At 40.3% G+C, this 72089-nt stretch overlaps 1 protein-coding gene across 3 annotated transcripts; it reads left to right on the top strand.

Annotated features, from left to right (window-relative positions):
• The first annotated feature begins 17875 nt into the window (after positions 1-17875).
• Positions 17876-67308, top strand: MORC4 (MORC family CW-type zinc finger 4). Of its 3 annotated transcripts, none has more exons than XM_036924983.2 (17): positions 17876-18238; positions 18357-18429; positions 24241-24373; positions 34133-34350; positions 35112-35259; positions 37516-37648; positions 37962-38090; positions 41426-41545; positions 42701-42801; positions 52080-52178; positions 54782-54910; positions 56677-56742; positions 57153-57201; positions 58583-58758; positions 64913-65588; positions 65884-66129; positions 66480-67308. In XM_036924983.2, exons 1-17 carry the CDS (start codon positions 18137-18139, stop codon positions 66558-66560), a joined length of 2679 nt encoding a protein of 892 aa, XP_036780878.2. In that variant the 5' UTR covers positions 17876-18136; the 3' UTR covers positions 66561-67308. The 3 variants fall into 3 exon arrangements, with proteins under 3 accessions (XP_036780878.2, XP_057351268.1, XP_036780877.1); XM_057495285.1 differs by having other exon boundaries at positions 65884-66167; XM_036924982.2 differs by lacking the exons at positions 34133-34350; positions 35112-35259 and having other exon boundaries at positions 65884-67308.
• The last annotated feature ends 4781 nt before the right edge of the window (positions 67309-72089 follow it).

Below are 72089 nucleotides of genomic sequence, written 5' to 3'. Positions count from 1 at the left end.
ACTTTTGGCTTATCTAATCTGATAATCATGATTTCATTCATATAATGGATCAGCATGCTGTTCTGTGGGGTATCCAGCTCTCCTCAGACTATGTTATGACAGAGGCCAAGGGAATTAACATAGCCCTGCAACAAAATTTAAAAAGTATATTATTGTCTGCCCCATACGAATCTAAATCTTTTGTGGTCTTCTTCTCTGAGTAGTATAGGAAACAAGACATTCACCAAATTAATGGCAGCATACCATGGATGTGAGGCTGTTAATATGCTCTCTCCAATATACATCCAGCACAGCGACGGAAGTTAAGACCACCATTTGGCTGATTTTACAATAGTCTGTCATTTTCTAAGATGTGTCTGTTTTTTTTCTAGGGGTTAGATTGGTGAATTAAATTAAACATAGATATGGCAGGGTCTAACACCTATGCATACTTAGATCTTTAAGAATGATATTAATTTCCACACTTCTCTGCCAAATACAATATTATTGTTCCCAATATCACAGAAATATTTCAAACTTAGAACATGTTGAGTGTATTATACAGTAAACATCCATATAAACACCAAGTAGATTCTAAATTTTACATTTTATTATATTTGCTTTATTACATATTTATCCATTCTTCTATCCATCTATCAAACCATCTAATTTTTGGATGCTTTTCAAAGTAAGTTGCAGACATCAGAACATTTCCCTTGAAACAATTTAGCATGCCTATCAATGTTTGGTTACACTTCTTATTTTATATAAGGTAAAATTTTCATACAACAAAATGCACAAACCTTAAGTGGCCCATTTGATGACTTTTGAGAAATGCACATACCCCATTTATCAAACCATTTAAGTACCTCCAACCCCCAAGACACACACAGACACCTGGGACTAGGCCCACATGGGTGAGCTAACAAACTACTCATCTTGTCATTTGTGCACAGGTTAGACAAGTGCCTTGTTTCCTCTGAACCCCACAGACCCAGGGAAACATCTCCTTGACTCACAGCTGCAGGTTGGCATGGTGGCTACCTGGCACCAGAGCACTCCCAGGAAATGTCAGCCTTTGGCGAGCTAACAGCATGCTCCTGCCTGGTCTGGAGCATCTGACCCCACCCCCGCCTTCTACCACAGGTCCCCCCATCCCATGCTCCAAGTATCAGAAGCTTCCCTCTCCTTCCCCCTGACATGCTCTGGGCTGTCACACAGGAGCCAGGAGGTGGGCTGCCCACATTTGTCACGATGGGAAAAAGGAAATCCCAGAGCACACACGCTCCGTGCTGACCAAGGCGCCAGCCCCGGGGCAGGTCCATCAGGCCCCTGAGAAAACCCTAGGAGGAGAGACAAGGAGAAAGGGTGCAGCTGAAAGCCAAGGAGGTCCAGAAGGGAGAGTGGCTTTCTGCCTGGCATTGAGCTGGAGACAAGCACCAGGTTCCCAATAACTGGGAAAAGGGATTGAGCTACACCAAGGTCTGGATGGGATGTGGGGAGGCCTGGGGGTGCTGGGAGGGAGACCAGGGCTCACTTAACAGTTGGTTCCCAGCACCTCCCTCAGACTGGCAGGTCCACAGGGTGAGTGCCGGCTCCTCTCCCAGCAAGCCTTTCCTGGCGCCATCACTCTGGCTGGAGGGAAGTCCTTTAGCAGTCCAAGCCACTGACCCTTAGGCCTGAACCCCTGGTCCTCATTGGCTCTGACCTTCTTGCACAGACTCCCTCCCGTCCCTGGTCTCTCCTGTCCAGGCCGTCAGCCAGCCTGCTGTCCCCAGCCAACTCCTTCCCCAGTGAGGTCTCCACAGCTTAATTATGCTCCAGTGCTGTGTTCCCCTGTTCTCCTTGCTATAAAACTGTCTGACTAATGTAGCTCTCTGGCCTTAATCTGCCAGTTGGAGTGTATATCTCTTCCCCTCCCCTTGCCTTTTATTTTCTTTCTTTATTTTCTGATATCTGTTTGCCTTCCCTGAGTCTTCACAACTGCAACTGAAGTCAGAGCTGTAAAACACCACATGCCAGTGGCTGTAATGAAACAAAATCTCTGTTCAAAATGCTTATTTATATTGTATTCCAAATATTCTGTTTTGTGTGCCTAACTTTTTACCAGTACAACAAGCCATTGGAGACATCAATACTAAATGTAAATCAAGTTAGACCAACCATGATCCTATTCAAAATGACTGGTCAGAACAGATCAATCCTAAGAGTACAGCAGAAAGGAAGTTCCACTGAATTAGTAAACAGGGCTTTATATACAGGTATCCTCTCCATCAGTATGCTTTCGTCTTCCTTTTTATCTTCTGTGTAGTAAGGAAGCAGTAGCCAGAGGATGGGGAGGTTGGAAAAAAGAAATTGAGTTAAACTTGTTGGCTAAGTCTACGCCAATGATACTTAAACTTGAACCAGCATCAAAATCACCTGTAGTAGTTCTGGGGTGGGGCTGAGAATTTGCATTTCTTTTTTTTTTTTTTTTTTTTTTATAATAATTATTTTTTATTGAAGGGTAGTTGACACACAGTATTACATTACATGAGTTTCAAGTGTACAACACAGTGGTAGAACATTTATATACATAATTCTAGGTTCCAGCTATCACCCTACCAGGCTGTTACAATATCTTGACTATATTCCTTATGCTATACATTACATCCCAGTTACTAATTTATTTTACCATTGGAAGTCTGTCCTTTTTTTTTTTTTTTTTTTTTTTTTTTTGTGAGGGCATCTCTCATATTTATTGATCAAATGGTTGTTAACGACAATAAAATTCTGTATAGGGGAGTCAATGCTCAATGCACAATCATTATTCCACCCCAAGCCTAATTTTTGTCAGTCTCCAATCTTCTGAGGCATAACAAACAAGTTTTTACATGTAGAACAAATTCTTACATAATGAATAAGTTACATAGTGAACAGTACAAGGGCAGTCATCACAGAAACTTTCGGTTTTGCTCATGCATTATGAACTATAAACAGTCAGTTCAAATATGAATACTCATTTGGTTTTTATACTTGATTTATATGTGGATACCACATTTCTCTCTTTATTATTATTATTTTTAATAAAATGCTGAAGTGGTAGGTAGATACAAGATAAAGGTAGAAAACATAGTTTAGTGTTGTAAGAGAGCACATGTAGATGATCAGGTGTGTGCCTGTAGACTATGTGTTAATCCAAGCTAGACAAGGGCAATAAAACATCCACGTATGCAGAAGATTTCTCTCAGAACAGGGGGGGTGAGGTTCTAAGCCTCACCTCTGTTGATCCCCAATTTCTCACCTGATGGCCCCCCTGCGACTGTGCCTGTCTTAGGTTGTTCCTCCCTTGAGGAATCTTACCCGTCTCTGGCTAACCAGTCATCTTCCGGGGCCATACAGGGAAATGTGAAGTTGGTAAGTGAGAGAGAAGCCTTATTGTTTGAAAAAGTTAGCTTTTTACTTCTTTGCATATTTATGCCCTGTGGCTTCTGTGCCCAGCATTTGTCTTGAGGTATCTTTACCACTTGGAAGAATTATGATACTCGGTAAATTTGATATGAGGCACGAATTCTATTTAAGGGTTGTAATTAGGAAGGAAGAAGAAAAGCTATAGAAGTAGCAGGCGGAAGAAAACATGGGAAGATTGATTATTTCTTTGATATATCTTCTTGTAGAGTAACTTCAGCATGTATAGGTTTTAAGCTACTACTTAAATTGCACACACACATTAACATAATAGGAGTATAGTTACATAACCAAAGCATATCTGTAATTACCAGCCATCTCCAGTGAAACCAAGAAAACCAGTTAGGCACCTTAGGCATTTGTGAAAACTTATCTATGATATGGTGGATATTGTCCAAATGAACTTGAACAGTCTGAGAGAAATCAGACAAATTAAAACAACCCATTCCTGGGGACTGTTCACATGCCATATGTTCTTTTAACAATAAATAGTTTGTAGTTGTAAGACTTTGGAGCACTACAATTTGCACTTCTCCAAATTCTTGGTTGAGTTCCAACAGTATAGATCCAGTCCAATTTTGTTGTTTTACTGTATGCACAGGCCAGCTTAGATATCTCCTTCCTCATTCCCATGGCAGGTCCAGGAACTGGTGGGATGAGTGCATCTACAGCTGTAGCAGTGCGTGGATCTTTGTTGGGGTTTTTTGATGATCATCTTCTGGCATGAGTCTTCCAGAGGGTGCAGATGTTGGAAGTTCTTTTTCATATCGTATCTTAGTTCATTTTCGGGGTAGCCCAATTAGGCTTTGATCCTCTGTATAAACACAAACAGACCCTTTGCCTACACTTTTATATGCCCTTTATACCCTTGTGTAGAACTCGTTGGAGGTTACCACACAGGAACTGCCTTTTTTTTTTTGCTATCACTAATCTACACTTACATGACGAATATTATGTTTACTAGGCTCTCCCCTATACCAGGTCTCCCCTATAAACCCCTTTACAGTCACTGTCCATCAGCATAGCAAAATGTTGTAGAATCACTACTTGCCTTCTCTGTGTTGTACAGCCCTCCCTTTTCTCCTACCCCCCCATGCATGTTAATCTTAATATCCCCCTACTTCTCCCCCCCTTATCCCTCCCTACCCACCCATCCTCCCCAGTCCCTTTCCCTTTGGTACCTGTTAGTCCATTCTTGAGTTCTGTGATTCTGCTGCTGTTTTGTTCCTTCAGTTTTTCCTTTGTTCTTATATTCCACAGATAAGTGAAATCATTTGGTATTTCTCTTTCTCCGCTTGGCTTGTTTCACTGAGCATAATACCCTCCAGCTCCATCCATGTTGCTGCAAATGATTGGATTTGCCCTTTTCTTATAGCTGAGTAGTATTCCATTGTGTATATGTACCACATCTTCTTTATCCATTCATCTATCGATGGACATTTAGGTTGCTTCCAATTCTTGGCTATTGTAAATAGTGCTGCAATAAACATAGGGGTGCATCTGTCTTTCTCAAACTTGATTGCTGCATTCTTAGGGTAAATTCCTAGGAGTGGAATTCCTGGGTCAAATGGTAAGTCTGTTTTGAGCATTTTGATGTACCTCCATACTGCTTTCCACAATGGTTGAACTAACTTACATTCCCACCAGCAGTGTAGGAGGGTTCCCCTTTCTCCACAGCCTCGCCAACATTTGTTGTTGTTTGTCTTTTGGATGGCAGCCATCCTTACTGGTGTGAGGTGATACCTCATTGTAGTTTTAATTTGCATTTCTCTGATAATTAGCGATGTGGAGCATCTTTTCATGTGTCTGTTGGCCATCTGTATTTCTTTTTTGGAGAACTGTGTGTTCAGTTCCTCTGCCCATTTTTTAATTGGGTTATTTGTTTTTTGTTTGTTGAGGCGTGAGAGCTCCTTATATATTCTGGACGTCAAGCCTTTATCGGATGTGTCATTTTCAAATATATTCTCCCATACTGTAGGGATCCTTCTTGTTCTATTGATGGTGTCTTTTGCTGTACAGAAGCTTTTCAGCTTAATATAGTCCCACTTACTCATTTTTGCTGTTGTTTTCCTTGCCCGGGGAGATATGTTCAAGAAGAGGTCACTCATGTTTATGTCTAAGAGGTTTTTGCCTATGTTTTCTTCCAGGAGTTTAATGGTTTCATGGCTTACATTCAGGTCTTTGATCCATTTTGAGTTTACTTTTGTATATGGGGTTAGACAATGGTCCAGTTTCATTCTCCTACATGTAGCTGTCCAGTTTTGCCAGCACCACCTGTTGAAGAGACTGTCATTTCGCCATTGTATGTCCATGGCTCCTTTATCAAATATTAATTGACCATATATGTCTGGGTTAATGTCTGGATTCTCTAGTCTGTTCCATTGGTCTGTGGCTCTGCTCTTGTGCCAGTACCAAATTGTCTTGATTACTATGGCTTTATAGTAGAGCTTGAAGTTGGGGAGTGAGATCCCCCCTACTTTATTCTTCTTTCTCAGGATTGCTTTGGCTATTCGGGGTCTTTGGTGTTTCCATATGAATTTTTGAATTATTTGTTCCAGTTCATTGAAGAATGTTGCTGGTAGTTTCATAGGGATTGCATCAAATCTGTATATTGCTTTGGGCAGGATGGCCATTTTAATGATATTAATTCTTCCTAGCCACGAGCATGGGATGAGTTTCCATCTGTTAGTGTCCCCTTTAATTTCTCTTAAGAGTGACTTGTAGTTTTCAGAGTATAAGTCTTTCACTTCTTTGGTTAGGTTTATTCCTAGGTATTTTATTTTTTTGGATGCAATTGTGAATGGAGTTGTTTTCCTGATTTCTCTCTCTGTTGGTTCATTGTTAGTATATAGGAAAGCCACAGATTTCTGTGTGTTGATTTTGTATCCTGCAACTTTGCTGTATTCCGATATCAGTTCTAGTAGTTTTGGGGTGGAGTCTTTAGGGTTTTTTATGTACAGTATCATGTCATCTGCAAATAGTGACAGTTTAACTTCTTCTTTACCAATCTGGATTCCTTGTATTTCTTTATTTTGTCTGATTGCCGTGGCTAGGACCTCCAGTACTATGTTAAATAACAGTGGAGAGAGTGGGCATCCCTGTCTAGTTCCCGATCTCAGAGGAAATGCTTTCAGCTTCTCGCTGTTCAATATAATGTTGGCTGTGGGTTTATCATAGATGGCCTTTATTATGTTGAGGTACTTGCCCTCTATTCCCATTTTGCTGAGAGTTTTTAACATGAATGGATGTTGAACTTTGTCAAATGCTTTTTCAGCATCTATGGAGATGATCATGTGGTTTTTGTCTTTCTTTTTGTTGATGTGGTGGATGATGTTGATGGACTTTCGAATGTTGTACCATCCTTGCATCCCTGGAATGAATCCCACTTGGTCATGGTGTATGATCCTTTTGATGTATTTTTGAATTCGGTTTGCTAATATTTTGTTGAGTATTTTTGCATCTACGTTCATCAGGGATATTGGTCTGTAGTTTTCTTTTTTGGTGGGGTCTTTGCCTGGTTTTGGTATTAGGGTGATGTTAGCTTCATAGAATGAGTTTGGGAGTATCCCCTCCTCCTCTATTTTTTGGAAAACTCTAAGGAGAATGGGTATTATGTCTTCCCTGTATGTCTGATAAAATTCCGAGGTAAATCCATCTGGCCCGGGGGTTTTGTTCTTTGGTAGTTTTTTGATTACCTCTTCAATTTCGTTGCTGGTAATTGGTCTGTTTAGATTTTCTGTTTCTTCCTGGGTCAATCTTGGAAGGTTATATTTTTCTAGGAAGTTGTCCATTTCTCCTAGGTTTCCCAGCTTGTTAGCATATAGGTTTTCATAGTATTCTCCAATAATTCTTTGCATTTCTGTGGGGTCCGTCGTGATTTTTCCTTTCTCGTTTCTGATACTGTTGATTTGTGTTGACTCTCTTTTCTTCTTAATAAGTCTGGCTAGAGGCTTATCTATTTTGTTTATTTTCTCGAAGAACCAGCTCTTGGTTTCATTGATTTTTGCTATTGTTTTATTCTTCTCAATTTTATTTATTTCTTCTCTGATCTTTATTATGTCCCTCCTTCTGCTGACCTTAGGCCTCATCTGTTCTTCTTTTTCCAATTTCGATAATTGTGACATTAGACCATTCATTTGGGATTGCTCTTCCTTTTTTAAATATGCTTGGATTGCTATATACTTTCCTCTTAAGACTGCTTTTGCTGTGTCCCACAGAAGTTGGGGCTTAGTGTTGTTGTTGTCATTTGTTTCCATATATTGCTGGATCTCCATTTTGATTTGGTCATTGATCCATTGATTATTTAGGAGCGTGTTGTTAAGCCTCCATGTGTTCGTGAGCCTCTTTGCTTTCTTTGTACAGTTTATTTCTAGTTTTATGCCTTTGTGGTCTGAAAAGTTGGTTGGTAGGATTTCAATCTTTTGGAATTTTCTGAGGCTCTTTTTGTGGCCTAGTATGTGGTCTATTCTGGAGAATGTTCCATGTGCACTTGAGAAGAATGTATATCCCGCTGCTTTTGGATGTAGAGTTCTATAGATGTCTATTAGGTCCATCTGCTCTACTGTGTTGTTCAGTGCTTCCGTGTCCTTACTTATTTTCTGCCCAGTGGATCTATCCTTTGGGGTGAGTGGTGTGTTGAAGTCTCCTAGAATGAATGCATTGCAGTCTATATCCCCCTTTAGTTCTGTTAGTATTTGTTTCACATATGCTGGTGCTCCTGTGTTGGGTGCATATATATTTAGAATGGTTATATCCTCTTGTTTGACTGAGCCCTTTATCATTATGTAGTGTCCTTCTTTATCTCTTGTTACTTTCTTTGTTTTGAAGTCTATTTTGTCTGATATTAGTACTGCAACCCCTGCTTTCTTCTCACTGTTGTTTGCTTGAAATATGTTTTTCCATCCCTTGACTTTTAGTCTGTACATGTCTTTGGGTTTGAGGTGAGTTTCTTGTAAGCAGCATATAGATGGGTCTTGCTTTTTTATCCATTCTGTTACTCTGTGTCTTTTGATTGGTGCATTCAACCCATTAACATTTAGGGTGACTATTGAAAGATATGTACTTATTGCCATTGCAGGCTTTAAATTCGTGGTTACCAAACGTTCAAGGTTAGCCTCTTTAGTATCTTACTGCCTAACTTAGCTCGCTTATTGAGCTGTTATATACACTGTCTGGAGATTCTTTTCTTCTCTCCCTTCTTGTTCCTCCTCCTCGATTCTTCATATGTTGGGTGTTTTGTGCTGTGCTCTTTCTAGGAGTGCTCCCATCTAGAGCAGTCCCTGTAAGATGTTCTGTAGAGGTGGTTTGTGGAAAGCAAATTCCCTCAGCTTTTGTTTGTCTGGGAATTGTTTAATCCCACCGTCATATTTGAATGATAGTCGTGCTGGATACAGTATCCTTGGTTCAAGGCCCTTCTGTTTCATTGTATTAAATATATCATGCCATTCTCTTCTGGCCTGTAGGGTTTCTGTTGAGAAATCTGACGTTAGCCTGATGGGTTTCCCTTTATAGGTGACCTTTTTCTCTCTAGCTGCCTTTAACACTCTTTCCTTGTCCTTGATCTTTGCCATTTTAATTATTATGTGTCTTGGTGTTGCCCTTCTTGGATCCTTTCTGTTGGGGGTTCTGTGTATTTCCGTGGTCTGTTCGATTACTTCCTCCCCCAGTGTGGGGAAGTTTTCAGCAATTATTTCTTCTAAGATACTTTCCATCTCTTTGCCTCTCTCTTCTTCTTCTGGGACCCCTATAATACGGATATTGCTCCTTTTAGATTGGTCACACAGTTCTCTTAATATTGTTTCATTCCTGGAGATCCTTTTGTCTCTCTCTATGTCAGCTTCCATGCGTTCCTGTTCTCTGATTTCAATTCCATCAATGGCCTCTTGCATTCTATCCATTCTGCTTATAAACCCTTCCAGAGTTTGTTTCATTTCTGCGATCTCCTTTCTGGCATCTGTGATCTCCTTCCGGACTTCATCCCATTTCTCTTGCGTATTTCTCTGCATCTCTGTCAGCATGTTTATGATTCTTATTTTGAATTCTTTGTCAGGAAGACTGGTTAGGTCTGTCTCCTTCTCTGGTGTTGTCTCTGTGATCTTTGTCTGCCTGTAGCTTTGCCTTTTCATGGTGATAGGAATAGTCTGCAGAACTGGGACGAGTGACGGCTGGAAGGACTTCCTTTCTTGTTGGTTTGTGGCCCTCCTCTCCTGGGAGAACAGCGGCCTCTAGTGGCTTGTGCTGCGCAGCTGCGCGCAGACAGGGCTTCTGCTTCCTGCCCGGCTGCTATGGAGTTAATCTCCGCTGTTGCTGTGGGCGTGGCCTGGCTCGGGCAGCTACTCCAAAATGGTGGAGTCGCGTTGGAGCAGGAGCTGCTGGGAGGCTATTTATCTCCGTAAGGGGCCTCCCTGCTCCCTGCAGCCCAGGGGTTAGGGTGCCCAGAGATCCCGGATTCCCTACCTCTGGATTAAGTGGCCCGCCCTGCCCCTTTAAGACTTCCAAAAAGCACCCGCCAAAACAAAACAACGACCACAAAAAAAAACAAGAAAAAAAATTTTTTTTAATTAAAAAAAAAAAATTGTTAATTAAAAAAAAAAAGGTGGTCGTTCGTTTTTCTTTATTCTCCGGTGCCAGCCTCAGGCCTCTGCTCACCGGTCTTTCTGCCCTGTTTCCCTAATATTGGGGTCCCTGTCCCTTTAAGACTTCCAAAAAGCGCTCGCCAAAACAAAGCAGCAAAAAAGCAAAAAAAAAAATGGTCGCGCGCTGTTCTTATGTCCTCTGTCGCCCAGCCTCCAGTGCCTGCTCACCGTTCTTGCTGCCCTGTTTTCCCAGTATCGAGGGCCCTGCACTCTGGCCCGGATGGCTGGGGCTGGGTGTTCGGCAGCCCTGGGCTCCGTCTCCCTCCCGCTCTGCCTGCTCTTCTCCCGCCGGGAGCTGGGGGGAGGGGCGCTCGGCTCCCGCGGGGCCGGGGCTTGTATCTTACCCCCTTCGCGAGGCGCTGGGTTCTCTCAGGTGTGGATGTGGTCTGGATATTGTCCTGTGTCCTCTGGTCTTTATTCTAGGAAGGGTTGTCTTTGTTATATTTTCATAGATATATGTTGTTTTGGGAGGAGATTTCCGCTGCTCTTCTCACGCCGCCATCTTCCGCCCCCCTCGAGAATTTGCATTTCTAGCATGTTCCCTGGTGGCCCTGACACTGTTGTTCTAAGGACCACACTTTGAGAACCACTGCTTTAGGTGCCAAGCTGAGTAGGCTTGAAAGTCGAGAGTCTGTGGTTCTGGGAGGACTTGCCCAGAGGCAGGGACTGCACTATGTGACCTGGAGGAGCTTCTAGCTCTGAAGGGCTGGGCTTTGGGCAGAGCCAAGCAACACCTGTGGCTCCTACTATGATGGAAGAGTGCAGGTTACACCCAGGACCTCCTGTCAAAGGCCCAGTCTCTTCTGAAATTATCTAACCCCACTCTCATGCCTCTTCTTCCTGGACAGTAGAGGAAACTGAGGTACCAATAAACCCCAGGGCGTGTGGCCCAAGATGAGTCCTGACCTATAGAACAGGAGTGGTTCTCAAACCAAGCATGCGTCGGAATCACCTAGTATCAAGAGTCTTTGGTCAAACCCAGGTTGCTGGGCCTCACCCCCAGAGTTTCTGGTCAGTAGATCTGGGATGGTGGTAACTGAGAATGTATATTTCCAACAAGTTCCCAGGTGATGCTGATGCCTGGGTTCTTGTTCGCAGAGTCGAAGAATGAACTTCACAAACCTCAAGGTAGAAGAGTAAGGCAGAGGCTTTTATTTAGAGATAAAGGGAGAGGAGTCCCACGGTGGTGCATTGTCTAGGGGTTTTAGAGGAGGTTGAGAGACAAAAGGCTGGGCATGTACAGCTGCTATGTGGTCCCAAAATGTTTATCTTTGAAGAGACATTTTTAGTCTTCCTGGTTATTACAAGAAATTTACTGCTCTGATTTCCTCCCAAGATAGCAGCTTCCTGGTCTGGGAGCATATCACCCAAGACTGCCTGCTTTGCTCCCAAGGTGGGCTGAGTTTGTTATAGAGTATTGTAAGGCTGAGAGCACTGATGGGAGGAGCAAGCACGTCGGTCCCTGATGACGTGTCAAAGTCCCCGGCTGTTGCCTCCTCCCAACCTGAAACGTTAGCCAATCCTCCCACCACTGTAAATCTAAGCTCTGCCTCCCCCTACCTTATTTAAAAACTCGCTGCCTGCCTGCTTACGCACGCGAATTCCCCAGCCTCTATTTCTGTAGACTGAGGAAATCTCGCCCGGGTGTTTGCATTCAAATAAATTACCTGGCCCTTTGTTGCCTCTCTTCGCCTGCTTATTTCGGCTAGAATTTATCTTACAAGTTTGTTAAGAGTTTTCAATAAATTATCCTGTGGGAAAAAAAAAAAGAGTATGTTAAGAAGGTTACTTTTTAACAATTGGGTTTTAAAATGCGATCTTATTTTCAAGATGGAATCCTCCTTGTTTGTTTCCGCCTTGCTTGTTACATTGCCCAGGTGGCTCTAATCACTTGACTAGGGCGGACTAAGAAAAGCAGTAGGTGGATAAAGTCAGAGAAACAAGCTGGGCCCCCAACAGACCAAAGCAAATCTCGCAATGGATTATTTTGCTTTGTTTTTCCCGGAGGCCCTCCCCCTACTCTGTCTAAGCCCACAGTCCCTGTGTCAGTGCTGACTGATGCCTCCTGGTCAAGGGAATAAAAAGGCTTCTGTGTTCTTGTGAGTGAGGTGGAGAGACCTTGGCTTCTGAGAAGGATGTAGACTAAGCGGCAGCCTGAACAGAGACTGGGGATTTCCTCGGCACCAGACAAAATTCTGAGTGGCTTGATTTTTCTTGAGTTAAGGATGACTGAGAAAAGTACCAAATCATGTACAGCATTTATTCATTCTAAATATTTTTAAACTAATTACTGGAAATGTTCTTAGGTTTAGCTGTTTTCAACAAAGGGAAGAGGGAACATTGATGAGTTCCGTTAAGCTTTGGACTAGGCAGTTCACATATGGTACTTCATTTGCTTCTCAAGACAATCATACGAAAAAGATACCAATAAGAAAAATCTCCATATTATCGGATGTGAGAGAGAGGCTAAGTGACCTGCCTAAGGCCATGTAGCTAATAGCTGAGAAGACTTGGGCCTGGGATTTCAACCCAGGACAGGCTCCAGAGCCCTTTCCACTATACCCTGCATATGAATGCATGAAGGACACACCCTTACTGAAAGTGCAGAGGAAAGGAGGGGCGAGTGTTTTCAGGGGAAACAGGATAGAAACAAAAATGTTTGCCGTGGAGAGTAAGTAATGAGGAAGGAGGCTGAAGGGATAAGTCGGGCCTAGATGGTGGACGGCCTTAAAAGTCCCCTAAGGAATTTGTACTATATCAGTCAATGAGTCAGCTGCAGAAATTTAAGAAGGGGTGAGACATTAAATTGTGTGTAACTTAAGAGAAAGGGAGGTGGTGGTAAGTGCAGAGGGGTGGGCTGGTGGAATCAGAGCCCCGGAGCTGGAAGGGTTCCTACAGCTCATCCTCAGCACTCGTCTTACAGATGAGAAAAATGGGGCCCAGAGAGGAGCAGTAACTTGCTGAAAACATGCTGTTGGCCCTGCCAGCTTCACCCCTACCCTTTACCACGGCAGCCCCCACATTCCCAGCTGTAGGGAGTGTTGGCAATGGACAGCGCACAGCTCAGCTCCTCACCAGGCTGAAGAGAGCCACCAGGCCCAGGGTGGTGCACCCATCCCAGCTGACAGCTCACTGCAGAAGCACAAAGCCCTAGTCCCTTTCCCATGATCTTGGACAACTCTGAAGGGACAAACCATGCTGGCTCTAGAGCTCCCTGTGTGATCGGCTAAGGTCTTTGTTGTGGCTGCATCGAAGCTCAACTTCTTCCTCTACCCAGTCCTCCTTTCTTCACACCCCACAGGGGTCAGGCCTGAGAGAGCTCTGCAAGAATCCTCCTGCCCACAAAGCTGGGTCTCACACCTGGTTTCCCTGGGAACATGGCCTATGACAACTCCCCAAGGTCACAAGTCAACTTAGTGGAGTCAGGACAACCCATGTCTTCTGACTCTCAACCTTTCTACCACACCTGGCTAACCTCCCACACTGATTCCTCTTAGGCTCTGTGTCAGTCCATCCAGGAACCTGAGACAAATGACCTTAGACACTAGGGCAACAGGTGCCAGGAGGAATCCCCTTCCTTCCCCAGGAGGACCCTGCACTGTCATGAGTACACCCATGTGTCATACAGTTCTAGCTACCTAACCGCCAGGAGGAAATGTGAGGGCCTCTCTGGCTCCTCGGGGGCTCATCCACTTGCCTGGAGCAGTGGTTGGGGGAACTCAGCCTGAACCAGGCTGAAATAAAAAAAGGTCATGTAGAAGGCTCAGGGCTTGAGACCCCAGGCCCTGCACCAGGGTAAGACTGGCCTTGAGGTATAGAGCTCTGACCCAGACAGAGGCATGCTAGGAGTTTTCAGAGGGCCCCACCACTCCCTGCTGAAGCACTTCCCTGCTCCTCATTCTGCAGCAAGACCCAGGGTTTCACGACTGGCACCATGCTGTGCCCGCTGATGGGACCTGTTCCCTGGAGTCCTCCCGCACACTGCGCCGGCTGCCGCCACAGCCCCGTTCAGTGGTGAAGTATGTGGAACCTCAGTTTTGGCCTTTTGATGGCCCTTGAAGCCGCAGTGATGGGATTTGTATGGATTCGTTTGCTGCTTTTGTTTCTTGTTGTGTAGCAGCATCGAGGCCCGGAGGAGGTCAAACCCTAGACTTCCAGCAGCCTTCTTGGCTCCTCAGGGTCACCCTTCTGCCTTGTGGAGCTGGAGAGAGATGAGAGGCAGTCTCTGACCCCATCTGCCAATCAGGACGCAAAATCTTGGGAAGGCACAAAGCTTTTGTTTAAACACCAAATCCCCCAATTAGTAAACATACCAATACTTAGTGCAGTGTTTGCAGTGCCCAAAAGCAAGCGAGACAGATGGGCCACACCACTTAGAAGAAGGCTGTCAAAGGGCATTTTTAGAAGTTTTAAGCCTTGAGTCAAATCAGAGTGAGGGTCGAACAAGGCTTTCAGAATACTGTGCTGTGCTGAGAGGAAGAAATGGCAGTGGGTTACTCTGCAAGGAGAATGACGCATGTGCCATCCAGACATAAGGGTCTGGGTAACACATCAGCAGAATGGACACTTGTTGTCTCTACTCATCTGTTCTTCCCCTAGGGATGCTATGTTCTATTTACCACTTCTGTAACTGCACCTCAGGCTCCTCTGGCTTCTGCCACAACACTGCCACTCACTATGATAATTGACTTGGTGGCTGTATGCAGCCATAGGATCTCTATCATTTCAGAGCTCTAGAGTCCGTATTGCCATAGTGAGCCCAGTTCTGACAGGGCCTCTCCACTGTCAGGCCTAACTACAGATGAGAGCCACCCTGAATTTCTCACGGGTGCTCGGGCCTCTTTCACCAGTTCATTCCTCTTCCTTGGCAAATGGTGTATCCCATGGCTTTCCATTCAGTTTTCCAGTCTTACTCAGTTTATCCACTCTGGTTTGCCCACTTTGGAATTTTTTTCATCCCCTCTCCCACTATTGCCATAGCAATGCTTGCATTCACCCTCACTTAGTGTGGAATATCACTTTTTCTGACCTTGCAAGGAGCCATCCTTATTCATTGGGAGTTTGTACCATTTCTTGTGGGCCTTGCCAGTGTGTTAAATCCTGTGTTCCTGGAGACTCTTCCCACACTGATGAACTCTCCTTTATCTGACTTTATAGTCTGACTCCCTTCATCAAGCACTCTCAGAATCCAGCTTCTCATGAACTCTCCAGCTCCTGCCAATCCATGTTGTCTTGTTCTTCCAGCAACTTGGGGTATAGTCATGTTCCTCCCTGTAAGTCCAGGGAGAGGAAATCCTGGGACAAAATACCTCTAAAAACCGAAATCAGTCAAAGGGAGAAATAAAGTTTAAAACACATTTATTGCTTTGTGACCTTGAGTGAGACAACCCTCTGTACCTCAGGCAATCCTTGAAGCGCCTAACAGCTGAAGGCAGCTTGCCAATAGTTCTCTCAGCAGCTCAGCCAAAAAGTCCTCTATTGAAATAGGAGATGGGCTGGTACATAACAGTATCCATCACAGGTACCAACTCTTTACCCTAAAAATTATCAATTAAAAGTGATGAATCAAGCATTTATCCTGCCCTGTCTACAGAATTGTATTTCAGAGTAACCAAACAGCCATGGTTGATAAGATTAAGTTTGATACCAAAGGCTCCAGTTAATAAATGAACAAGAAATGATGGCATTAGACCATCATTGTTTTGCACACCATCCCCAGTTTTTTTTTTTTCAGACAATGAACATCAATTAATGAAATCCTAAAGTAAAAGGTTGATGGGCAACTGTATAGTGAAACATTCAGGCTGCTTCTGCCTGAACCCACTGCTCCTGCATCTGTACAGTACTACTTCCTGATGTGATGTAGTACGATGAATACAGCACTATCTATGAACATTCCTGTTTCAAAAACTTTGTACTGGAATCTAATGAAGGCTTTAGCACCAACTTATGGCTTACAGTTAAGTTACACTCATTCCTCTCACAAGAGGAGCAAGCTAAGTGACTATGCAAAGAAGCAAACAGACAAATGAGAATGTAGGGCATTCAACAGTCTAAGTGACTTGGTTACTTACACAACTTGATAGCATGAAGAAAAAAAAGAGGGTAGACTGTTTTAGATTAGGGTAGATTTAAGACACATAACTAAGTGCCATGTGTGCATCTTGTTTAGATCTAGATTTAAACAAACCAAATGTAAAAAGACATTTTTTGAGATAATTGAGGAAATGAGAATATGGACTGGGTATTAGAGGACATCAAAGAATTGTTATGAATTCTTTTTAGTGCGAAAGTGGCATTGTGGTTATGTTTTATAGAAAGTGTCCACACTTTCAGAGGACACTGAAGTATATAGGGTAAAATGGCATGATGTTTAAGATTTGTTCTGAAATACTTACAGAAATGGGAAAAAAAGAAAAAACATAAAGCAAGTATGGCAAAGCCTTGATAATTTCTGAATCTGAATAATAAATATATGGGGATTTGTTATATCATTCTCTCATATACTCTTATGTATTAAAAATATTTTTAAAACGATGCCAAAGAAAAAAAGGACAAATGCAAAGGACCCAGTGAGGGAAGATGATGTTCAAAGGATATAAACAGGCACTTACAGAAGGGGAGGTACAAATGTACAATAAACATGTGGGAAGATATTCTGCTTCACTGGTAGTTGGGAACATGCAAATTAAGACAATAAGAAGATCATTACTTTTTATTCAAAAGATTGGCAAGAAGTTAAGAGATCTGGACCATCTACTGCTATAAGCCTGACAAAATAGCTATCGTTGGGAGAGCAAATCACCCCCATCTTACAGTATTTATGAAGAGTAAACCACATATGCTATTAGGACACAGCAATATTCTGTAGAAATTATAGTACCAGAAATTAATGATCTGTAAATAAGGATGTCTGAGGCAGCATTCTTTATATTGTCAAAAAAAATTGAAAACAATCTGAGTTATCAGAGAGGAGAGGTTAAATAAATTGTGGTTCATCCATACCAGGACTACATGTTTTTTTAAATTAAAAGTATTTTTTTCTATAATCAAACAGTGTTATGTTTAATAGTACAAAAACTAGAAAATACCAACAGGAAAATAAAAATTCAGAATTTCAGACCTGGAGATACCATCTTGAGATACATCAAATGTTTTGTGTACACGTGCATATGAATGTATGTATGTATGTATATGCATATATATACTTATTTTTCCAATAAGAGGTATCAAGTTACACTATATGTCATAACCTCTTGTTCACTTAATTCACTCATGAATATTTTCTACATCAATAAATATCCGTCTACACACATGGCCTTAAAGAACTGCTTAGTATTCCATTAATAGATACTCCATAATTTAACCAATCCCCCATTTTGTGGTATTTAAGTGGATTCCAATTTCTCCTTTTATAAACTGTCTCCCTGCGCACCCTTACAAAGCTTTGAAGATTATTTGCCAATTGCCTTCTAAAAGTTTTGGGTGCTTCTGGAGGCACTTGAGCCAGAGTAGTCCGAATGCTTTCCCATCACGCGAGCCTGCTATCTTCCCAGATAGCAAAACTGCAGTCTTTCGAATTTGTAGGACTTGTCTTAACCTGCCTGTTAGTCATGCGTCCGAAGTGGGACTCGGTTCCAGATATCCCTACACCCCCTCTCTGCTCTCTCCTTATTCCCGCCCCTCCCCTCTCCCCCGCCCCCGCCCCCTGCGCTTTCCCGCTCGACCGCCTGGCCTATGGCAAACGCCAATAATTAATTAGGGGCGGGGATCAAGGAACGTCTATAAATGGCCGCCATTTTCCCTTACGGCTTTGAGACCGCCCTTGCAGTCGGTGGGTCTGGAGAGGTGGTGACAGGGCTGGGCCGCCACTCGGCTCTCCCAGCCTCACCCCTCACCCCCGCCCGGGACAGGTGGCTGGAGCGCTCCCCGGCCCCGCCAGCCACGGGTGGAGCGTGCGAGGGCGGATCCCAGACGGTCGCCGCCTGCTGCGAGCGGGAGCGAGCGAAGGCTGGTTCTGGACGGCCGGGCGAGACGTCCGGCGGTAGCGGTTGAGTATCGTGGCGGCCAAAAAAATGCTTCTGAACCGAGGGTCCCCTGCAGGCCCTGGCGTGCCGGGCAGCGGGTTGCCCTGGCCGGGCGGGGTCCCTCAAGGCTTTGGGATCCGCCTGAGCACGGTAGGTCGGGGGCCGGAGGGGGCGGGCGCGCGCGCGGGTCCCGTGGCTGCGGGGGGCGCGTGGGGAGGGCCCGGCGAGCCGAGGCCTCACGTGGAACGGGACTTTCTCTCGCCCCCAGATGAGCCCCCGCTATCTACAGAGCAACTCCAACAGCCACACGCGACCCTTTGGTGCCATCGCGGAGCTGCTAGGTGAGTGGCGTGTAAGGGCCTGGCCGCTATCGCCCGAGTCAGTGGTTCCAACGTGGTGCCGCGGACGCGAGAGGAATGTGCGGAGCCGCGCGGGGCGGGCGGGCTCTGGGGTGGGGGCGTCGGGACCGGCCCCGGCTCCGCAGGCGGAGCAGGGGATCGGCGCTCTAGCCGGGGAGGAGGTTCCGCGAATAAAGTTGAGGAAACAAGGTGTGTCCAAAGAGTTAGAATTCCCGTGTGGTTTTTCTCTCTGGCTCGTGATGTTCCGGGCACTTTAGGATAGCTTAGTTAATAATCAAAGGGAGCTGCATAAAAATATCGGGCCCCAAGGCTGTTAGGCTCCCCAGGGACTGGCGAACCTACTACGGCGTCAAGCTAGCAAAGCGGCATTGTAGAGGACCAGGCAGGGTCAGGAGGAAAGGTCTGTAAAACGGAGTTCTTTAACTTTTGGGACCGGAGTCTGGGAATGATGGGACAGTCTCTTAAGAGATGACACGAGTGCATTTGGCTCCCTGTGACTCTGGAGGGTTGGGTCTGTCGTCCACGAGCGCCCTCACACCGCTGGAATGAATCCTGAGCACTTAACCTCTCGCTCCACCAATGTTTTGCTTTTAAAGCGTTTTCAGTTGATCCCTTGAAGCCAACTACCCCCAGCTTTTGCAGTAGTGTGCTAAATACTGTGTGGAAAGCAAAGAAAAACATTCCTAGACAAAAATGAAGCAGCATACAGAGCACATTATAAATGTTTCAAAAATGGAAAGAAGGGAGAGATGAGTAGGGAGCAAGGTAGCACTAAACATCTTGCAAATGGTATCAGAGCTCCCCAAATGAGCTTCAGTCCCTACTTAAGTAATTGCCATCCGTGCAGTATGAGCTGTCTTGAGCAAGAGATCAGTGGCAGCAGGATGAGGTGGTCAGGAGTTATTTGGAAGGGTGACAGGGAACTTTGATGATTAGTTTGACCATAACACAGAATGCCCACAATATGTATGACTGTTCATTAGAAGGTGCAGGGAAAAATTGACATTGACACATTTTGAATCCTAGAGAACAGGGACTACCTCTTTAAGGTTTTGTAGTATGCCTTGAGTGAAACTCTGTGCAGTGGAATAAGGTGTATCTGCATGTAACTTAAATGAAGAAGGGAGGGAAAAGTGACCATTTACTTAGTGGGAAATGGGAGACAATATGTTGTTCCTTCACAGTGGCACTGTTCAAAACAACTTTACTGGTGATCTGAAGAGTGTTCCATTTGTTATTTTGAATATATATGATTTTTGTCTTAAGCATTAATTTAAAGAACTAAAGTCTGGCCTAAGGTGTCCCATATGTGTACAAGTGTGTATGTGTATTACATACATGTACACACGTGCCTGCACACATACATACAAAGACACAGATTTTAAAACCAAATCACAGCTATTTGTGGACATACTCATAATAGGGAAAGGGAGAGCAGACTGTTAACTCATAACCCAAGGCTTTCATTTTAGGTTTTCTTTTAACAGTTTTCTCCTTCACTTAGGCATTCATTTTCTAGTGAATCATTCATTTAATAAATATTGAGTACTCACTGTGGGCAAGGCCACATGGTAGGTACAAAACTGAATACAACATGGATTTAGTCTTCTAGTGGGGGAGATAAAACTTGTACAGAAGGTTTCCACTTTATGTGCCAGCAAGATAGAAAGTGATACATCAGCAAAGGTACACTGAGTGCTGTGGGAGTTCAGAGGAAGGAGGGATGATTTCCAGCTTACCAGGAAGACGAGGGTTAGGAAAAGCTTTGTAGAGTAGGTGATATTTGAGCTGAGATTTGAAGGATTGGGACATGTGGATATTGGTGTGGGGAGGGGAGGGCATTCCAGGCAAAAGGAACAACTGCACGAACAAAGGCATGAAGAATACTGAGTAGCTGAGTTTAATTAGATCCTGGAGTTCCCAGATCTTAGAGAGCTTACAAAGAGCTTTCACAAATACATTTTTAACTACCCTTTGAGGTAGTTGGTATTCTTCTTCTCATCCTGCAGATAAGGACACAGAGGCTCAGAGAATTTAATGGACTTTTCCAAGGTTACATGTCTAGTAAGTAGTAGATCCAGGACCCAAACACAGGTCTTTTTACTCCGAATACTAAGTAGGTAATGAGGTTAGAAAGGCAGACAGGAACAAGGATGTGACTGGTTGTTCAGGTATTTGTCCTTTTAGTCTGGAGTTTTCTGAGCAGAGGAATGTCATGGTCAGAGCTGCACTTCAGGAAAGGTGATCTCGCAGCAGTGTATAGGATGGATTGGAGAAGAGAGAAACATGGCTTTGAAGGACAGGAGGTTATCTGAATAATCCAGATGAGAGGGCATAAACTCTGTAAACTAAGAAAGTGACAGTGGGAATAGAAATGACAAAATGTAAGACAGTACAGGGTAAGAGTGAGGGATAAAAAATGACTTTCAAATTTAAAACTTGTGGTCGTTTGAATGCCAGCATTATGTGAATTGAATGCTGACTACACACACACACATGCACACACACAGTTGATCCTTGAACAGTGAGGAGGCTAGGGGTGTCTACCTCCCATGCAGTTGAAAATCCTCATAAAACTTTTTGACTCCCCCCAAATTTAGCCACTAATAGCCTTTTGTTGACTGGAAGCCTTACTAATAACATAAATAGCCAATTAACACATATTTTTTATGTCATATGGATTACATACTGTATTCTTAAAGCAAAGTAAGCTAGAGAAAGGAAAATGTTTTTTTCAAATTGTTGTGTATCTCCAAAAATTTGTCCAATATATTTATTGAAAGAACGTCAATGTATAATTGGTCCTGGACAGTTCAGACTTCTGTTATTAAGGGTTAATTTTGTGTGTGTGTGTGTGTGTGTGTGTGTGTGTGTGTGTGTGTATTTTATATTTATTCAGAAGAAGAAGGATGGGCTTGTGTTGGAGAGGATGACGTCCTTGATTTTAGAGGAATACTCTTCAATACTTGGAGGATGCCTGTAGGGCAGCCGCTTGGCCCTCGCCACCGGGCAGTAACCCATGTTAGCCATACTCGTGGAAGAGGGGAGGATGGGAGGCTTGTGAAGCGCTACCTTAAAGCCATCTTCCACTCAGCATCCTGTCTTCCCTGGGGAGGGGGTTGTCATGGGACAGTTTCTGATCGCCTCCCAGGTTCTGATGAGATATGAGGCTTCAGTTGCAGTGCTTTTTTTAGAAGACCAGAGGGGGTGGGCCAGGTTAAGGGGATAAGATAGATTCCCTGGGATATGGTTTCTCATGCTCTTGCCTAAGTGGCAGGTGAGGATGGGGTAGAGATAGGGTCCTCCCACTAAGGGTAGTAGTGGCCAGGGGAGGAGAGAGAAGTCTCTGTGGGATCTGGTAGCACAAGACATCCCAGGCGTGTAATGCAGCTCTCGCCTAAGTGGATGGCAAGGGGAGAGGAGTGGAGGTTCTCTCACTGTCCTACCTGTTCATAGGCTGGGTGGACTGGGCTCCAGAAGATAGATTCCCCTGGGATCTGACAGCATATGCTATATGTTGACATATTTTTCAAGGCTTAAGCAGCAAGAGGTAGGATTGAAACTAGCCACCAGATTGATGCTGTATATTTATAAGTTCATTTGTTGAGGTTGACCTTGTTATTATAATTTCATTTGTTGAGTGAAAGGCCACTTAAAACAAAGTGGGTGCAAAGCTGTGCTTACTGCAGCCTGCCTATCTGCTGATGTCTTGTTCTCTGCTGCTGCAGCTAGCTACTCCTGGTTTCCTGCACGTCCCCGCCCCCCTGTACTCCACCAGCTTCCAGCCAAGGAGATAAAAATGTCTAGCTGCTCCTGGCAGCTACCTTGTAACTCCTGAAGTGCCAGTATTAAAACTCTTTGTTGTGCTCGTATAAAAAAACACCCAGGAAAGTTTGGGCAAAATTTGCAGTACAGAGGAAAAAAGTAATAAGGAGTGATCCTGTGAAAGGGCTATGAGCGGGATTCATTGAATGCATTGCTGCATAAATGCAGAATTGGAATTGATATATATGTGTTATGTATTTGAATTGTGAATGTTCATAAAACATTAGACAAAAATTTTTTTATGTCCAAACTTTTCAAAGTGGAAATGATGTCTTGTTGGTTGATAAGTTAAAGATATCAGTCTCAGCACCTCTGGCTTTTTGCCATGATAGGCCCCAAAACAATTCAGGGCCTGCTTGCCAAGTAGTTTCTTGAAACAACATAGGTAGCTTCACAGTGTTGAGTCTTTCTGTCAGTTAAAGAAAAAAACTGCCTCTTACACAAAGTAAAACACTATGTTTATTGTTGTTATAAAGTAAAATGCTCTATTTATTATTACAAAGCCTCTATTGCATGTCAAGCCTAAAATTCCCACCAAAAGTGGGCTCACATGGTTTACCACATAACACAGGGCTTTGGCTACACCTAGTCCTTCAAGACTGACTGTCTCAGACCCCTTAACTTCCTTCTGGGGCTATTAGCAATACCTTCCTGCTGTTAAGACTTTTTGGATTACAATCATTTTTTATCAGTGCCGTCATGGCCCTTGAAGTTAATCTGTGTCTTGTTTTATTTGATAGACATTCCACACATCCAAGTGGTTGTAAATGATACTGTTAATTATACTGTAAAAGTTGCTATTTTGGATATGTGTAGTAATTCTCTTGCTCATAAGGGATGCTCCCAGTGGAGAAATGACAGGATTTGAACAGTACTAGTGGGACAGGTATATAGAACTGGGACCCCATCAGGATCTCTCAGCCAGCCACATGGTCTTAGAGCAGTACAGGATGCTAGGGAAAGGGAAGGAGGTGGAAGGGAAGGTCTTTGTCTTGACTGAAGAGCTAGTAGAGACAAGAGTCTTAAAGAAGCTATCCAACAGATTGCACAAACTACCCGCCTGCTGGGGCTGGTGAGCCTAAATGAGACTTTTGCACCACATGTGTCAATAAACTGGCGCCTGTGACAAAATCATGTGGCTGGCCACTAGACAATAGCACACCCTGGGGTGGATATGACACATATATCAGAATATCTGATGTCTTTGGAGTCTTAAATAATTAACACGAAGACCTAACTCAGGAGGGGTTGTCAAACTTCCTATATACATTTTTTGTCTACTTTAATTCTCTGGTCTCTGTTTAATGAGGGTTGGACAGCTTCACCTTTGACTATTACAGAGTACCTAAGCAGAATCACTGCTTCTCTCTAAGCATACTGTTGTCATCCCTGGGATCTAGGCAGGCAATTAAATGTTTTGATTTTAATCTCTAACTCTTCCAGTGCTTCTCAGGCTACAACAGGGATGGTGATAGTATCTGTGTTCTTTAACAAAGGAGGTGATGTAAAACAGTAGAAAACAGTTTTCACAAATGAATTGTAACTGTGTAATATTCATCTATGTATACCAAAATTGCCAATTCAACTCTTCTCCATAGCCACCCTATACTGTATGTGTTCATGAGCAGTAAAGTAAGTAAAAGACAAGAATAAGATAAAAATGGAACAGAATCCTCTGTATATAGGAGTTATTTTTCCTGCAGACCCCGAAGTTTGAAGGGAGGAAGGCAGATTGCAGATCAGTCATTATATGAAATCTAGAAATCAACTTCATAAGCCCATCTGCCATCATAGCTGTTGTTCTCTGTAACCTAGTAAGTGCATAACTATTAATGCTCCCTGCTTACCTTCTGGGATATCCACGTGAAGGGAATAAAGAACAGTTTCTATGTCTTAGGGGCACTGAACTAGAGATTTTAATCAAATATTAGGAAATGAGGTCTAATCACAGATTTCTACTTTTTGCAGATAATGCTGTAGATCCAGATGTTTCTGCCAGGACAGTCTTTATAGATGTTGAGAATATCAGTAATGAATCTTGTTTGACCTTTACTGATGACGGATGTGGGATGACACCTGTTAAACTACACCGAATGCTCAGGTAAAAAGGCCTTTTTTATTTTTCTCTTGTTGAGTTCATGAACTCTATTTAAGGCTTGATACTTTCTTTAATATTTTACTTTCCTTTTATTCATTCAACAAATATTCATTGGGCATCTATTATGTGCCAGGGCACTGGTTATGAAATAGACACTGTTCTTGCCCTCACAGTATATACAGTCTAGCTGGCAGAATCATATTCTAGCTGGCAATTCAGATCAAAATTAAGCATAATCATAATAAAAAGTGGTAAGTACATATAATGATAGGAAAGTATAGGATGCAATGGGATAAGTCAGCAGGGGAACTCAATCTAATCCAGTAGGTCAGGAAGAACCTCTTAGATGAAGTGGTATTTAAGCTGAGATCTAAGGGTGAGTAGTAGAATTTAACAAGGTAAAGGAGTAGGGGTCAAGGGATGAGTTCAAGCAAAGAGAACAGCAAGTGTAAAAGCCTAAAGGTCTCAACTGGTCACCTTCTGAGATTTATATTAACCTAAACCAAATCTTAGGTAAGAAATATTAGAGTTGGGACGATTTGTGGGTGAAATCAAGTGCCATCAAAGAGAAATAGAAGTCAATTACACACATAATCTTCAAAGGTTTTGGAATATAATTGCAAAGTTAGGAAATTCTCTTTTCTAACTGCTGAAGCCTAGTGATAGAGATTTCTGTTGCCATGCTCAGTTCATATAATTACTTTAAAAGGCTTGTAGTTGAGACTGTTAAGTTTGTACTTAATTATCTTCACATATCACTCAGTGAAGGATGAGTGTTTCCTCAACTCCTTCCATCTTCCATTTTTAGCAGATGAGGGTGATTATTCTCCATGTGGCTTCCTGAACTAGTGTGTGCAGCATGAGTAACAGTGAAGGGGTGCAGTGGTGGAGGGAAAGGGTTCTGAACTGTAAAAGTGAAAAACATCCATTTGGTTGTAATTCTCCGAAGGTATTCTAATTCTCTAACCCCATTTGTAAGGAAATCCCTTTGTCAGTCAAAGAAAATAAATGAAATTTGGGCACAGCCAGTTATAAATGTGGTTTTTTTAAATCTTTTCACTGTTTTGATAGTTTCAAGTAGCAAAATGTTTCTGGTTTTGTTTTTGGTATCATTAATGTACAATTACTTATACAACATTATAGTTACTAGACTCCCCCTATTACCAAGTCCCTCCCAAATACCCCATTACAGTCACTGTCCATCAGTGTACTAAGATGCTATAGAATCATGACTTGTCTTCTCGGTATATACTGCTTTTCCTGTGTCCCCCAACTCCCCGCTGCATTATGTGTGCTAATTGTAATGCCCCTTTTCCCCCCTTATCCCTTCCTTCCCACCCATCTTCCCCTGTCCCTTTCCCTTTGGTAACTGTTAGTCCATTCTTTGGTTCTGTGAGTCTGCTGCTGTTTTATTCCTTCGGTTTTTGCTTTGTTGTTTATACTCCACAGATGAGTGAAATTGTCTTTCACCACTTGGCTTATTTCACTGAACATAATACCCTCTAGCTCCATCCAGGTTGTTGCAAATGGTAGTATTTTTTTCCTTCTTATGGCTGAATAATATTGCATTGTGTATATGTACCACATCTTTATCCATTCATCTACTGATGGACACTTAGGTTGCTTCCATTTCTTGGCTATTGTAAATAGTGATGCAATAAACATAGGGGTGCATATGTCTTTTTCAAACTGGGCTGCTGCATTCTTAGGGTAAATTCCTAGGAGTGGAATTCCTGGGTCTAATGGTATTTCTATTTTTAGTTTTTTAGGAACCACCATACTGCTTTCCACAATGGTTGAACTAATTTACATTCCCACCAGCAGCGTAGGAAGGTTACCCTTTCTCCACACCCTCACCAACATTTGTTGTTGTTTGTCTTTTGGATGTTGGCCATCCTAACTGGTGTAAGGTGATATCTCATTGTGGTTTTAATTCACATTTCTCTGATGATTAGCGATGTGGAGCATCTTTTCATGTGCCTGTTGGCCATCTGAATTTCTTCCTTGGAGAAGTGTCTGTTCAGTTCCTCTGCCCATTTTTTAATTGGATTATTTGCTTTTTGTTTGTTGAGGTGTGTGAGCTCTTTATATATTTTGGATGTCAACCTCTTATCAGATATGTCATATATGAATATATTGTCCCATACTGTAGGACGTCTTTTTGTTCTACTGATGGTGTCCTTTGCTGTACAGAAGCTTTTTAGTTTGATATAGTCCCACTTGTTCATTTTTGCTTTTGTTTCCTTTGCCCGGGGAGATATGTTCATGAAGAAGTCGCTCATGTTTATGTCCAAGAGATTTTTGCCTATGTTTTTTTCTAGGAGTTTTATGGTTTCATGACTTACATTCAGGTCTTTGATCGATTTGGAGTTTACTTTTGTATATGGGGTTAGACAATAATCCAGTTTCATTCTCTTACATGTAGCTGTCCAGTTTTGCCAACACCAGCTGCTGAAGAGGCTGTCATTTCCCCATTGTATGTCCATGGCTCCTTTATCGTATATTAATTGACCATATATGCTTGTATTTATATCTGGGCTCTCTAGTCTGTTCCATTGGTCTATGGGTCTGTTCTTATGGCAGTACCAAATTGTCTTCATTACTGTGGTTTTGTAGTAGAGCTTGAAGTCAGGGAGCATAATTCCCCGTTTTATTCTTCCTTCTCTGGATTGCTTTGGCTATTTGGAGTCTCTTGTGGTTCCATATGAATTTTAGAACTGTTTGTTCTAGTTCATTGAAGAATGCTATAGGTATTTTGATAAGGATTGCATTGAGTCTGTAGATTGCTTTAGGCAGGATGACCATTTTGACAATATTAATTCTTCCTATTGATGAGCACGGGATGTGTTTCCATTTATTGGTATCTTCTTTAATTTCTCTCTTGAGGGTCTTGTAGTTTTCAGAATAAAAGTCTTTCACTTCCTTGGTTAGGTTTATTCCTAGGTATTTTATTATTTTGGATGCAATTGTGAATGGAATTGTTTTCCTGATTTCTCTTTCTGCTAGTTCATCGTTAGTGTATAGGAATGCAACAGATTTCTGTGTATGAATTTTGTATCCCAGAACTTCGCTGAATTCAGATGTTAGATCTAGTAGTTTTAGAGTGGATTCTTTAGGGTTTTTTGTGTACGATATCATGTCATCTGCAAACAGGGACAATTTGACTTCTTCCTTACCAATCTGGATGCTTTTATTCCTTTGTTTCGTCTGATTGCCATGGCTAGGACCTCCAGAACTATGTTGAATAACAGTGGGGAGAGTTGGGAATCCTTGTCTTGTTCCCAATCTTAAAGGAAGAGCTTTCAGCTTCTCACTGTTAAGTATAATGTTGGCTGTGGGTTTGTCATATATGGCCTTTATTATGTTGAGGTACTTGCCCTCTATACCCATTTTGTTGGGTGTTTTTATGATGAATGGATGTTGAATTTTGTCGAATGCTTTGTGAGCATCTGTGGAGATGATATGTGGTTTTTGTCCTTTTTGTTGATGTAGAGGATGATGTTAATGGATTTTCGAATGTTGTATCATCCTTGCATCCCTGGGATGAATCCCACTTGATCATGATGGATGATCTTTTTTATGTATTTTTGAATTCAGTGTGCTAATATTTTCTTGAGTATTTTTGCATCTATGTTCATCAGGGATATTGGTCTGTAATTTTCTTTTTTTGTGGTGTCTTTGCCTGGTTTTGGTATTAAAGTGATATTGACCTCATAGAATGAGTTTGGAAGTATTCCCTCCTCTTCTACTTCTTGGAAAACTTTAAGGAGGATGGGTATTAGGTCTTCACTAAATGTGTGATAAAATTCAGCAGTGAAACCATCTGGTGCAGAGGTTTTGTTCTTAGGTAGTTTTTTGATTACCAGTTCAATTTCTTTGTTGATAATTTGTCTATTCAGATTTTCTGTTTCTTCCTGGGTCAGCCTTGGAAGGATGTATTTTTCTAGAAAGTTGTCCATTTCTTCTAGGTTATCCAGTTGGGTACCATTTAATTTTTCATAGTATTCTCTCATAATTCTTTGTATTTCTGTGGTGTCTGTAGTGATTTTTCCTTTCTCATTTCTGATTCTGTTTATGTGAGTAGACTCTCTTTTTTTCTTGATAAGTCTGGCTAGGCGTTTATCTATTTTGTTTATTTTCTCGAAGAACCAGTTCCTGCTTTCATTGATTCTTTCTATTGTTTTATTCTTCTCAATTTTATTCATTTATGCTCTAATGTTTATTATGTCCCTCCTTCTACTGACTTTGGGCCTCATTTGTTCTTCCTTTTCTAGTTTCATTAATTGTGAGTTTAGACTGTTCATTGGGAATTGTTTTTCTTTCTTGAGATAGGCCTGTACTGGAATATATTTCCCTCTTAGCACGGCCTTTGCTGCGTCCCACAAATTTTGTGGTGTTGAATTATTGTTGTCATTTGTCTCCAATATTGCTTGATCTGTTTTTATTTGGTAATTGATCCATTGATTATTTAGGAGCATGTTATTAAGCCTCCATGTGTTTGTGGGCTTTTTCGTTTTCTTTGTGTAATTTATTTCTAGTTTCATACCTTTGTGATCTGAGAAGCTGGTTGGTACAATTTCAGTCTTTTTGAATTTACTGAGGTTCTTTTTGTGGCCTAGTATATGATCTATTCTTGAAAATATTCCATGTGCACTTGAGAAGAATGTGTATCGTGTTGCTTTTGGATGGAGTGTTCTGTAGATGTCCATTAGGTCCATCTGTTCTAATAGGTTGTTCAGTGCCTTGATCTCTTTACTTATTTTCTGTCTGGTGGATCTGTCCTTTGGAGTGAGTGGTGTGTTGAAGTCTCCTAAAGTGAATGCATTGCATTCTATTTCCCCGTTTAATTCTTTTAGTATTTGTTTCACATATGGAGGTACATAGATATTTATAATAGTTATATCCTCTTGTTGGACTGACCCCTTTATCGTTATGTAATGTCCTTCTTTGTCTCTTGTTACTTTCTTGGTTTTGAAGTCTATTTTGTCTGATATAAGTACTGCAACTCCTGCTTTTTTCTCCCTATTAGTTGCATGAAATATGTTTTTCCATCTTTTTACTTTCAGTCTGTGTATGTCTTTGGGTTTGAAGTGAGTCCCTTGTGGGCAGCATATTGATAGGTCTTGTTTTTTTATCCATTCAGTGACTCTATGTCTTTTGATTGGTGCATTGAGACCATTTACATTTAGGGTGATTATCGGTAGGTATGTGCTTATTGCCATTGCAGGCTTTAGATTTGTGGTTACCAAAGGTTCAAGGGTAATTCCCTTACTATCTAACAGTCTAATTTAACTCACTTTGTATGCTATTACAAATACAACCTAAAGTTTCTTCTTTTTTGCCTCCTTTTTCTTTTTCTTCCTCCTCCATTCTATGAATGTTATGAATCATATTCTGTACTCTTAGTCTATCCCTTGGGTGACATCTGTTTATCCTTAGGAATACTGCCATCTATAGGGGTCCCTCCAAAATGCACTGTAGAGGTGGTTTGTGGGAGTTAAATTCTCTCAGCTTTTGCTTATCTGAAAATTGTTTAATCCCTCCTTCAAATTTAAATGATAACCTTGTCAGGTAGAGTGTTCTTGGTTGAAGACCCTTCTGCTTCATTGCATTAAATATATCATGCCACTCCCTTCTGACCTGTATAGTTTCTGTTGAGAAGTCTGATGATAGCCTGATGGGTTTTCCTTTGTATGTGATCTTTTTGCTCTCTCTGGCTGCTTTTCATACTCTGTCTTTATCTTTGATCTTTGCCATTTTAATTATTATATGTTTTGATGTTGTCTTCCTTGGGTCCCTTGTGTTGGGAGATCTGTGCACCTCCATGGCTTGAGAGACTATCTCCTTCCCCAGATTGGGTAAGTTTTCAGCGATTACCTCCTCAATAACACTTTCTATCCCCTTTTCTCTCTCTTCCTCTTCTGGTACCCCTATAATGCGAATATTGTTCCATCTGAATTAGTCACACAGTTATCTCAATATTCTTTCATTCTTAGAGATTCTTTTTTCTCTCTGTGCCTCAGTTTCTTTGTATTCCTCTTCTCTAATTTCTGTTCCATTTACTGTCTCTTCTACTACATCTAATCTGCTTTTAAATCCCTCCATTGTATGTTTCATTGAATTTCTTAATGATTGAGTCTCCGACTTAAATTCATTCCTGAGTTCTGGAATATTTTTTTGTACCTCCATAAGCATGTTTATGATTTTTATTTTGAACTCTCTTTCAGGAAGATTGGTGAGTTCGGTTTCATTTGGCACTTTTTCTGGGGTTTGTGAGATTTTGGTATGAACTAGATCCTTTTGACGTTTCATATTTCTATGTGGTGTCCTCTAGTGCCCAGAAGCTGCAGTCTCTGGAGCTGCTCATCCCCTACAGTGAGGTTGGGGGTCATTGGGGAGTCGAGCTGGTGCCTGGGGAGAGGAAAGATCTGTTTCCTGATTCCCATCATCAGTTCCTGTCTCCAGTATCACAGCCAGTGGGCCAAGCACACAGGTTTAAGCCTCTATGCTTTGTGTCTATAGCTGTTGTAGGTGGGACCTCCCTCTGGCTGGCCTAACGCCAGTGCAGTGACTGCTGGTTTGCGAGCCGGTGCTGTCAAGCCAGGAGGAAGGCTCGGCAGGCTGCATGTCACAGTGGGGGCCTCGGAGCTGAGCAGCCAGCCAGGGGGAAGGAGTGCCCAAAGCTACTCAAAGTTTGCAACCTGCTGGGCAGAGTGCGCTCAGACAACCTTGTCCAGCTCTTCCTTCTCCTATGCAGCAAGCTCTGTGCAAACCCCGCCCCTTCAGCAGCCCTCTCGCTGCTAGGAAGCCTCTCAGCCCGCCTCCCTTTCCCCTGTAACAGAGCGACCGGATGTGGATCCCGTCCTCCACAAACAGCCAGAATGTCCATCTCTCAGGCAACTCCGCCTGTCCCAGCTCCCCAACCTCCAGAGCACCACATAGTTTAGGTTTCTGCTCGCAAAGCAAATCTCCAGGGCTAGTTGTTCAGCAGTCCCAGGCTTCCACCTCCTCCCCACTCCAGTTCTCTTCCTCCTGCCAGTGAGCTGGGGTGGGGGAAGGGCTTGGGTCCTGCCGGATCAGAGCTTTGGTATGTTACCCTGTTTCGTGAGGTGTGCTCTGTTCATGAGGTCTGTATGCAGTCTGGTTCAGCCTTCTTTCCTGTTGCTGTTTTAGGTTTGGTTGTATTAATGAACTATATTTTCATACTATTTGTGGTTTTGGGAGGAGTTCTCTGTCTAACCTCTCATGCCACCATCTTGAATCCATCCAAACCCCTTTTGTATGTCAACACTGTTGTCTCTTACGTCAGACTTACTTAATGAACAGGAGTGACTGAGTGAAGAGAAACCATCTGTTTAAGCCAGGATATGACTGAAAAGTTAGTGAGCTATACTGAACTATATAAAATTCATTCCTACAATTCTGTTTATTGTGAGGGCATTTATATTAGGTAGTTATTTGATTGGTACCTGGCATCCATTCTGCAACTTTCAGTTAAATAGAATACCTCACATGGGAACGTAAGTAGAGTGAAAGAACACATCGGAAGAGTGAGGTCAAACATAACAACAAAAACAAAATCCAGAGCTTCCAGCTTTTGTCTGCTCATTATTCTTATCCTTTTCCATTTCTGTTTCTGGCCCTGACCTACTACTTACCTTCTCAACCTTATATGGTCATTTGGTCTCCCCAAGCTAAGTAACACAGTAAAGGTTTATACTTACAAAGGGAGAAAGATGATAGATGGCAGAAGAGGCAGCAGTGGCTAGGAAATGAAAGGAGTAATATAGTCGCCCTGTTTTCACTTCACCACTTTCCTTTGACCACCTAATTGAAGCTTTTGTCGTATTAGAAAAGGATTAAGTCCAAATAACCCTATACAGCTGACCCTTGTACAACATGGGTTTGAACTAAGCAGGTCCACTTATATACAGGGAAGTTTTTCAGTAAATATATTGGAAAATTTAGGAGGGATTTGTGACAATTTGAAAAAAGCCTTCTTTTCTCTAGTTTATGTTATTGTTAGAATACAGTGCATAATCCATGTAACATGCAGAATATATATTAATCAACTGTTTGTTATCGGTAAGGCTTCCTGTCAACAGTAGGCTATTAGTGGTTAAGGTTTTGGGGAGGCAAAAGTTACATGTGGATTTGCAACTGTGCAGGGAGTTGGCATGCTTAACCCTCCTGTTGTTCAAGGGTCAGCTGTAGATTTATTTCACGTGCTAGGTAAAAATTAATGTTTATGAAGACCCCTGAGTTTTAGATACGACATTTGATCTGAAGTAGAGGTAGAAGTAGCGAATAGCACATGACAATTCTCTGAATGGCTTCTAGAGTTAGTTTAATTAGAGTTTGAATACTGCTTTATAACATAACATATTATGCATATAGTATATAATTTAATTCTACTAACATACCCATCTTTTCTAGGCAATTCTTCCACAAGAGGAATAGGAATGCTTGAATCTTACTGACTTCTATAGGTTTATTTCCTGGAATATTAAGGCCCATAGACTGCAGAAACTCAATACTCTTGGTATTACCTTTTTCTGTGGTTAGCTTGATTTGTACAAAGCTTCTGTACACCTCAGCCCTGCGCAAAAGAGTAAGAGCCCAGGCCAAGCTGCTCAACCATGACATATAGACTACTTGTTTTATTGATGTTGGGAAAGCATCTAATCTATAATATACATAATCCTTCCTTAGACTGTAAACCAGGAGGGCAAGAATCATGTCTGTTTTATTAACAGTTGTGCCTTCAGTGCTTAGCACAATGCATGTCATACAGTAGGTACTTAGTAAATATTTATTGAATGAATGGTAGTGTATAATGTTGTGAATTTAGTCAATCTGGAGAGAAGCAATCCATAAAATTATTTTTATTTGTGGTGAGAGAAGATAGATGAGGAAGGTTGTCATTTTCTAGATTTCATATCTTTGATTGTTTTGGTTCTTTTATTTTGTCATGTGTTTAAATAGAGACTATGAGAAAGGGGGAAGGATCTGGCTCCCAGGTTACACTGATCCTAAGGGGCTCCAGAGATTGTAGAAGTGACTCAGTGAAAGGCCCTTAATAAAACAAGAGAGACTTTCTCCTTCAGCTGTTTGCTGATATTCAGAGGAAGAACTACCTATTTTTTTATCCCTTGGCCACATTCCAGTGAACTGTCCCAGAAGATAGAGCAGAGGGTAAGAACTGGAAGGGTTATCCTTTGGGTAGAGAGTTGCAATTGTCAAGCTATATTACCTCTGACTTTCAGATTTTTAAAGAGTGATACAACCAGGTTAGGGGATGCCTACATTAGTACCTCTGACTAGTGCCACTACCTGGTACTTTTGTTACCCTCTCTAGGTTGTACTCTGAGATAACCACCCTTTTCACCCACCCTAACTTTAATATTAGCAATCAGAGCCATTATATCTAGACAAGAAAGGCAGCTGCCCAGGGCGTTCTCCAGTTCTGTGTGTTAGTCATTGAAAAGAGGGTGCCTTTACATTTTTAAAGGGTGACTATAATGGGCTGGAAGTTTTTATATATACACAAAACCCAGGAAAATCATTCCCATTACTCCATAGTAATTTCCTATGTTTTTTACTGAGTTTTGCCCAGAAATACCGAAAGGAAGAAGAAAGGAGGGACTTTTTAACAAGTGTTCTTCATTTGTAAGCCAAACATTCTGCCTGTCACCTATCTTAGGATACTTCTTACCTTTCTCATTTCTTTTTTATGATACCTTTTTTCTTGTATATTTACAGCTTTGGCTTTACAGATAAAGTAGAAAAGAAGAGCCAGTGTCCCATTGGGGTCTTTGGTAATGGTTTCAAGTCAGGCTCCATGCGGCTGGGAAAGGACACTCTTGTCTTCACCAAGAATGGGTGTTATCTCACTGTTGGACTCCTATCACAGTCCTATCTGGAATGCATCCAGGCCCAGGCAGTTATTGTGCCAATTGTTCCATTCAGCGAGCAAAGCAATATCCTTTCTGGAAATGGAGAATATTGGTAAAAAAATTAGTCTAATCTATTTTGGTAGAAACCTCTTTCTTCAGGTCAGATCCAGCTATCAAAATTTTTCATATTTAAAAAGGTATTCAAATGTCTTTCTTACATTTAACTAGAATTTCACCCTGTTAAGTACTTCTAAAATAAGTGGACCACTGACAGAAGCTAAGAAATGGTTTTGTTGTATCAAAATTTTCATTGTTACAGGATTTGATCTGTGTAGTATCTTCCCCCTACATATCATCTTCCCCCTATACCACTACCATGATAAAGTTCCCAGGGCCTTTTTTCTCCCCTAAGAGTATTTTAGCATCATGCTCTAGTAACCTACTATTCATCAGCTTATCTGATAGCAAAATAGTTCATTTCCCTATACCTAGACAAGCTATTATTTCTGTTAGACACCACGTTGTGTTAACCCAAGCAGTATAGTTTGAACTCACTGCTTCCAAAGAGTCTAAAAATTAAGCTTTTGATCTATTTCTTAGATGCAGGACTGTCTTTGTTTACATTGTATCTTTGAAGCTATATTCTGCAGAGCTAACTGGTTTTGGTGTTTGCGTCTGCAACCTTTCTCCCTTTTTTCTCCTTTCCTTTCTTCTATAGCAGTTAACACCCGTGCTTTATGTCTATATGTCTGTATTTTTTCTCAGTTGTGCAAGCCAAAAGATAGATTTGCCTAGTTTGTAGCATCCTTTTGTACTAATTTTTCTTTGACTCTATTTGGTTTTACAAAAAATGATTGTTACTGAGGATTCCTGGCTCAGCCTAGAAGCCATTTTGCAACATTCAATTTTCAAAAAAGAAAATGACCTGCTGTCCCAGTTTGATGCCATCACAGGCAAAAAAGGCACCCGTATTCTCATTTGGAACATCCGCAGGTATAGTATCCCAAGGGTGATAGAGCCTAAGAAACAAGGGTTGTGTGATGAAGCACATTTTAATTAATTTCTAGAGAAACAGAGTAGAAAAATTTCAATATATACTTGTATCTCATTGCCTATCTTTCCTTGACTTTTTTAGAACCACAGCTCTATGAGATAGTAGTTTTTATTGGTAAAATGTGGTGCTTAATAATGTGGAGACATGCATATCCTGAGGCTATTGCCACAAATAATCAAGACAGTTCAACATTTTTTTAAGATCTTCAGAATCCATTATAAATATTTTATATTCATAGACATTGTTTTGAGATAGGTAAATGATAGTTATTTTACTTATTTGACAAGGAAAATGAAGTATGAGAGAGAAATTAGGGTAACAAAGAGCAACATGATCCTTAAAAATAAAAACCTCTGTATTAGTGCTTTCAGAGAGGCTGGATTAGAAATATAAAAATCTTTGAGGCAGCTTAATTTGAACTATAAAGAGGTTGCCTTCAGGTCATGTGTTCGAGCTTATAAAACAATCTAGAAATACTCTAGGATGCATCAATTGTTTAATCTTGTCATCAAATGGAATGTATTTAACTGTCTGCTAAAAGCTAAAAACCTTCAATATAAAATAGAGATGACACTGGTATGTTTAATAGAACAGAGTATCAGACATATTCATTCTTTTTCTCAAGCTAGGTATTTTGCCTTATTTCTTAGCTGTGTAAAACATGTAAGAACTATGCTGCTTTATATAGAGTGTACTTTCAATTAAAAAAATAATACAGAGGTTTTTCACAAATTGGTAATTACATCCTCTTTGTCCTATTGAGAAAACCTCAAGTAATATTAATTATATTATAAAGGATCATTTTCCTGAGGAATTTCCAATGATTTAAACACATCAAGCAGACTCTTTTCTTTGTACACTGTTTCTCAATTAAATGGTATTAGGTGTTAGTAATTGGCGGATGCCATGGTCAAATAACTTTGGGAAAAGCTGACTTAAGCAAAGTTTACCATATTGCTTTATTGCAGGACTTCTCAGAGACTTTAATATGCTAATGATTTTTCAATGAGCATTGAGCCATATTTAAGAGAGCAATATAGTATGCATTTACCAATTTCAAAAAAATGTTTTTCAGACCTCTTTTCATTGGATGGTGAATGCTGAGGGGCAGGGAGGACAAAGAACCTCTTCAGAGTGTGTGTTAGAGTGGAATGGGACAGCAAGAGTCAGGATTATCCTGGAAAACCCAGAATATACTATTAGAGCGCCATGGGTTTTATACAGGCTGTATACAATAATGGCTCTGGTCCAGTGCTGAAGAAGGAGCTCCCTTTTTCAGCACAGCTGCTCTGAGCTGTTAGAGCCTAAAGTATTAAGGGAGGTATCACTAGAGTGTAAGGTGGCTCTGAGAGCCAGGAATTGTTCTCGATTTTTTCCATCATACAGCCTTTCTTTGTTTCTTAAGGGCACTTTGGGGACTACTCTTCTACAGAACAAATTTTGGGAACTATTGTTCTGATATATATGTTTTCTCTATAACCCATCATTTGTTTTTTCCAGGAACAAAGATGGATCTTGCCTTTTTTCCTTGGCAGTTGTTAGTGATGTAGCCCAGGGTCTTGGATGCAGCAAAGCTAAGTGGCCCAAAAGGATTTTGAGAAGAAAGGTCCTTAGGAAAGGAATATGAGTACTATTATATTTAAGTAATAATTACACAAATGATATTCTAGAGGACTAGCAAATTTATGCTGTTTTTGTAACAACCTTATTTTCCTTCCATGAAGTAGGATTACATCTGGGGAAATCTTGGTATCTCATTTGTCCTTATATTATTGCTGAAGTTAGAAGTAGGTTTTGATTTGTCTATTTATTCAGTCGTGGAACATGATATTGAATGACCTACCCAACACTACCCAGAAAGCTGGGATCTTTTTTAAGATCCTACTTTGAGGATAGCTAAGTCCCATTTGATTTATCAGATCACAGTCATTCCCACCTCCCTTTTTTTTTCTTTCCTTCTAAACTTGGCATCACTACCTCTATGAAACATAGTGGGTTTTTGTAGACTGGAAATACCCTTAAATATTGTGTCATCTTCAAACCAAGTAGTTTATAGTTCCTTTGCACTAGTAGCCAGGGAAGAAAATAGATATCTGAGTTTTGGCTCACATTGTTTCTCTTCTCTTGGGTTCCTACTGAATTTTTGTCCTTTGGAGCCAGTTTTTGTTAGATTGGTACTTGTCTCTTTTACCCAGAAATAAAGATGGAAAGTCTGAGTTGGATTTTGATACCGATCAATATGACATTCTGGTGTCAGACTTTGGCACAGAAGAGAAGGAGACTGGTGGTGTTACCTCTGAGCTGCCAGAAACAGAGTATTCTTTACGGGTGAGTAAGGGTGGTTTTTCAACAATGAGAGGTAAGATTTCCTGTAGCATAAAAATACTATAGAACAAGATCTCACTTTAGCTATATAAAGATGGCAACTTTTAGCGCTGTGTTAGAATTCCTTTTCACCATCTCCCTAACAGTTTTGCTAATATAGTCAGCAACACTTTAGTGTGGTGGTTGACGTAGTAAAACAAGGTGTAGAAGCTGAGCCAAATTTTTGCCCGGTGTCGTCAGTCACTAACAGTGTTTTATGGGGATGTCAGTAGAGTTGGCAATATCATATAATAATTTTCCCTTCACTGTTTCATAGGCATTTTGTGGTATTCTATATATGAAGCCACGAATGAAAATTTTTCTGCGTCAGAAGAAAGTGACTACTGAGATGATTGCCAAGAGCCTGGCCAATGTAGGATATGATCTGTATAAACCTACCTTCACAGTATCCTTACAACTACGTGAAGTTGGCTTCCTCATTTCATGATTGGATTTCCAAGTGGGCACAGAAAAAAAAAAACCTTTCCCTTTTCCAATTAAAAAATGTGTGTTATAGTACAAATCCTGTTAGAATGTACTCTAAAGAGGTATTTTTTAATGCCAGTCTATACACCAGTTTTATAAGAAATCTGGAAATTATTAAAACAACAGCATCTTGAGTTTTTAGAGATTCTGGTTCAGTATATTCTAAATTTATTTTTTAAATAAGAAATATTTATTTATTTTTAAGTCCTCAAGTGATTCTAATGAATAGCCAGGTTTAATAAGAATCTCTGCTATAAGGAATAATACATACTATTTGGTTTGCACTGGAATTTTTAAAGGTACTACATTGATAGAAAATAAGCAAGATGTGGACTAGAACTTGTTAATCTTTTAGGTATGGTTTGATTTTTGTCATACATAACAAGTCCAGATTTATGTTGATGGAACTTAGGATAGTGGAAATTAAGGGTTGCTCTTCTAGGGTGAGATAAATTTTCAATAGGTTTCACATGGATTTTCTGTCCTTTTCATAATGGCAGCCACTCAGAGAATTACTCATTTTCACTTCTACCCCAGCATTATACTGGGAATGGTTTTCTGACACTTGAGAAAATCGTAAGATGAACTGGAAATTAGGTCCATCTTTGTTGATGGCTTTTTAGGGAAAAAAAAGCCTTTGAAAGGGTGAGAACTCAAGCAGTTATGATGAATTGCTCTTGTAATTTATTTCCTAGTAATTAAGCATAGCTCTTGGCCCAAGAAACATGTTCACACACTGTTTATTTTATCAAAGATATTGCCTAGCTTGCTTTGTCTTTCTTCCCCTGAACAAAAATAAGAAATTGTTTCCTTTTTTAAAAGCTATATAGTTGTTACTCATAAGCAGATTGATTTTTCTCCTTTTTGGGAACACATACCTTTCTATTATGAAAGTTTTCTTTTAAAGCCCTAAACAAACCTAACTTAACAAAGCCAGACCTAGCATTGTTAGCATCTGTATGTAAATTAGTTATAATATCACTATATGTAGCCTAGGGTTTTAGTGACACTGGTTAATAGAGCCAGTTTAAAGAAGTGCTTTCCAACTACGATTTTAGGATATCACCTTTCAGCCTCCAGCTTCTTTCTTTTGTGGTTTCTATCAGGCAACTCAGATGCATTGTTAAAAAACAAAATTCAACTGAGTAAATTTGAAGATCTAATTGGCTTTATTAAGTGATTCTTGAATCCAGCAGCATCCCATCTAGCAAGTACAGAGATGCTCCTGAGGAGATAGACAAAATGGAAGGTTTTTATTGGCGGGAGGGTGGAGCAAGGAAGTTATTAGCAAAAGAAAAGAAGGGATTGTTTCAGGTCCCGGCATCTTTTTGCAGGGAAGAGAAGGGCAGGATTTTTATCATGCGGATTACCTCATAGTGCTGATCTGGAAATTTCAGGTCTCTGTTAAAAGGTCATATTTCCAGGAAGAGTTGAAACTGTAATTAAGTCTTGGTTTGCTGGGGGGTCTCCAAAGGAACAACTTGGGCCTGTTTTTCTTTTTAAGAGCATGCATTCTGTATGTACCTCAACTCCTCTCAACCCCCCTTACCATTAAACTAGTTACCTTGCCCTATTACAGTTTGGGCTAAATGAATTCACTGTAGGCACGAGTAAAATGAAACACCTAATAAAATTTCCCTCAATGTCACTGAGGGACAAGATCACTGATACCGAATTACTTGTCCCTTGATTATCAAAGGCCTCTTCTCTCCTCTTGTCCTTTCTCCTTACACTAATTAGGGAAACCTCCTACTCCAGTGTACTCCCACCCCACAATTTAGAATTTGTAAAGTGTGTAACAAAGAATTTGACTATCTTTATCTTAAAAATGTTAATTTTATGGTGTGGAGTTTTGGTTGGTTTGTTTTGGGGAGTTTTGTCCTATTGTGTTTTTTTCACTGGAATAGGGTCTTACTTGAGGTTTGATTTGAGCTTCTAGAGCCCAGAATAGTATATGTTCGGAGCTAAACATTATTGTGTTATGTACCTACATGTATCATGTCTTTGTATCATGCCTGACCCATTTGTCACAGGGATTTTTTGAGTTTTTTTTTAATTGAAGTATAGTTGATATACCATAGTATATTGCTTTCAAATATATAACAGAGTGGTTCAGCAGTTACCCATATTATTAAATCCTCACCCCCACTAGAGTGGTTACTACCTGTCAACATAGCAAGATGTTACAGAATCATTGGCTGTATTCTGCATGCTGTACTACTACCCTTGGGACTAACTTATATTGTGATTGAGCATTTGATGTAAGTAGCTTGTTATTTAGAAGGAGCAATGGAGATCATTTTTTTAAAGTAACAAATTTTCTTTTAATTCATTTTAGCATGAAGATTTCTTAGTATTTGTTTTAATGAAAATCTCAGTTTTTCTGTCTCCTTTATCTTCCTCATTTTCTCAACTTGGTTTATAAATCAAATAGAACTTGCTAAAAACTCATCATTATTCATATTTTATGTATGCTAATTTAGTTCTCTTTATTTCATCTATCCAAGTTTGACTTCTTCCCGTGAAATGTAGTATAACAGAATTATTCATTGTCCTTTACCTTTAAAAGTGATTTTGTTCTGGGTGTTTTTTGCTTTTACTATGTTTTGTATGATGAGCAGGACTTAATCTTACTGCTTATAATTGTGTGGATTTGTGGTGTACCATTTACAACTCTCATTTTACCTAAGAGCAAATTGAACAACTAGTAAGGATTAAGAAAGGTTTTGAAATTATTTATGAATTTTTAAAATTAATTTAAAAACTATGAATTTTTAAACCATATTTTGTTATATTAGAGTTATTTTATATGCATGTACTTACATATACATGTTTTAAAATAATACTTGTTACTATATTATGAACATTACCTAATGTTCCCAAATATTTTTCAAGGATATTTTTAAGGGCTGCAAAATAGACCATGTGAGTATACCAACATATATTTAGTCATTCTTTAATTGTCAAACATTTAAATTACTTGTTTTCTACCATAATAACTAATTGATAAATTTCTGTGACTCATAAACCTTTAGGGGCTTCCCTGTCTGTTTTTGTAAGAAAATTCCTAGAAAGAGATTTATTTGATCAAAGTTTAAGAATATTTTTTAAGCTTTGCTACAAATTTTTGTAAATGCCCTCTGGAAAGGTTGCGCCAATTTATATTCATCACTGTTTGATGTGTTTTGCTGTAATATAGTGTGAAATGTCTGCAAAAACCCCTGGTGTTTGTCTCCTTAATGATTTTCTTCTCAGAAAAAGCAGGTGAAAATAACTTTTGGGTTCTCTTGCAAGAAAAATAACCAGTATGGAGTAATGATGTATCATAACAACCGACTCATAAGATCTTTTGAGAAGGTGGGATGCCAGGTGAAGGTGAGTGGTTAATGTTTCTTTGTCATAGAAAGCTGAAAAGAATAGGAAGAGCATTTAAAATTTGCAGAGAGGATAAACTCAGTGACTTCTACTCCCCATTATATGATGTTGTTCAATCTGATCCTGGAATTTTGTGTTACCAATGAGCTTATCTTGTGTTGAAAAGCTCTTTCTACTTCTCATTCTTCATAAATGTTAATCAACCCAGGAACTTTACTGAGTACATTTTCTAGGTAGCTGTTAATAAGATATACAATTAGAACAGTAGCAACTCTGCCATGTGTATCAGTTTATTAGTGTTTAAAGGTAGCTCTATTTTTGGGGGGAGACAAATAGGCATAGTGGAAAATGCATAAAATTTAAAAGATGATGATGAGGCTTTGAGTCCTGGCTTTCTACTTAAAAGCTGTGTAACTTGGGCTAAATCCTTTAATTTCTCTGAGCTCAATTTCCTTACTTGTAAAATGGAAACAACAGTAATAATTTTACCTGACCTGCCTACCTTACAGCTTACAGAGTTGAGAGATTTAAATGGGATAAATTACATGAAAATACTTTATAAACCAAATGATACAAATATTGCCACCATCTTTAATGTTTTAATAACAATTTAAAGTAGTAATGTCCACAAGTATCCCATTCATATTCCTGTTTTACTGATAAGTTAGCTAAAACACAAAGAATGATAAATTGTTTTATAGTATATAGTAGGACAAAGTTAGTTATAGAAGACCCAGGACAACTAATTTACAGCCTTTGTGCTTTTCATTGTTATGTCATCTTTATATGTAACTTGCTTTTTTTAGCATTGTCATTCTTTGTTCAAATGAAATTGTATGGCAATCCTATAATATAAAAGAGATGGAACTGGAGATAGGGTGAAGTAGAGATGAGTATTAGTCTGTAGAAAATCCTAGGGAATCTACAGATCTAGGTTCAAAAACCTCTGCCCTAGAATTTGACAAAGGTTCCAGTTCAGTGTAATATGTGCACTATATTGAAGTACATTCTGAGTGTTTCTCTAGATCTTGCTGGCTTTTACTAGCCTGTGAACGAACGTTTTATAACCTTTCTACCATTGTTTGGAATCAAAAGGAAATGCCTCCAGGCAGCCAACAGTAATGTAACTGTTGAAATTAATATTTTTCTTCTAAGCCAACTCGTGGAGAAGGTGTAGGAGTAATTGGAGTCATTGAGTGCAATTTCTTAAAACCTGCCTACAACAAGCAAGACTTTGAGTACACCAAAGAGTACCGGTGAGTCACTCCCAACCTGAGTGAGGTGTTTCTGTTAGTTTGTTCAGATATAATTCTATTCTCTGAAACCTCTAAAATTATCTCTAAAAACCAGCCAGACAAGTTAACTGGGAATTCCTTTAACTCTGTTTTCCAGGGTTAGAGATGAAATTATTTTTTTAAATTAAGATATCATTAATATACAATCACATGAGCAACATTGTGGTTACTACATTCCCCCTATTATCAAGTCCCCACCGTGTACCCCATTACAGTCACTGTCCATCAGCATAGTAAGAAGCTATAGAGTCACTACTTGTCTTCTCTGTGCTATACTGCCTTCCCCGTACCCCCCCTACAATATGTGTGCTAATCATAATGCCCCTTATTCCCCTTATCCCTCCCTTCCCACCTACCCACCCACCCACCTACCCTCCCCAGTCCCTTTCCCTTTGGTAACTATAAGTCCATTCTTGGGTTCTGTGAGTCTGCTGCTGTTTTGTTCCTTCAGTTTTTCTTTGTTGTTATAATCCACAGTTGAGTGAAATCATTTGGTACTTGTCTTTCTCCACCTGGCTTATTTCACTGAGCATAATACCCTTTAGCTCCATCCACGTTGTTGCAAAAGGTAGGATTTGTTTTCTTCTTATGGCTGAATAATATTCCATTGTGTATATGTACCACATCTTCTTTATCCATTCATCTACTGATGAACACTTAGGTTACTTCCATTTCTTGGCTATTGTGAATATTGCTGCAATAAACATAGGGGTGCATCTGTCTTTCTCAAACTGGGCTGCTGCATTCTTAGGGTAAATTCCTAGGAGTGGAATTCCTGGGTCAAATGGTATTTCTATTTTGAGCTTTTTGAGGAACCTCCATACTGCTTTCCACAAAGGCTGAACCAATTTACATTCCCACCAGCAAAGTAGGAGGATACCTCCACATATGTTGTTGTTTGTCTTTTGGATGTTGGCCATCCTACCTGGTATGAGGTGATATCTCATTGTGGTTTTAATTTGCATTTCTCTGATGATTAGCAATGTGGAGCATCTTTTCATGTGCCTGTTGGCCATCTGAATTTCTTCTTTGGAGAAGTGTCTGTTCAGATCCTCTGCCCATTTTTTAATTGGGTTATTTGCTTTTTGTCTGTTAAGGTGTGTGAGGTCTTTGTATATTTTGGATGTCAATCCCTTATCGGATATGTCATTTATGAATATATTCTCCCATACTGTAGGATGTCTTTTTGTTCTACTGATGGTGTCCTTTTATTGTATAGAAGCTTTTTAGTTTGATATAGTCCCACTTGTTCATTTTTGCTTTTGTTTCCCTTACCTGGGGACATATGCTCATGAAGAAGTTGCTCATGTTTATGTCCAAAAGAGTTTTACCTATGTTGTCTTCTAAGAGTTTTATGGTTTCATGACTGACATTCAGGTCTTTGAGCCATTTCAAGTTTAGTTTTGTGTATGGAGTTAGACAGTAATCCAGTTTCATTCTCTTACATGTAGCTGTCCAGTTTTGCCAACAACAGCTGCTGAAGAGGCTGTCATTTCCCCATTGTATGTCCATGGCTCCTTTATCATGTATTAGTTGACCATATATGTTTGGATTAATATCTGTACTCTCTATTCTGTTCCACTGGTCTGGGTCTGTTCTTGTGCCAGTTCTGAATTTTCTTGATTACTGTGGCTTTGTAGTAGAGCTTGAAGTTGGGAAGCAAGATCCTCCCTGCTTTATTCTTCCTTCTCAGGATTGCTTTGGCTATTCGGAGTCTTTGGTGGTTCCATATGAATTTTAGAACTGTTTGTTCCAGTTCATTGAAGAATGTTGTTGGTATTTTGATAGGGATTGCATAGAATCTGTAGACTGCTTTGGGCAGGATGGCCATTTTGACAATATTAATTCTTCCTAGCCAAGAGCATGGGATGAATTTCCATTTATTAGTGTCCTCTTTAATTTCTCTTAAGAGTGTCTTGTGGTTTTCAGGGTATAGGTCTTTCACTTCCTTGGTTAGGTTTATTCCTAGGTATTTTATTCTTTTGGTTGCAATTGTGAATGGAATTGTTTTCCTGATTTCTCTTTCTGCTAGTTCATTGTTGGTGTATAGGAATGCAACAGATTTATGTGTATTAATTTTGTATCTGCAACTTTGCTGAATTCAGATATTAGTTCTAGTAGTTTTGGAGTGGATTCTTTAGGGGCTTTTATGTACAATATCATGTTATCTTCAAAAAGTGACAGTTTGACTATTTTCCTACCAATCTAGATGCCTTTTATTTCTTTGTGTTGTCTTACTGCCATGGCTAGAACCTCCAGTTGAATAAAAACTGGGAGAGTTGGCATCCTTGTCTTGTTCCTGATCTTAGAGGAAAAGCTTTCAGCTTCTCGCTATTCAGTATGATGTTGGCTGTGGGTTTGTCATATATGGCCTTCATTATGTTGAGGTACTTGCCCTCTATACCCATTTTGGGTGTTTTTATTATGAATGGATGTTGAATTTTGTCAAATGCTTTTTCAGCATTTATGGACATGATCGTGTGTTTTTTTTCCTTCTTTTTGTTGATGTGGTGGATGATGTTGATGGATTTTCAAATGTTGTACCATCCTTGCATCCCTGGGATGAATCCCACTTGATCATGGTGTTTGATCCTCTTGATGTATTTTTGAATTCAGTTTGCTGATATATTTTTGAGTATTTTTGTATCTATGTTCATCAAGTATATTAGTCTGTTGTTTTTCTTTTTTTGCGGTGTCTTTGCCTGGTTTTTGTATTATAGAGATGCTGGTTCCATAGAATGAGTTTGGAAGTATAACCTCCTCTTCTATTTTTTGGAATCTTTAAGGAAAATGGATATTATGTCTTCTCTAAATTTCTGATGAAATTCAGTGGTGAAGCCATCTTTCCTGGGGGTTTTGTTTTTCAGTAAGTAGTTTTTTGATTACCAATTCAATTTCATTGCTGCTGGTTGGTCTGTTTAGATTTTCTGTTTCTTCCTGGTCAGTCTTGGAAGGTTGTGTTTTTCTAGAAAGTTGTCCATTTCTTCTAGGATATCCAGTTTGTTAGCATATAGTTTTTCATAGTATTCTCTAATAATTCTTTGTGTTTCTGTGGTGTCCATAGTGATTTTTCCTTTCTTATTTCTGTTTATGTGTGTAGATTCTTTTTTTCTTAATATGTGTGGCTAAGGGTTTATCTATTTTGTTTGTTTTCTCAAAGAACCAACTCTTGGTTTCATTAATTTTTTTATTGTTTTATTCTCAATTTAATTTCCCCTTTGATCTTTATTATGTCCCTCTTTTTGCTTACTTTGTCCCTCCTTCTGCTTACTTTGGGCCTTATTTGTTCTTTTTCTAGTTTCAATAATTGTGAATTTAGAGTATTCATTTTGTATTGCTCTTCCTTCTTTAAATAGGCCTGAATTGCTATAAACTTTCTTAGAACTGCCTTTGCTGTGTCCCACAAACTTGGGGCATTGTGCTGTTGTTTTCATTTGTCTCCATATATTGCTTAATCTCTGTTTTAATTTGGTCATTGATCCATTGATTATTTAGGAGCATGTTGTTAAGCCTCCCTGTGTTTGTGAGCCTTTTTGTTTTCTTTGTACAGTTTATTTCTAGTTTTATACCTTTTTGATCTGAGAAGTTGATTGGTAGAATTTCAGTCTTTTTAAATTTACTGAGGCTCTTTTTGTGGCCTAGTGTATGGTCTATTCTGGAAAATGTACCATGTGCACTTGAGAAGAATGTGTATCCTGCTGCTTTTGGGTGTAGAGTTCTGTAGATGTCTGTTAGGTCCATCTATTCTAGTGTGTTGTTCAGTGCCTCTGTTTCCTTACTTATTTTCTGTCTGGTTGATCTGTCCTTTGGAGTGAGTGGTGTGTTGAAGTCTCCTAAAATGAATGCATTGCATTCTATTTCCCCCTCTAATTTGTTAGTATTTGTTTCACATATGTAGGTGCTCCTGTGTTGGTTGCATAGATATTTATAATGGTTATATCCTCTTGTTGGACTGACCCCTTTATCATTATATAATGTCTTTCTATGTCTCTTGAGACTTTCTTTGTTTTGAAGTCTATTTTGTCTGATACAAGTACTGCAACACCTGCTTTTTTCTCCCTATTGATGCATGAAATAGCTTTTTCCATCCCTTCACTTTTAGTCTGTGTATGTCTTCGGGTTTGAAGTGAGTCTCCTGTAGGCAACATATAGATGGCTCTTGCTTTTTAATCCATTCTTTTACTCTGTGTCTTTTGATTGGTGCATTCAGTCCATTTACATTTAGGGTGATTATCGGTAGATATGTACTTATTGCCATTGCAGGCTTTGACTTCGTGGTTACTAAAGGTTCAAGGGCAATTTTTTTACTATCTAATCATCTACCTTAACTCACTTATAATGCTATTGTAAACAGTGTGCTGATTCTTTATTTCTCTCCCTTCTTTTTCTTCCTCCTCCACTCTTTATATGTTAGGTGTTTTATTCTGTACCTTGTGTGTTTCCCTTGACTGATTTTGTGGATTGCTGATTTTATTTTACATTTAGTTAGTATTTGGTTGGTCTACTTTCTTTGCTGTGGTTTTATTTTCTTTGGTGACAGCTATTTATCCTTAGGCATACTTCCATCTAGAGCACTCCCTTTAAAATACATTGTAGAGATGGTTTGTGGGAGGTAAATTCTCTAGCTTTTGCTTATCTGGGAATTGTTTAATCCCTCCTTCAAATTGAAATGATAATCTTGCCGGATAGAGTATTCTAAGTTCAAGGCCCTTCTGTTTCATTTCATTAAATATATCATGACACTTCGGGCCTGTAAGGTTTCTGTTGAAAAGTCTGATTATAGCCTAATGGGTTTTCCATTGTGTGTGCCTTTTTTTCTTTCTCTCGCTGCTTATAATTATTTGTCTTTATCCTTGATCTTTGCCATTTTAATTATTATATGTCTTGGTGTTGTCTTCCTTGGGTCCCTTGTGTTGGGAGATCTGTGCACCTCCATGGCCTGAGAGACTATCTAATTCTCCTAATTTGGGATGTTTTAATCAATAACCTCCTCAAAAACACTTTTCTATCCCTTTTTATCGCTCTTCTTCTTCTGGTACCCCTGTAATGTGAATATTGTTCCGTTTGGATTGGTCACACAGTTCTCTCAATATTCTTTCATTCCTAGAGATCCTTTTATCTCTCTGTGCCTCAGCTTCTTTGTATTCCTCTTCTCTAATTTCTTTTCCATTTATTGTCTCCTCCACTGTATCTAGTCTGCTTTTAAATCCCTCCATTCTGTTTCATTTCTGATACTGTATTCCATAATGATTGAATCTCCATCCAGAATTCTTCCCTGAGTTCTTGAATATTTTTGTGTATCTCCATGAGCATGTTTATGATTTTATTTTGAAATCTCTTTCAGTTAGATTGATGAGTTCAGTCAGTTGGCTCTTTTTCTGGTGTTTGTGGGATTTGGGTTTGAACCAGGTTCCTTTGACATTTCATATTTGTATCTGGTACCATCTGGTGCCCAAAAGCTCTACTGTCTCATGCCTGAGGGGAGGAAAGAGGTGTTTCCTTCTTCCCAGATGCTATGCCTGTCTCCATTGCCAGAACCAGTGGGCCGAGCACACAGGTGTAAGCCTCTATGCTTTGTGTTTGTAGCTGCTGTAGGCAGGGTTCCCTCTGGCTGGCCTGATGACAGGGTAGGGTTTGCCGGTTTGCGAGCCAGGTGGGGCTGGCCAGGAGAAAGGTGCAGTAGGCTGCATATCACAGAGGGGCTCCTTGGAGCTGTGTAGCCAGCCAGGGAGCTGGAGCACCTGAAGACTGTGAAAGCTCCCAACCTGCTGGGCAGAGTGCACCCGGACAATTTTGTCTACCTGTCCTTTCTCCTGAGCAGTAAGCTCTGTGCAGTCCTTGCCCCTTTCACAGCCCTCTTGCTAAGGGCTTCCTTGTTAGGAAGTCTCTCAGACTGCCCTCCTTTCTTTTGTCCAAGAGCAGCCAGATGTGGATCCCTGTTTTACACAAGCAGCTGGAATCTCAGTCTCTCCAAGTATTCTGCCTGTCTTAGTTTTCCACCCCACTAATCTCCAGAGCACCATGCAATGTAGGTTTGTGCTCCCAGAGCAGGTCTCCAAGGCTGGGTGTTCAGTAGTCCTAGACTTTCACTCCTCCCCACTCCGTTTTCCTCCCTCCAGTGAGCTTGGGTGGGAGAAGGTCTTGGGTCCTGCCGGATCAAGGCTTTGGTATGTTACCCTGTTTCGTGAGGTCTGCTCTTCTCTCCAGGTGTATGCAGTCTGGCGCAGCCTTCTTTCCTGTTGCTCTTTTAGGATTAGTTGTATTAACTATATTTTTGTATTATATGTGGTTTTGGGAGGAGTTCTCTGTCTCAGCTCTCACACCGCCATCTTTAATCCCTCCCTGTAAATGTCTGCTTCAGTGAGGTCATTTTTTATTCATTTCTCATCTTTAACAACGTCTATTAGAATCTTTAGAAATTTCTCATGGATTCCCACAGTCATTACTGTAGTCAAGATTAATGTTTCTGCTAATTGGGAGGATCAAATGACTGGCTACATAAGCACTGCCAGACACCAGAACCTGGGCTGTGGCACAGCGGTGACGGTGCCTGGCACTTCCTGCCTCCAAGTTGGGGTTTCTTTTGAGAAGGAATGGGGTTTCAATATATATGAGAACATCTTAATTGAGGTGATGGTTGCATGACTGTACACATTTGTTAAAACTGATAAAACTACACACTTAAAAAGATAAATTTTACTGTATGTAAAATTTACCTCAATAAATTTTACCTGAATGCATGAAACAGAGCTTTATTTTTTAATTGTTATATAATTCACATACCATAAATGCCACCATTTTAAAGTGTACACCTCAGTGTATTTAGTATATTCAGAAAGTTGTACAACTATCACCATGCTGTACCTCAAAAACATTTTAATCACTCCAAAAAGAAACCCCTGGCCCATTAGCAGTCACTCCACAATTCTCCTTCTCTTCAACCCCTGGCAACCTCATATCTACTTCCTTTTTTTTTTTCAAAAAATGTTTTAATATAACACAAAACATCAAATTCACCATTTTAACCATTTTTAGGTATACAGTTCAGTGGTATCAAGTACATTCATTTTGTTACACAAGTGTCACCACCACCATCCATCTCCAGAACTCTCTTAATCTTGCAAAACTGAAACTCTACCTATTAAACAACTCCCCATTCCCACCTCCTCCTAGCCCCTGGCAACCACCATTCAACTTTCTGTTTGTATGATTCTGACTACTCTTTAAGTACCCCATTTAAGTGAAATCATACAGCATTTGTCTTTTTTTGACCGGCTTATTTTACTGAGCATAATGTCCTCACACTTCATCTCATGTACAGCATATATCAGAATTTCCTTCCTTTTTTAAGGCTGAATAATCCATTGTATGTATATACTACATTCTGCTTATCCATTCATTCATCAGTGGACACTTGGGTGGCCTCCATGTTTTGGCTTTTGTGCTTTATAGACTGTTTTGTCTGATATTGGTCACTATTTTGTCTTTGGTCACTATTTACATGGAATATCCTTTCCCATCCTTTCACTTTGAATGTATTTGTCTTTGTATCTCAACTTAGTCTCCTACAGTTGTAAATACATGTAAATACAACATGTATTTAGTTAATATTTTTTTACCCATTCTGCCAATCTCTGTCTTTTGATTGGAGAGTTTAATCTGTTTGAAGTAATTACTGATAAGAGCGACTTACCTTTGTCATTTTGCTATTTGTTTTCTATATACCTTATAGAATTTTTTGTCCTTCATTTCCTGTATTATTGTCTTCTTTTGTGTTTTGTTGATTTTTTGTAGTGAAACATTTAAATTCTTACTATATTTTTGGGTACATTTAATAGCTCTTTCTTTGTGGTTATCATGGTATTGCATGATCCTATGATCAGTAGCAGCAAACAGCAATCAGAACACAATCCCTATTAATTGGAGGATGGTGTCCTTTTTGCCCACCCTGGGTACTGCAAGCTGTTCTTGAAATATATGCACAGCTGCCTGTCATGAGGCTGGGGGTGGGAGTGGGGTGGCTACTACTGTGCCTTCAGTAGACTCCACAATTTCAAATAGTTGTATCAGACAGATTCTGCAGTTGTATCAGACAGATTCTGCCAGTGCAGTAGTTGTCTAGGTGGGGAGACAGATTCCTGGTACTTCCTACTCTACCATCTTCCCAGAATCCCATCTAATCTACTTCTTTTTAAAGTAGAATTTTAAGAGAAAACAAGTTATTCATCTGTGACTTGAAGGAAGGATATAAACAAAGGTAGGAACATTTTTAGGTTGGAAGGGAATAAGAGTTTATAGGGGAACTCATGTATGATTACTTTAATCTCTGTGTAGTCAGAAACTAATTGAATATGAGTAAGGTGGAGGTAAAGAAGAATTTCTCTTAAGAAGAGAAGCAGTGTGCAGAACCATTCCATGGAGTCAAGAGATTTTTTTAATTCTAAATTTATAGTATTTCAGGTGTGTACATGCCTACATTAAGTTTTCATTGTGGGTTGTAGAATTAAATAGGAATTAGTCATTAGAAATCAGCAATTTTTTAAAGTAAAATCCAGACTTTGACTTATACATATTATATTGTTTGACCCTGGGTCTGCTGTGTTCGTTTGGGAAGAGAGATAAAGGAGAAAGAGCAAGAGCCGAAATGGGTACAGCTATACAGTAGAAGGTTGAAGGGGACTTTGTTGCCCATTCGTGCCCTAACTCCCCAGATCAACATTTACATGAACAGGAACTATATAGACATTTTTGAGTTAGAATTTGATTGATTTGTAATAGAAAGGGTGCAGTATTTGATCCTCTTACATTCACTTAGGGTCCTGACTTGTTTACTTGCAGTCATCTGACAGGCAAATAATTCCCCATTAACTCATGAGTATTTGGCTCTGTCCTAGCTCTGCAATTCAGTCCTCTGTCATTGACTCTAATGTCAACCCCCATCCCCCGCTCCCAGCATGATTCTAAAAGCCCTGAAAATTTGGAGAACACAGTACATTTTAGGATTTGTGACCATATTACCTTTTCAACCAACGTGCCTATTCAACATCATGACTTAATAATTTTGACATGGAATTTGCAAAGGCAGTGGATTCCATTCTAGTTTCTGAAATTGCAGATTTTCAAACCTATGGTGAATATTCTAAAATGTTGGCTTCTTTTAAACGGGGGCATCTCAAAGATTGCAGAGTTCTTCCACAAATCCTCAGTGTTGATGTGCTGCTGCTGCTTTTTTCTTCCAGGTTGACAATAAATGCCCTTGCCCAGAAGCTCAATGCTTATTGGAAGGAAAAGACATCCCAAGAGAACTTTGAGACCTCAGCTATAGCCAGGCCAATACCGTGAGTAGTAAATGAAGAATATAAAATTATTAGGGGTTATATCCATAGAGCAAATAGGAGGAACAAGGGTAAGATGATGCATTTCATAAACTAGGGAATCGCAGCTACTAATTTTATCATTCTCTAGACCTCTTCATACTGGTTTAACACTTGGGTGGCTTGGATCATAAAAATGAAGAGTTGAGTACTGTCAGTTTAGCCTACAGGCAGTGTGATATAGTGGAAGATGATGGCCATTTAAATCAGACACTCCTGGGTTGAAAGTCTGGATCTGCTTAATAGTTGGGTGATCTTGGGTGACTCACATCGTGTCACCTCTCTGAGGATATTCAATTAGATGACATAACATTTTTAGCACAGTCCCTGGCATATAGTAAGTATTCAGGAATGTTAGCAGACTTACCTTCTCTTCATTGCTAGGAAACATTGTTGGAACTATACCAAGGAATTTGAGAGTAGAAGAGAACTCAGCATATCAGAAAAGAGGTAGAATTTACTGAACATAAGACAGAATTACACATAGAACCTGTGGATCAGGATGAAATTCCTCAATAGTCCAGGAAAGGAGCATAATACAGAGGATAGAATCTGTAGCAACACATATACAATCAGTTACACCACCATTAAGACAAAGATGAGAGTCTTAAAAGTTCGTTTCACGGTAGGCACCTGTTGTGTTTTAATTGGAAATCATCAGACAAATGTATGATAGAAAATTTTTGTTTCAAATGCAACCCAATTGACTGCTGTATGAATCTCTCTCTCTTATTCTAAAGATCTCTACTCATATCCAACCTCCCTGGTTTTCAAAGAAGTGCAAGTTAAGAGGAGATGCCATGTTTTTGACTTTCAAATAAGCAATGGTTAATACAATGAAACAGATGTTCATATATTGCTGGAGTGTGTGTGTGTATGGTACACAGCCTTTCTGGAGGCAGAATTATAACAATGATTATTGAGTACTTATATGTCAGGAACTGATCTATTTGAGAACAAAGGCTTTCTTTACATGTATTTGTGTTTATTTAACCATCACAACAACCTGTGACATAGACAGATGATATTATTATTTCTTCACAAATGTAGACCCTGATACACTGAGAGCTTAATGAGAACTTAAGTAACTTGCTCAAGATTAGATAGGTAGAAAGTGATCCACGGTTCAAATTTAGGCAGTCAGGCCCTCAAACTCAAGTTCTGAACCATGACAATCTTCTGGAAGGTTGCAATGAGGGGAATGTGGTATAGCCCCTTCAACTACCTATTTATTGCAAGCGTGAGCTAAAAGCCTCTCCTATCTGCCTAGATGGAATTACCGGTACCATGGTCTACATGCAACCTGAGGTAGGAGTTGCTGTCTCTCATGCTTGTCCCAAAGAGAGTAATATGGCATGCTTCTGCAAGAGACTCTTTTGTGCATGTACATGTAAAACCAAAGCTCATATGACCTTTCCTCTCCCCTCCAACCACTGCTGAAACTGCTTTTTGCTGGCTCTGGCTGTAAATAAAACAGTGGCTGTATGGAAGTACACAGACACCAGAGGTCAGGCCTGAGCTTAGAGCTTAGAGTTTGTAAGGCTGGAGCAGCCTGGAGAGGAGATAAGCCGTATATCAAAAATTGTGTATGAATTTTCTTTTTAAAAACAGTTGTAAACAAGAAAAGGACGTTATATTTGAATATTAGACTTATGAGTAGCTTTTCTTTTTTATATCTTTCTGTATTTTCCAGTTTTCCTATAATAAGCTTACTTTTCTAACTAGAAAAAAGCACTATATAAAAAGATAAGAAAAATATTGAAGACATAAAAGAACCACACCACTCTAATGAAATGTCTAGTGTAAGAGCAGTATAAATGTGCTAAACACAAAACCCACCCTAGGCTAAATGACATATTTTTCAAATTTGCGCTAGGTGGCCATCTTCCCTTCGTCTGTATCTTTTCTCCAGCCTTCTCCCTTTCCACTCAGTCTGCCTTTCACACCTTAGATGCTGGCTGCTTCTATAATGTATGGGCCACCTCCTTCCACAGAGAAAAAATGCTCTCTAAGGTTTACGTGACTGGGTTTTGCTTCCTCGGGGGGATGGGAGTGGCTTTGTGTTTTAAGACTCTGAAGAATTTTATCTTAATAATATAGCCCAATTGTTGGTCTGGAGCTACCATTTCTAGTTTTATGAAATTCAACCAAATTCATACTACATTTTAAGATTAACTTTGAGGCAATCAACCTAATGGGTTTTAGTTCTTCGTAGTATTGTAATATATATATATATTGCTAAGCTAATAAATTTTAGAGTTAAAATTACTTTCTTGTTTGCTTAGAACAAGAGGTCCCAGGATAAATATTATCGACCTCCACAAATAGTGGTTGCTCACGATGTTAATGCTTGTTACCAGTTTTCATATCCATATCTGGTATAATTCTATCATGATTTTATCTGTGATGTTCAAGATACACACATTTTAGACACGTAGACTGTAAGAGTTCCAACTCATTTCATATGTAAAATTATGCCATTTCACTTTTAAGGGGTTCCTATCTAATGTAACACAGAGCACAGAGCTAGAATATACACAGTCATACTTGTGTTTCCTTGCATTCAGGAAAATTCCTGACCAGACGTGGGTACAGTGTGATGACTGTCTTAAATGGAGGAAGCTTCTTGGCAAGGTTGATCCTTCTACATTACCTGCAAGATGGTTTTGTTACTATAATTCCCATCCATTGTACAGGTAAGTTTAGGACTCAGTATTATGCCAGAGATATCTCCTGATTTATTTCTATATTCTAAGACCCCTTTCATTGCAAGTCCACACTCTTCAGCCTGACGTTCAAACCCCTGTGCTAAATGGTCCCACCCTACGTATCCAGCCTTATTTTTCATCATACCTTCAGCCAGGCCTGTGGCTTCACTGTTTTCCACACATGCCATGCTTCTGCGCTTCTCCATGACTTGATAGTGTCATTCCACTTGCTTACAGTGACTTTTTGCATTCCTTCTACATATCCAAATAATATCCATCTGGAAAGCTTAACTATTTTATGTGATAAGTCTCCTATCAACAGTTTACAGTGATCTTACTCTGCCTTCCTGTGGTATTTAATTCTTGACATCTGTTCACATAGTGTTTTGTATTTTTTGGATGTTTCATAAGTACATACATTGGCTCTTCAAGAGATTATAAACTATTTGAGAACAAAGACTTTCTTTACATTTCAGATTGAGTTGGTGATTTTCTTTATATGCTTCCCATACCTAAATCTGTTGTAGAACCTATTGGACATTTAATGCTGTTTGTTTACATGTTTGCCTTCCTAATATACCATGTGTTCCTTATAGCATCTAACATCTGTATAGTTTCTGGCATATCCATGGGCATTCATTTCAGTTTAACCAATATTTATGATTTGACACGGTAATCATCATAGGTTCGTAATAATAGCTCAGTTTGCTTTAATTCAGCTGTGACTTCCTTTTTTTCTGCAAGAAAATGCTGATACAAAAAAGGTACTAAAACAGTATGCTTCTTAGAAAAAGTTTAAAATGAAGAAAATTAAATACATGAAGTCTAGGTCTGTAATGAGTAAGCATTCCCCCCATAGTCTCCAGATGTGCCTGAGCACCTCTCCATGGAAAGTAAAGGAGTTATGTGATTAGAATATGGGACTGAGTGCTTACAAGTCTCAGTTTTAAGTACTGTCTCTCCTATCAGTTTACATTTAGTCCAGGAGACATAGCCTTCCAGGACACTTTGCCCCCTTATATAATGGGTATAACACAGGGTTTGCTATTACTATTAATTTTTGTTTCTTTCTTTCTGGGAGTACTTTTGACCATTGACTACATCTTCTAGTACTTCTCTCAGTTTTTACTCTTAAAATTCTCTTCCTTATGCTTTCCATATAGCAAATATCTTTTCATTTATAGAATCCTCCTCCTCTTCGCTCATCTCTGTTCTGTTCTTTTTATAGTGTAAGCTTCTCATCCCTTATTGCTGCTCTCCATCATAGCTTCTGATTCTCTTTTTCAGGCATCTTCACCTAGTTTAGAGATTCTCATGCTCCTGTACTGTATCTTGGGAATTACTTTCTTAGTAAACAGGAGGCAAAAGCCCTAGGTTCTAGTCTCAGCAATGTTCTCTCTACATGGAACCTCAAGCAAGTCTCTCTTGTGCTTGAACGTCACTGTGTTAAAAACAGAGGTTATGTTTCTGGCTGTCTACCATCATATGGATCTTGTAGCTGTCAAGTACTTTGAATGTTTTGGGAGAAAGGTGATATATGCACCAAAAATAATTGGATGATAGTGTGCATTGAAATGAGAATTGCTACATGTTAACTGTCCACAGGCTTTGTCATGTGGGTAGAATCTGAACTCTATAATGTTAGAGCCTTGTTAACCTCTATGACCTCTCTTGTCATGGTTGTAAGGAAACTAAAGGCTAAATGTGAAGGGCATGTTTTGTTTCCAAAAGATGATTTCTTCTCTTCACTGCAGGACATGCTCTGTTCCAGAGGAGCAAGAACTCTTTGAAGACCTGCACTTGAGGAAGATGAAGAAACAGTTGAGTATACCTGAGGCTGTGTTGTGTATCCTACAATAGCAGAGCCTCACCCTTCCCAACAGGACAGGGGAATTTGAGAAGAGAGAGGAATTTCTTTCATTTTTGGTTTTTAATGATTTCCCTCCTCACCTCTCTGTTCTCCCAACTCTTTACTCCTTCTAATCACCTCCTGAATGTCTCAGTTAGTGTTTGTCTTTTGTCGCTCTCCTCCCCTTCCCCCATTTCTTTTGAAGGAGCATTTGAAATCTCTCTTAAGTAGCAGAGTTCAGAAAGTCACCCTGGGTTACTTAATGAGATCCACACTATTTCTAATTTGGAAGGAATATTATAGCCTAAATCCGCAACTGGTAATCCATTTCAGCCTAAGAAATTCATGAGTGAACTAAATAGCACTTTTATCTTCTCCTAGAGATCAAACTGTTGAGAAGAAGGTGCCAGTGGGAAATGAGAACAACCAGGTGAGAGACAGCCCACCATCATCCTTTTCTCACGCAGAATTTTCCCTAACAGAGGACATAGGTTGAAGGAAGCAGCAATCTTGAAAGCTGCATAGAAATCACGGAATTGTTCTTCTGGTGGTCTTTTTTTCATTGCATCTTTTGATCTTGCTTTAAATCTGCTGTTACAGATGTTCAGATCACCATTAAATAGAAGAGCCAAATCATTTATTTCCCAGATTTGCATGCACTACAGATTCTGGACAGTGTTAATGTTACATTCAGCGTCACAGAATACCCAGGGCCGTGTTCCATCCTCATACAGGCTGCTCCTATTGAGTTTCTGGTTTCCCTCGGTCTCCTTTCTTCCAGGACTCAGGGGTGATGCCTTCCTCCTTCCTTTCGGGAAGAAGGGGTGGTTCTTTATGCCCCTGCCCCCTCCCTGCTTTCAGGCTGACTGGCTTTTATAAAGACTGCTGTTTTGAATTTTCAGGAGCACTGTCTCTCGGACATGGTTGCCCAGCTCCGGACGCTGAAGGGTGCAATAAGGTTGGCCGTCCTTTCAGGGACACTCCTTTCCTGGCAGCCACCATAGCACCCATGTATCTTCCCCACCCAACCTTGCCTTTCTGCATGATTTTCCTCTAGATCCTCTCCCAGAGATGTCTACTAGTCGCATGTTAGATTCACCCTCCAGGTACTCAATCAGGGTAGGTCAGACTGGTGAGGATAGAGGCAATTTAATACTGATACTTCTTCTGACATCCCACTGAGACCAGGTAGATGAATATACAGGCTTCATACCCTAATGTCTTGGCTTAATTGTCTGATCTAGAGATTGGGAGATTCCTGGGACTGCCCTGTCCTCATTCAGTTTACCTCCCCTTTATATTCCTTCACCTTCATCATGCATACCATCTTCATAATCTGGCTCTCCTACAAGATCCCAGATGCATGTGTCTGTGTGTGTGCACTGTAAATATATTAACTTAGTCTCTCGCATGCATTTCTCCAAAACCAGCACTGACACTTGCTGCAGTGCTTATTCCATCACCCCTACCCTCATCACAGATCTCAGAGGAGTGAAAACCTAGCCACACACCAGGTCACAGGAGAGGATTAGACAGTGGTTAGGGGGCCTGGGGTTTTTCTGTGGGTGGGATGACTGTAGGAGCCAATAAATGAGTTGGGGAGGTCTGTTGGTGTCTGGGTGATAAGGTTATAACTGAATGTGCCTGGGTTCAGTGTTCTAGTGTACATTACTGTGCGCTGTTTGTTTTGTGTAGGAAACAGTTTCTTTTTATTTGGCCAAGTGTTCTTTCCTAGCATCAGAAGAATTGACTCATCCTTTGGTATGTAGTTCAAAATAGGGATTTTTATGAATCGCTTCTTTTCTTGCTAGGTATTTACTAATCCACTGAAGATTGCTACTGTTCAAGATATGGATGAACTGAATAAAAAGACAATTGGATGTGAGAGAATTGATAGCCCTAGCCAATTTCCATCTGTTGGAGAAGAAAGCAGAACATCTCCTTTTCAACTTAAGCCTCTGAATTTCAGTATTTTTCAGTTCTCCAGGTTGGTAAAAAATATAGTTTCTCTTCAATAACAGGTCTCAGGGCCCATTTTCCTGTAAAGTAAGTTGGTATGGTTATCATGTTTATGTTTTTCCTGAGGCCCAGCATGGAATTCAGAAGTGGTTTTGGAGAAATGCATGTGAGAAACACCAGTTTGGGTTGATAGAATTGTGTGTTGCATGTACCCCCAATTTTTCAACATTACAGCTTCCGTATCAAGTCTATCTTTTTTCTTTTTTTTTTTTTACTTTTTTGAGGTGATCATCTTGGCAAATGCTCTTTCATGTGTTATATCCACATTATGTTAGAAATTACCTAAGTGGAATAATGGACCTTAAAACTCTTTGTAAAGCATAATATGCTATACAAATGTAAGGTAGTGTTTACAGTTAAGCATTATTTCTTTCCTGAAGTTTAGGAATATTGATAGGCCTAGAACATATTGGTCACATATAAAAATAACTTAGAAGTTTGTACCATTAGGTAAACTTTTCTAGTTCATTATTGCCTTGAGTAAATTATTAGTGTAAGTTTAGCCTTGGGCTTTACTTTTTCATCTTCTAGCACCTCTTCAATATTATTTTGTTAGTCTTTATAATAGAAAGGAACATACCTTTTCTTTCTCTTAAATATCAGGAGTATTTGAAGCATTGAAAGATATGTCTGCCCCTGTACTGCCATAGGACTGGAACTCAGGACTCCTAAGTAGGACTTACTTTCTCCTCTCTGTTGTGCTTCTCATTACCGCAGGGCCAAACCATTGGGAAGGTATAGAGTTGCTCTCTACAAGTAGAAATTTCTACAGTCATCAGTAATGTGACTATTATAGAATGGGTTGTAAATCTTTCTTTGAACCTTTTCAGTTTGGCTGTCTTACCATATTGTAGATAGAAGCCATGAGATACATAATTGGATAAAAAATAGCTCTTGTTTTTTTTCTCCCAGTGGTACTGATTCTTCTCCCTGTTTCTTGCTTCTGAGGTGGATATTTTCCATTTCTCATCTAGACAAATATCCCTACTTGTGCAAGTCTTCTATTCAGTGATTCTTCCACAATTAAGCCCTGTAGATATTGGAAGAACCCTGTGACCCCCTGAACATGACAGAAAGCCTCAAGAGGAAATAAGCTGTTAGGAGCAAAGCTAATAAAACTCTAAAGGAATTAAATGAGAACCTGTATAAAAGCATCTAGAACAGTGCCTTGGAAGATAGTAGGTACTCAATAACTAGTAGTTTAATCTGAGTCTTATTGAAGGAGGAATCTCTAAGATTGAACTGTGCAGCAAAGGGATGAGAAGAAAGAGTTCTGTCAGTCTCCAGGGCTTGAGCCTAATTCTACTCTGCTCCCATTCGTGGTTCTCCAACTCCCATTGTAGGTTGTGAGGGGGTACAGTAAAGTGCTGTGCTATGTGTTTTTGAAGCCCAGTGTCACTTCTCTACTTTGATGTCCTTGAGGTGGTCATGCATCAGAATTGCAACTGGAGTAACAAGGTATCATTGCTCTTAAAGGCTGTCCTTTCACAGCTCTGACCACTTTTCCTTTTTCATCAGCGCTGTTTTGTTACTCTGTTGCAGTTTTTGGTAACCTGAAGGGGATTACAAATACTAATCTAGGTATGTGTATTTTATGAGTGCAGTATGACAGTTCATCCATTGGGTGGCATACTTCATCAGCCTTTAATGGGATTTCTTTTTGAATTTTTATGGGACTGCCACATCCAGATTTGGGTTTTGGCTATAGAGGCCAAGGTAAAGTACTTTGGCTGTTCATTTGTAATTTTAATTTGAAAATAGTATTCTTTCAAGAGAAAGAGATATGTAATAATTGATGCTGCTAACGTCATATTTTACATAAGGTCAGTAAATGACGATTGTCACTTAAAGCTACACGTATGCAGTATTCAGACTGATTGGAAAGAATCTGCCTTTTTATAGGAGAATGTGAAGGTGCTCAAGAGTTTAGTAAAGTATACAGGGTTTTCCAGTAAAACAGTGTAATGGAGTAATGGGTTTAGTCAAGAGTTACAAAGATTATCAAGACTTTAAGCTGATAAGGGTCCTTGGGTAATGTAGTACAGCTCTTTAATTCTAGATAAAGTAATGCCTAGAGTATCCCTATTTTTAAAAACTCCAGTGGGGTAGATTATATGATGTAGTAGGGCCTCTGGAGGTGTATTGGAAAACAGTTTTGTAAGTCTCACAAATCTAGCAAGGGGAGGGGAGGACCTGCAATAAAGAATAGGTTCAGCCAGTATGTAAGCGAACATAACCTTTTAGGGGAAGACTGTTAAATTTCTGTTAAAGGGGTTAATCCCCTTTTGTTCATTAATTCTGCATACATTTGAGTGTTTACTGTATGAAAGGCAGTATTCTAAGGTAGTGAAGGAGTCAAAGATGAGAGAGCTTATGGTAGTCAAAGTTATATATGTCAGTGTCTGATACATGCTAGGTTTCATATGAATGGTAATAAGGAAAGTCTAAAGTAGCCATAACCATATGGATAAAGGAGAAAATGAGTGGCTGCAATGTATTTAGATATTTAGAGAACCTTCGAGTAAGCTATATGTCATGTTTTAAAAGGATAACCGCCACCCCCAAATCGAAATTATGCTGTAATGGTGGAAGGAGGACAGGGGAGATACTCTAACATGTTTAAAGGAATATTTGAAACAACAAGAACAAGATAAAAATAGAAGAATGATTTTGCAAATGAAAAAGATTGATTCAGGGATCAGTATTAACATTTTAAAAGATAATCTTTGAGATACTTCCAGAATGAAGAAATGAGTAGTAGTGGTAGACTGTTTCACCAATAAATAACCATTTGACTAGAAAAAAATTATTAAAATAAAATAATCACTACAGATTTCTAATTATTATCCTAGGGGTATACAGAAAATGGAGAAACATTCATTCAGGAAACTCTATTAAATCTCAGAAAGAACAGCCAGTCTTTGACATTTAGCTTGCTCCTATACCCTCCAGGCTGTTTTATGAAAACTACTCAAGGAATTCTAATCCAGGTAGATCCAGCAAAGAAGTTGGGGTCTCCCATTTCCCCTAGTCTTCCCCTAGTCTAGAGCTATGGTTTCATTTGGGAGGGGCAGGCCTCTGACATTTCTCATCTCCCCCAGTTCTGTCTTGTAGAAGCTCTATTCCGGGCAGACCCAAGAGGACTGGGCCTCTCTTCTCTCACTCAGCTTTCTGTTCCCTGACCCAGCCTCCACTCACGTTGGAAGCACTCAACTAGGGAAAGCATACCAACAGCACTGGACCCCTGTTTTTCCAGCCTAAGCTTGCTGATAATCGGGCAGAGGATCATGCCAGAAAGAGCAAGGCAAAAACCATCCCAGCACCCATTCACAAAGAAAAAGTTTCAGTCTTGAAGAAGTGGGCCACTGTCCCTGTCCTCAGCATTTACACAGTGGTGCAATTGATTCTGCTTAGGGAGAGAAGCAGGCCTTAAAGATGAACTCCTTAGCTCTACCTGAAGGAACTAGGTGGAACAGATCATGGAAAATTCCATTCCTAAGGGCATTGTTAAAAATAATGGAAATCCCGGCGGACAATAATTAATAGAGCACTCATAGCTCCATGGTACAAATTACAACAAGCAAAATGGCTGAGCAGTCAAAAGTTTGGTAACAGAACCAAGGAAAAATACAGTCAAGAATAGCTTTTCTGGGATCATAGTCAACTCTGGTATTTAGGAAGGCTGTGCATAAGCCCAAAGTTGCACTCACTCAGGAGCAATTAGATATTTATAGAACCAGGAAGTAATATATCCACTTATTTTTCTCTCATTCACATAATAGTTCCTTTTTGAATGCCTTTTATGTGTGAAGTTTTGTTTCCTCATCCCCATCTAGTGCAGTTAATCTTCCTGTGAGACAGATAGACACACACACACACACACACAGGTAGAAAATGATACATGTTATAAGGGTGCTGAAGTGCTACTGGAATTCAGAAGTAGCATTTGAGCTGGATTTAGACATGCAGTTTTGGGGAGGAGAAGGACATTCCAATCAAAAGAAGCAACATGAGAAAAGGGGCATTCCATTTGGCTGATGTTTGTGATGGGAAGTAATGAGAGAGAAACCTGGGGCCAAATTATGTCCTAGCTCTGCCATTTACTACCTGCATGATCTTGAGAAAGTTACTTAACCTCTCTAGGCCTGGGCATTGTCTTTAAAAATGAAGATAATAGTACTACCTACCCTGGGGTTATTGGGAGAATTGCACGAGAACATACACATTAAGCACTTACCACGCTGTCTGGCAGTGTAAGTGCTCCGTAAATGTGTCCTGTGTTTTAGAGTGGAAAAGCTTGAATACCAAGCTAAGATATTCGAGCTTTTATGTTGTGGGGAGCAATAAATAGATATTAAATAGGGGAGTGACATAATCAGAGCAATGCCTTAGGAAGATGAACTTAGTGGATGATCTGGAGGTGAGAGAAGGAGAGACTGGGGAAGCCACTGCAGTAGCCCAAGAGAGGTAATAAAAGCTTCAACTTGAGAGTTGATAGTGGTAGAACTACATAAAAGTACTGAGTTCGCTGGTGGCACAAATAGGCCACAGGAGAGGGAGCAGGTTTGAAGGGGAAAATAAAAGGTCAATTTCATACATCCTGAAGGAGACACCTGTGGGAGCTCCAGGAAGGAATGTGTGACAGGCAGTTTGGAAATTCACTAGCAGAGATCAGGGCTGGGAGAATGACTTGGGAGTTACTTACTGCCCAGAGGTTATTGCCAAAAGGTTGTATGAAATTACCAAAGAAAAGAAATGCAGGTAGATAGGAGAAGACAAGTAAGGACAGAACACTTAGAGGTGAGCAAATTAAAAGCAAGCAGATAATTGCCTTTAATTGCCTTTCATAAAACTTGTTGCTCTCCAGTATCACATACCCTTCTCTCAACACCTGCAGACTGTTTTACTAGCTTCCTCAGTGCTGTATCTTCCTGGGCCATTTGCAGTGTCCCTTATACATGTTTAAAGATGAGACTTCTGTTCTTATATAGCCCCTAAACCCTTCTGCTTGCCTCTTAAGGCTGACACAACAAGATCTGTTAAGATGGCAGACCAGTTTTATTTCTGGGCCAACACTAGTTTTGACATTCAGAACACTATAGGAAGCTAAGGTTTGAGATGTCTTACAGATGTTCTCAGAAATTGCAGAAAATTTGGAGCTGCCTTGAAATACTCTGAAGTGGCCAATGTGTTGCCTGACTCTTTCTCACTGAAAATTTGAAAGATGATTTTTATCTTGAAGTTTCTTGGTTTTCTGCAGAGGTCAGAATAGTTACTAGAATAAAAATGCTGGTCCTGTCCTGCTATATGATATAAAACTGCCTATGGATTTAACTGCCACCATTTGTTCCATTCGTTCCTTTAACCATTAGTGCATATAGCAGCCAGAAATGGGAGGTGATTTGAGGTCACTCATGGGCTTTCTTGAAGAACTGAGGGAGCGCCTGTTTGCCCTGACAGAGGGGAATTCCTTTGCCAAATGGGGAAATGACTTGAATTGGCCAATTCAGTTTGTTTCTGACTGGGGTCCTGTGTTTTAACTAACTTTTACAAGTGAATAATGGGCAATAGCCACAATCCAGTTGGCTGGCAAAGGAACTATGTGGTGTTCTGTTGTAATATAAAAAATGTGCATAAGTCTTTGATTCTGGAAGGTTTTTATGACACTTAAATTAATGAGCTGGCTCGGTTCTCCTCATACTCTACTAGGCTCTTTATGACCTTTTATTCCATTCTCGTGTTAGGGGATTTTGCCTGTATATATTTTCTTGTTTTTGTTTTTCTTCCTTTACTTGCCTCTTGGAAACAGTTCTAAGTCACGCTGGTTTTGATCTTATTTCCAGAATTCTTACCAAGGTCAACCTGGTCCTGTTATACCCAGATGCCACTCTTCATACCTTTTGATTTCATCTCTCCCTTAAGACCAACTGCCATCTTAGCAAACTGCATGCGTGAAGGAGTTGGGGCTTGGGGGGCAAACTTGTATTTCTAAGCTGAAACAATTCGTGGATACAGCTCGAGTCATTTTTAATATGGAAAATTTGAAGAGGGACTCCATAGGATAAGAATATACTGAGCATGTGTTTGACAGCTTACCATGTAATTTCCTTTTCTTCTTGCAGTAAATACAAAAGGATGCTGGGTCAGGAACCTGTGGAGAAACGAAGGAGGCTCCAGGAGACCGCAACAACTCCTCTAGATTACTGCATGCCTGGCTTTTACAGGAGTGGAGAGGCGGCTGTTGCCTACCCCGAAGGGAAGAAGAGCCAAGATCAATCCAGTTCTGAGAGAAGCATACTGCCATACCTTTACCCAGAATACCCAGAAGCGAGTAAGAATACCAGTCAGAATAGGGAGGTTTCCAATCTGAATTCTGGGGCCCAATATCAACAGCAGGGGTCCCTGCCCCCTGAAGGATTAGATCAGATGCCAATATTGGTAGCAGAAGAATCCAACAGATGCAACACAGACAGAAGCAAGGAGGAAGTCAACAAGGGACCTTTTGTAGCCGTTGTCGGTGTTGCCAAAGGTGTTAGAGATTCGGGATCTCCCATTCAGCTGATCCCTTTCAGCAGAGAGGACCTTTCTGAGAGAAGAAGAGCAGGGGAATCCTGGAGCCTAGTGCCTTATTCTTCTGTGGTCTCTGCTACAGCCAGAGGGGAGAAAGGAAGAGACTGCAAGGACAGTAGAGGCCGTAATGTGCCAAAGTCGAAGAACCAAAGCGAGATGGAAGAACTGAAAAGAACCACAGAACAACTGCAACATGTTTGGGCTGAAAGAAATTTCCTCCACCAAAAGGTTAGGGTAACACTTTATCACTGGGAATAAGAAATCATGGTAACCAAGGGACCAGAGACAGTGAGCTCTGATGATTTCATGTTCTGAGGCCTTTAAGCAAAATAGGCCATTGAATCTCTCTGTGGTGTACCTCAGATTATATAAACTCTGATGGGCTTCCCTCCCATATTCTGGGATTGAGAAAATCCATAAGTAGAGGAATATGTATAGAGGACTCACAGAGGGAATATGTTAGGGACAATTTGGGGCACTCTTGTATCATGTGGTCATTGAATTTCTGTTTCTTGGACTGCAGGTAGTGGAGCTGGAACAGGAGCGGAATTTCTGGCATTCTCAATTCAAGAAAATCCAATATGAATTGATGACCTACAATACCCAGGAGACAGAAAGCTTGTATTGGAGTAAGAAACACATGGGCTTTCGCCAAGCTGAATTCCACATGCTGAAAGCTGAGCTGGAAAGAACCAAAGAAGAAAAGCAAGAACTGGAAAAGAAATTGAAGGAGACAGAGACACACCTGGAAGTGCTGCAGAAGGCTCAGGTCTCCTATCAGACCCCAGAGGGAGATGACCTAGAAAGGTCAATTCCTAAGGTTTAGTTACCAGCTTGTGAGTGCTAATGGGAGCATCCCTGAGGATCCCCAGTTCCTGGCCAGCTGCAGATGAGGGAGGAAGCCTTAATTAGTCCCTCTGCCACCAAGGAGTAAGGCCTTACTCCTTAGCTGCAGCCAGTCTCCATGTGCTTGGTGGCATTTTGCTTTCTTCTTTCTTTCTAGTTAATGCAAACATAGTCGTTGAGAAATGTAGGCCTATTTTTAAGGAGCTTCATTGTGTTCTGTTGGCTAGTGACTTCATGTCATCTCTTCTCCTGCCCCCTCACTCCATCATACAGGGCTTTGGCAAAGCTTACACAGCTGCTTATCCATGTCAGCTATCTCCTTACTTCTATCCTCCCCCACTTGGAGCTTCCTAAGATCAGGTTTGACTCAGAACAAGTGGATGGGATCCTGTATACAGTTCTGGTGGCAAATCACATACTAGATTGAGCACTAGACTATATACTCTTATACCTTTCTCTGCCCTGCCCTTTCCCCTCTCCTCTTCCCTCCCTCCTTCCCCCTCATCCCCTCTCCTCTCCTCCCCTCCTGTCTCCTCCCCTCCCCTCCCCTCTCCTCTCTTCTCCTTTCCCCTCCCCTCCCTTCCCCTCCCTTTCCCTTCCCTTTTATTTTCTTTTCTTCCTTCCCTCCCCCACTTGTCTCTCTCTCTCTCTCTCTCACCTTCATGCCTTATATAGAGAATCTTTGAGTAAACCCTGGCTCTTAAATCAGTCTGCTTCTTACTCAGTTTTGGTGTGGAGAAAGAGGCTGGTTAAATAGGCTTTCAAGAGTTTCAGGAACAAAAAAGCAATAGTCACCAAACCAGGTGACCTGAAAGCTTTGACTTTTGTGACTTAAATACTAGGCCTGTTTCATATTTTCTGAAGTGGTTTGTATTCATTTAAGTTAAATCAGTCAGCAAATATTGGGTCCAGTGTACTAGGTGTTGTGAGATAACTTAAGTATAACTCATGTTTTCAACCCTCAAGAACCTAGTTGGAAACACAAGACACACACCAAGTTAACACACAATTGTTTCTTTAAGTTGTAGGACTGTGATTGATATTTTTTCTTTTTCCTATCTCCTGCCTTTTTCAAGTTTTCTATAATAAACGTGTTGTTGTTCTTACATTGGAAAAAATACTGTTTTTTTCTTAGGTTATAGGACTGTGGTTGATATTTTTTCTTTTTTCTATCTCCTGCCTTTTTCAAGTTTTCTGTAATAAATCTGTTGTTCTTACATCGGAAAAAATACTGTTTTTAAAAAGAATGAGTAGTCTTGGATTTGGGAATCAAATGGGAGAGTGTGTGAACATTGAAGGTAATGTTATATTTATAATTTATGTTAGGTTGAGCTTTACCTCTGGAATAATAGCATGAACAAAGGCATGGAAAAAGCTGGAATGTGAGAAATGTGTTTCGTAGGAGTGATAAGCTTAATGTAGAGGGAGCTAAGGTTAAATCGTGATCCATCTACCCACCCCTCTCTGTGGTATTTGCATTTTAATAAGGAATCCTCAAAAAAGAAGGCTTCAACACTCAAAAAAATATGCATCACCAAAGTTGGAATTGCAGATAGTTGGGAAGCTACTTTAGAGCAGGGACATGTAGTTGGTATCCCTTAGACTACACCACCTAACTACTTTTCAGCATGAAGAGTAGATCTCATATCAGAAATAGTAAAACTTACACTCTTGTGAAAGTCGACATTTTATTTATTCATTGCTTTATTGTATTTATATAGCACATACTCTCCAAAGAGTTCAAGGTACTCTTCAAAAGACTTTGAACAATGAACACATGAAAATACACCAACAGTGGAAAAATAGGAAGTAAAGGACAAATAATGGAGGAGGATCAAGCAACCACAAAAGGACTAGCTAGTCCAGAAGAATGGTTTGAATAGTCATTCTGCTTTTCCTCTGCGGAGTTCCTTCAGAAGATGCTCCCAAACTTCCTTCACCTCCTTTGAAGGAAGGCTCATCATAGATATTCCAGTGAGACTGCAAAGAATAGGGGAGGCCAGAGCCAGGCTTCACCATTAGTATGAGGGCCTAAAGATATCCCAGCGCCCTCCCCTCACTGCAGCTCTAGCCTGCTTTGGGATTAGTTCTCATGTCAGACATTGGACTATGATATTGAAGGCCCCAGTTGTCTAAATAGAAATATTACTAAGAGGAAGAGACAGCTCATTCAGCCATTTTCTCAGTGATGCCTGTTCTCCAGATGGGGGCTGTGAGAAGTGGGACTTGGTACAGATAGATACAGCCAACAGGGATGGAATGTGGTGTAGGAAAAACTCAAGAGCATTGGAGATTCAGCCTGTGACGGGGGAAGAGGGAGAAGGTATGTGTTGGGTGAGTGAGGTGACAAGAGTAAGAAAGAGGCAGTTGGGCTTTAAAAAGAAAAGGGGAAAAATGTAACTCATCTTTACTAGTGCTGCCTCACAGCCGATTCCTAGTCCCGACCCCATACTGCTTTCAGTGACAACTACGTTTGTGAGTCCATTTACTATGGTAGCAGCTACCTCTCTGTTACAGGGCAACCACACCAGCATGAGATCCCTTTAACCAATGTTCTGTGCCACGGTGGAGAGATTGAAAACTGTCACCCAGCCTCACTAGAGCTCATGATACAGTGCGGAGGCGAAAGACATTAAGAAGAAAGAAGTGGGTGCCTCCTCCGAGATCTCCTGTTAGGTTAATATAATCATAATTCTTCCAATTGTCTCTGGCATTTGTCCTTTAACTTTCCATTTCTACAATCAACATTTAGGTTCTTAGTACCTCATGCCTTAAAATTGAAATCGGTTCTTAGCTGGCCTCCTATTTGTGCCCCCTGTTCTCACTCCTTCAATCCACCCTACTCACTACCACAAAATTCCTTTTGATGACCATCAGGTTATGCCTTTGCTCAAAGACTTGTTAGCACGCTCAGTTGCCCACCAAGTGCAATACACATTCGCATCTGGCTTAAACCAGGCTGTCCAGACTCATCTTCCGACATTCCAAACACAAACCAAGTTTCATCCGAACTGAACTATTTTTCAGTTTCTGAACCTGCCTTGAGATTTTCTTCTTCACCTTTGCTATCCCATTTCTGGAATGTTCCCCCTCATCGTCTTCCCTTTGGCTCAAATTTCAGCTTTTTTTCCCCCAAAAATTCCTCTTATTAACCCATCTAGACAAGATATTTACTATGGACATGTAATTTTGTGTCACTTAAAAGTTTCTTATCACAAACTTACTTGTCCTGACTTCCCTATTAGAAAGCTCCAGATTCAAATATTCAACTGCCTGCTTGACACACGTCTCACAGGCATTTCAAATAAAGCATGTTAAAAATAAACAGTGACACACACACACACAGGGAATGTTCCTTTCCCCAATTTTCCTCATTTTAGAAACTGGTGCCTCCACCCACCCAGCTGCATAAGCTAGAAACCTGGAAGTCATCCTCAGCTGTCTCAGTCCAAACTACCTTCATTTACTATCAATAACTGCAACTCCCAACTAGTGTCCTTGCCTCCAATCTTGTGCCCACAATCATCTTATCACTGCAGCCAGAGTGACTTTAAAAAAAAACAATCAGATCATATGACTCCCTGCTTAAAACTCTTCAATGACTTCTTATTGCACTTAGAATAAAACCCATACTTACAATGTCCTGCTAGACCCCTACCTCCTCCTACCTTGTGTCTCATAACTCTTCATCATATCTCACTTTTCCCCTTGCTCACTGTTGTCTTCCCACTGAAATAACGTCACTCTTACCTCAGAGCCTTTATCTGTACTGTTCCCCCCCCTCCCTCCCAGAATGCTCGTATCTCTAGTCCTGGCATGGCTGGCTATTTCTAATCCTTCAGGTCTTAGTGTAAGTGTCAACTTCCTCAGGTCTTCCCTGGCAGCCTTTTTTACTCTATTACTATTTCCTGTTTTGTTTAATTCATAGCACTTCTCACAATTTGCAGTTATATGGTAGGCTGTTTGCTTTCACTCACGCAACAAGTATTTATTGGGTACCTACTACATGCTGTGTGATGTACAGTGATGAACACAGCATACATGATCTCTGTCTGCCTTTTTCACTAGTAAGTGTGATGGGGGGAAGAGCCATACCTATCTTTGCCAATCACTGTATGCCAGAGCTTATCACAGTACCTGAAATTAGATAATCAATAAATAATTGTTATGAGTGAGTTAATGATGGAAGTTTTGTTCATATCTCCATCTCCCTCAAGAGCCTAAAACAAAGCCTCATCCATAGAAGGGATTGGACAAACACAGTATGAGCAAAATAGATAACAATCCTGGACAAGAAACTCTGAAAGTGAAAAACTGTGACAATAAGAAGTTCTATAGGATACAGGGGGCAATGCCCATGAGCTGGAGCAGCCTAATGTTTCTCTTTAGCTGATCTTTGATTTGGGTAATTAGGCTATTAAAGGAGAAAGGGAATATAGGTGTTCTTTACCACAGACACCCTGAATATCATAAAAAGGGAGCCTCCCTAGCATGCAATTCTAAAACCCTGAGAATTACAGAATATAATCAGGTGAAGTCTCGAGACCATATCTTGAGAGTAAAAAGAGGGGAAAAAAGGTCTGAGGAGTCTTCTGTTCACCTTTTCTAAGAGCAGTGATAGTTTATTTCAAGAGAACAAAGAAGAGCTATCTGTTAGCAAAGAACAAGAATAGACCTCAAGGAAGTAGTTCCCAGCACATGTTAGGAAGTCAGTACATGCTTTTTGGATGAACAGTCATCTAGCAGAGGACTAGGTTAGAGATTCTGCAGCCCCAGGAGACAGGAAGATGTGCTTGCCCATGTCCAATGATCTCAATTAAGCGGAAATAACAATTTGGAGTCAGAGGCTTAACCAGCTGCCTCGCAGTTCCCAAGGGCAATCTCCAGATAGAACGTATTTCAGAGTTGCGTACTATGAATTCAAACCTCTTTCTGTAGTCCTGTTTTGGGAGTGAGGTAGAGAGTGCTTAGGCTAAGTCAAGGTTCACTTCCCCAAAAGAATAAAACTTGTGCTGGGTGACAAAGACATCCCTAATTCGTGACTTATCTTAGGCAGAGAAGAAGTTCAGGAAGTGTACTTTCTGAATCAAGGTGCATGGTTGGATAATAAACTAGACAATTTGAAAGAACTGACTAGATAGTCTTGGGTATATTAAAGCTTTAGTCATTAAGTGAGACATGAATAGCATTCACTTCCTGAGGAGGTGGTCAGACTACAACTCCTGTATCGCTGTGCATGATAACAACTTAATGCACTCTAAAGTCTGCAGAAGAAATGTAATTTGTTACTTGTCTCCATCCCCAAGCCCAAAGTTTTTTTTTTGAATCACCAGAATCCCCAACCCACTTATAGATAAGAATTGTTCAAACGTTTGGGGTGCCTTCTTCATGCCAAACACATTCCATACATCTGCCTATTGAGTCCTCAGGGACAGGAAAGATGACTTTAGGCAGATGCTCAGGAAAATGTTCCCCAAAGGCCTGTTCTTCCAGATGGGCTGTGAAAACCTGTAAGTATTGGAAAGATGGAGGGGTGTGGGAGGGATTTCTAGGAGTAGGGAATAGTATAAGCATATACAAGATTGAGTTGGGGGGTGAATAAAAGTACACCTAAGAGGGTTTGAGGAAGAATGAATTATTCGATTTGGAGCATAAGGAGCAGAATGGACCAAGATCTTGGGAATGCCAGTAAGAAGGGGGCTATGCCAAATCTGCTTAACTTGGGAGCCTTTTTAGGCTGTGAATTAGGAAAGTGGCTGTTGAAATCTCTCCAGTTGTCACTGCATTTGGGAAATTCACCCCAGTTAGCTCCCTTGGACTAATTGTGGTTCTGTTCCACTCCAGATTTTCACAGATCTGTATGAAGGTCAAAAGCCATCACCA

This window comes from Manis pentadactyla, chromosome X, assembly GCF_030020395.1.
Source record: "Manis pentadactyla isolate mManPen7 chromosome X, mManPen7.hap1, whole genome shotgun sequence".
NCBI lineage: Eukaryota > Metazoa > Chordata > Mammalia > Pholidota > Manidae > Manis > Manis pentadactyla.
Note: the sequence above shows the minus strand (reverse complement) of the source record. Positions and strands in the feature narration are given on the sequence as shown.

Coding starts and splice junctions, on each gene's coding strand:
- MORC4 (XM_057495285.1), top strand. CDS start 18,137: ATGCTTCTGAACCGAGGGTCCCCTGCAGGCCCTGGCGTGCCGGGCAGC. Junction 34,351..35,111: donor TCCATTCAGCGAGCAAAGCA/ATATCCTTTCTG, acceptor ATTTGGTTTTAC/AAAAAATGATTGTTACTGAG. Junction 56,743..57,152: donor TTGAGGAAGATGAAGAAACA/GTTGAGTATACC, acceptor ATCTTCTCCTAG/AGATCAAACTGTTGAGAAGA.